The sequence below is a fragment of the Emys orbicularis genome, chromosome 21 (genome assembly GCF_028017835.1).
Source record: "Emys orbicularis isolate rEmyOrb1 chromosome 21, rEmyOrb1.hap1, whole genome shotgun sequence".
Taxonomy (NCBI): domain Eukaryota; kingdom Metazoa; phylum Chordata; order Testudines; family Emydidae; genus Emys; species Emys orbicularis.
In genome coordinates, this window is record NC_088703.1 from 21676636 (window position 1) to 21745935 (window position 69300).

Sequence of the window (69300 nt, forward strand, 5' to 3'; positions counted from 1 at the left end):
CGGGGTAGATGGGCCCGTGGGTGGGTCTGGGGAGGGGGCTGGAGGCTGGGGGTCAATGGGCCCGTGGGTGGGGCTGGGGAGGGGGCTGGAGGCTGGCGTAGCTGGGTCCGTGGGTCAGACTGAGGGGTGTCACCCAGCCCCCCTCGTGCCCCCCAGACGCTGATGCTGCAGATCGCGAAGCAGGAGCTGGAGCAGGAGGAGGAGGAGCGGGGCCGGGAGAAGCAGCGGTACCTGGCCGAGCACTGCACCCCGCTCGCCCTGGCCAGCCTGCCCCTGGCCGAGCTGCAGGTAACCCGCCCCCCGGACCCCCAGGCAGGGGGAGGAGGGCTGGGTCTCACAGGGCGGTGAGGGGGCATGGGTGAGCCCGGGGGGCGGTGGGGGGATGGGTCCAGGGGGGCAGAGAGGGGAACCCTTTTCGCCTCCTTTCTCTCCCCCCCACCCTCCCCAGGAGCTGTGCCAGGAGCTGCACGCCCGCGTGGACCGTGTGGACGAGGAACGCTATGACATGCACGTTCGGGTCACCAAGAACATCAACGAGGTACGGCCGGGACGGGGGCCCCCTGGCTCCCCGTGCCAGCCCAGACACCCCAAAATCCAGCCAGAGCCCCCCCACCCCGCCCTGCGAAAGGGCCACAGAGACTGAGCGACCCTCCAGCTGCAGTAACAAAACAGGTCACTAGATGGTGCCGCAGGGCTGGGGTTTAGCCCCGCCCCCTTAAGCTCCGCCCCCACCTCTCACTCCCCACAGCACAGCGCCCCCTAGTGCCATCTGGGGGCATCTGCCTGCCAGGTTAGCGCGCTGATCCCCCCGCTCACCCCCCTGCTCCCCCTGCCCCACCTCTCTGACCCCCAGATCGAGGATCTGAACCAGAAGATCTTTGACCTGCGGGGGAAGTTCCAGCGCCCGGCCCTGCGGCGGGTCCGGCTCTCGGCCGATGCCATGATGCAGGCGCTGCTGGGCGCCAAGCACAAGGTCTCCATGGACCTGCGGGCCAACCTCAAGCAGGTCAAGAAGGACGACACGGAGAAGGTGAGCGGGGGGGACGACTGGGAGGGAGAGGCTGGGGGGGAGCACGGGGGGACTGGGAGGGAGAGGCTGGGGGGAGCTGGGGGAGCTGGGAGGGAGAGGCTGGGGGGAGCAGGGGGATCTGGGGGGGAGAGGCTGGGGGGGGAGCAGGGGAAGCCCCCCCCCACTCTGGGGTATCAGGACTGACCCCCTTTCCCCCCCCCCCCGCAGGAGAACCGGGAAGTGGGCGACTGGCGGAAGAACATCGATGCCCTGAGCGGCATGGAGGGGAGGAAGAAGAAATTCGAGACCTCGGGGGCTGGGCAGGCCTGAGCAGGTGACCCCCCCCCGTGCCCCACAGCGCCCCCTGCTGTGAGAGGTGGGGCTGGGGTCGCCGGGACCCCCCCACAGAGCCAGCGCTCCTGGCCTGCTCCCCAGAGCGCCCCCTGCTGGGAGACGTGGGGTTGGGGTGGCCGGGACCCCCCCCACACACACAGCCGGTGCTCCTGGCCTGCGCCCCATAGCGCCCCCTGCTGGGAGACGTGGGGCTGGGGTCACCGGGACCCCCACACACACACAGCCGGTGCTCCTGGCCTGCGCCCCATAACACCCCCTGCTGGGAGACGTGGGGCTGGGGTCGCCGGGACCCCCTCCCCCCCAAACACACACAGCCGGCGCTCCTGCCCCGCGCCCCATAGCGCCCCCTGCTGGGAGACGTGGGGCTGGGGTCGCGGAGCTCAGATGGAGGATGGGGCTGGGACATTGTTTCTTCGGTGGTTTCAGTTTCCTCCTTGTCTTTCTGTTTCTCTCCGGCAGGAGCAGAGAATTGCCGATGGAGGGGGAGGGGAACGAGAGGATGGACCCCAGAACTGCCCCCCCCCGGAGCCCCCTCCCGATTCTATCCCCCCGCCTCCCCATTCCCTTCCCCCAAGGACTCCCCTGGCCACAGCACCCTGCAGTGTCACCCCTCGGCTTTCAAACCCGCCCCCCGCCAATAAAGCATCTTTGAATGTCAGGGGTCGTCCATCTGTCTGTCCGCTGGCCCCTGTCCAGAGTGGGGGAGCTGCCCAGGGGCCCTGCAGGTCGGGGGCTGGGACCCAGGGCCTTTCGCCTCTAGGGGGCGTCTTTCCCTGCTCCCTGCTCTAACTGATAGACCCCACTCCCCTCCCAGAGGCGGGGGAGAACCCAGGTGTCCTGGCTCCCAGCCCCCATCTCTAACCACTCAACTTTGGGGAAGGGGGGAGGGTCCCATCACTCGAGATGTTCTTAGGGGATCAGGAGAACGGAGTGAGGGGCACCGGCAGAGCTGGGGGGAGCCCAGGGCTGGGCTAGCAGGGGCTGCGGGTCGGGAGTGAGGGGCACCGGCAGAGCTGGGGGGAGCCCAGGGCCGGGCTAGCAGGGGCTGCGGGTCGGGAGTGAGGGGCACCGGCAGGGCTGGGGGGTGACCAGGGCTGGGCTAGCAGGGGCTGCGGGTCGGGAGTGAGGGGCACCGGCAGAGCAACATGGGACCCAGCCACCTCCTCTCCAGCCCCTCCCGTCCCGCCAGCAGGAAGAGCTTGGTGCTGCCCCACCCATGTCAAGAAGAGTCGTTCACACGGTGGGGGTGGGGTGAAGTTACCAGAGTCCAAAGGGCCCTGGATTCATTGCAGAGAAATAATCCCCAGCTGTCAGCGCCGCCCCCCTACCCCCACCCGCCGCAGGTTCCTGCCTCCACCCCTAGCGCCGCCCTGGGGCCAGCCCTGCCTGCCAAGGGAGAGGCCCCTGCTCAGCCCCCTGCAGCCCAGAGCTGGGGAGAGAACCCAGGAGTCCTGGCTCTAACCACTAGACCCCACTCCCCTTCCAGAGCCGGGGTGAGAACCCAGGAGTTCCGGCTCCCAGCCCCCCCGGCTCTAACCACTAGACCCCACTCCCCTCCCCGAGCTGGGGAGAGAACCCAGGAACACTCATTTTGCCTTGCAGGTTAACAGTAGTTGCACCCCGGTACCCGAATTCCTTTGATGCTTCCCTGCCTGCTAGCCAGCCCCTGCCACTGGCTACTCCCAGAAATCCCAGCTCCTCTGCCCCCAAAGGAGCCGTGTGCCCCACTTTCCCACCGCGGCTGTCACCCACACGGCGCTTGCAGTCACACGCACGGAGGTGTATTTCAGGCAGGGGAGAGGGTCCATTAGACGCAAGCGGCAGCGACGGGAAGAAAGGATGACAATAGAAAACAAAAGTCCTTTAACGTGAACAACGGCCAACACTTATCAAGAGTTACCTGTCCTAGCTAATGAAGTTGGTCTTCCCTCCCTGCTGGGGATAGAACCCAGGCATCCTGGCTCCCAGCCCCCATTGCTCTCACCCACTACATCCCACTCCCAGAGCCAGGGGGAGAACCCAGGAGTCCTGGCTTCCAGTCTCCCCACTCTAACCATTCAACCTTGCGGATGGAGATGGCCCCATCACTCTGGACACTCCTATGTGAAGTTGTCTGATGTAGGTCACTGGCTCCTCTGTGTGGGCTCTGAACCCCGCCAGCCCAGCTCCAATCTCCCCCAATCTCCCCAGCGCAGCCCACACCAGCCAGGTGTCCCAGGTGCCCACTCGGCCGACTGGCCGAGTCCTGGTGGGTGGATCCCGTTGGCAGCCTGTGGCCACCGGCTGAGCTCCTTTAGCCAGTCGTACCACTGCGCAGCGGGGAGAGATCGGCGTCGATCCCGATCCACTCGGGCAGGAAGGCGGCCGCAGGTTTGAAGAGCTGGAGGAAGGGGGAATCGGGCAGGGTGTAGTTGGCCAAGTAGATGGTCTCCCCACCAACCAGGTAACCGGCCCAGATGCCGAAGGTCCCAATGGTCATGATCGTGTGGTTGCAATGGGCTAAGAGAGCGAAATCCCTCCCCGGCGATGACTCCTTCCCGTCCCCCGAGAAATACACGTCCCCCCGCGAGGCGTCGATGTTCTCCCGGCACCACTCCATCCCGTTGCTGGTCACCACGAAGACCGGCTCCTGGTACTTGGCCCGGAAGTAGCCCATGGCCTTCTCCAGGTAGGCCCTGTCCGCCACCACCCCCTTCCAGTGCTCGGCCATCTCCTGGATGTAATCCCCCCTCCGGACGTGGACGCCCACGTACGTCACGTTCCGGCACTGCCCGCGCAGCCCGGCCAGGTACCGGTTGGCCTCCTCCTTGACGTGGTCGTGGAAGGAGAATTCCTGGAGGATCTCCTGCCGGAGGTGGTGGTAGAAGGTCCAGGAGCAGGGGTAGCCCGTCAGCCGGACGTATTTCCCCTCGATGTGCCTGTACTCCTCCGACATCCAGTCGTGGAGCTCATAGTTCCTCCACTGGACGCTCTGGACCACGTCGCTGGAGACCACGGGCAGGGTGATGCGGAAGAGCGGCGCCAGCTGTTGGTGCATCTCCGGGAGGATGTAGGCCTGGCGCCCGTTCATCTTGGCCAGGGCGTAGAGGGTGGCGTATTCCCCCATCTGGTTCCCCAGGCGCCCGGCGGAGTTCACGGTCCACATGCCCTGCTCCGTGGTGGGGGACGTGGCTGGGGACCCCTTCGTCGTGTGCCTCTGCCTTGCGGTGGGGAACCGGCTGCTTAAGTGTAGGAAGATGGAGAGGGTCATGATGGCCAGCAGGTAGAGGCTGAGCTGGCGGTGCTGCCGGAAGGGGACCCAGGAGTTCGGGGCAGTCATGGTTCCCAGCTGTGGAAGCAGAGAAAGAACGGACAGGAAGGGGATTGCAATGCATGACAGTTTGTTGAACCGTAACCCTAATAACGCGAGATTTGCAGAAGCGAGGATTGTGTGAGGCGAGTGGGAAAGAACGGTGTGAGAAGTTGTTGCGACCTTGTGTAGATAATATTGTATGTAGACTAGAGTCTAAACAAGTGAGGAAAATAAGATATCAGGAGGACCTATGTATAAGCATAATGCAGCTGTTGCTCATTATTGTCTGTAACAAAAGGTATAAATGCTGGCTGTCATCGTTTACCTGGGAGAGACCTGCCTAGGAGGGGGAGACCCTGTGTCCTAGTGAACTCTCTCCCTCTACGCAATTGATAGAGAGAAAAAAGTATCTGACTTTGCTGTACCCAACCAAAGACTGAGAACTGTGTTTTACTCCAACAATTTGGGGGCTCGTCCGGGATGGCAACGCCCGCAGAGGCACCGGCAGTTACTACGGATCGTTCCCCTTCGAACCCCATGGCGCCACAAGAGAGGTAGGAGACCTTTTGAAATCTCTATTGGGGTGTCGGAGGAGGACTGTCCGTGGGGCCGTCTGTCCCTGTTGGGCTCACGCCATCCGAACTTATTGACTGTGCAGCAAGATCAGATGCAGAGCGGTGCTGGGGAATTGTTTTGCCGCCCCAATACGGTAGTTGTATGCGGTTCTGGGGAACTGTTAGTTTGGCCGCCCCCCTATGCATAAGGGAAATGCATTAGGTACGCACCGGTGCTGAGGGGTTGTTACCGCCTCATAGTATATTGAGTCTGGACATAAGGTACAGATGCATCGTGGTATTTAAATAGAGGCCTTGGGGGGTGTGTGTGTGTGTGTGTGTGTGTACCAGTGTGAATGAAAGTTACCGGAAGGCGCCCAGAGTATTCTGCGAAGTCGTTTGTCTCGTGACCAGATCTACTCTAACGCAAGCCCGGTAACTAGAGGATCTATAGAAGATCCGACCCACGGTGGCTGACTCGGCCTGGCATCGTCCGGCGAGGCAGCTACCTGGGTCTAGGAGAGTGTGAACCCATCTTCCCTCCCCTTTTCCTCTCTGTGTGAGCCACTGACAGTCTGATCATCTCGCTGGATGCAAAGAGAGTGAGCGGCGCCGTCTCTCTGAGACTAGCTGACGCTCTTTGCTGAAGGGAGGTGTAGGAGGGTCGTGGCCATCCTCTCCTGTGTAAGTACCCTGTAGGGAGAGATCCTTAGTTTATGAGCCGCTAGCGCGGAGAGGGCATCCTCCCTGTGTGTGTGATTGGAAAATGGGTGGGGGACAGTCTAAGCATTCCCTCTCACCCCCTAAGGGTACCCCAGCTTACTTCATGTACGTACATTATGGTCCTAAAACCTGCAGGTATTTAGAGAATTGGAATCATTACACCTGTGAAAATCCATCTAAACAATGCTCACTAGAAGGTACCTTCAATCTAGATAAGATCATACATCTCAAAGGAGCTTTTAATCACCAAAAAGCCTCTGACACAAAATGGGAGCAATTTGTCTATTGAGGAAAGGAACGGGTTAATTTGAAATTCAGCTTGGCCCAGAGATAAAGAGAAAGTTGCTCTGCGTTCAAGGTCAAGAATCAATGCAGACCATGCCAAGTACAAAGAAAAACTGCTTTCGGCCCCAGCTGGTTGTGGAAAAAATATAGAGAGAGGCAAACCAAAGGCAATACCAGTTACAGGGCTGAGATTACATTTGCAAAGCTTAACTGTCCAGGGAGATCCAACAGTCTGCCTTTGCGACCCTGGAGCCGGCGTGGTTTGGGGACGCTGAAGAAGCCACAGGCAGCCGGCCTGGACTGGAATCTCTGAAAGAGACGCCGCAGGAGACCCCAGGCCATAAAAGAACAGCCCTCCCAAGAGCGGAAGCAAGTTGGAGATTGCACAGCGCCTTCTCTGGACGTTATACACAGACGTGGCCAGTCTGGACGTACGTGTGTGAGTATGAAAGTGTGCCTACTCTCAGCCGCAGTAAGTGTGAGAACCGGAGAGGGATTTAGCATTCCTCTCTCCACCCCGGTTGACCGGGAAGGGTGTCAGGTGGATCTACCCCAGTCGTAGCCAGACTGGGCAATAGAGAAGTTGGAGAAAAGGGAAGAGTTGTGTACTTGATAACTAGAATTGAGCAATTAAGAGCATAGATCATGAACCAGGCAGCAACTCAAACCTACGCAGGGTGTGGTAACTTTAAAGGACTTACCGGTACTCCAGAGTCCTGCGGAGGGGGCGGGGCCTCAACTGGAAGAGGCGTGGCCTCTACTGGAAGAGGTGGGGCCTTTAAATCCCAGGGCTTTTAAATCAGGATTTAAAGGGCTTGGGGATCCGGCTGAAGCTAGGAGCCCCAGGCCCTTTAAATCACCCCTGCAGAGGCGGCTGGGAGCCCTGGGGTTTGGGCAGGGGTGAAAGTAATTTACATTTCTTACCCATATGGTCCAATCGCAAGCAACCCACCTCTCCTACGTCCTTCATGGATCCCTCCCCTTGCATGACATAGATATAGAAAACAAAGCTGCTACTACTACTAAAAATACTGTCTGGAATAAAACTTTAATATTGGAATAAGCCTGAAAAAGTGAAAACTCACTGTCACATTTTCCTCCGTGTCTTCCCTCCTCCTCCAGCCAGGCTGCCGACGCTAGGCCGTCCTTGTTAATTTCACTCCCAGTTGTTGGGGGGGGGGAGAAAGGTGTGTGTGACCATGGCAGGGGCAGCTCTTTTCTGCCCCCGGGATGAGGGGATCTCCCATACACAAAACATACAATCAAAATCAGGAGCCATTTCCACGTTCAAATCTATCCCATTCCCTCCCCAGCAGAGGATCATGGTTGTGATGTCCAAACTGCTTGCACATCCGCTTTGAAATGTTACTGTTTAAAAAAAAAAACCCCACAAAAAACATGGAGAACATGGTGGGAAGATGTGTCATGATGATCAGGGGTTATTTTGGGCAAAGCAATTTTGCTAAAGCAACTAAAGATTCACAGGGAAAGCAAATAGCCGCCATAGACAAAACCACACAGGGATTGGAGGGGAAAACTGGATATTCAGGGAAATGATTGTGCCTCCTTTGAAAGAAATAGTAGTTCTCACTCCACCCTCTTTATATATTGAGTTAAACACCTGAAATGTCCTTAGGACATCGGGTGCAATCTCAGATCTCTTTTTGTTTTGTCCTGCCTACAGAGTGCAGAGGCTGAAATTGACAAAACTTTCTCTAATAGCGGACTCGCAATTCATTTCATGCGTGGGACCTTCTTCTACTCAGTGGGATCCAACGCCGTATGTGAAATTGTGGCTTGGAAAGGGCCGGCGTGCAGCACATTGAGCTCGAGGCATGGCACGACAACAGGGAGAGCAGCGAGAGCAGCTGTATGGCCCAAGGTGGGAGTTGCTATAAGGATGCTTTGCTCCATCCAGTCCTTCCCATGGATGCCCCTTTCTTGCCCCCGCTGGGCTGGCCCACTCACACCTTCCACGTGCCAGGACTGAGCCGGGGGCTGGGGTGGCTTTGCTGTGGGTAGTGGTTCCCGTTGGAGCTGCAGCCCCCACCTGCCACCCCCTATTGCAGGCGGCGGCAGGCATCTCAGCCAGTCTCCCTGCTCACTGCAAGCTAGAGCCTAGAGGAGAGCCCCTGCTGAGTGGGGTGTGGGGAGGAATGCAGAGCCTTACTGTCTGCAGCCTGGCTGGAGGAGGAGGGAGGAGACGAGAAACAGGGCCGGCTCTAGGTTTTTTGCTGCCCCAAGCAAAAAAAATTTTGGCTGCCCCCGCACTGCACCCTCCTGCCGCCCCAGCCCTGGGTCACTGGTAACTCGCTCCCAGGGCGGGTCATTCAGCAGGAATTTTGGATGTGCACAGAACACAGACAGGATTGGTTCCCCTATGGTTACAGAACTGCAGTAAAGTGGAACAATTTTCAGCTTGTGTGACTGGAGGATATCTGGATGCATATTATAAGACTGTCCTACATAAATGAGGAAAAGTTGAGGTGCCTTTATTATTCTTTTGTTCCACTCTTTCTGAATGTTGAGGGTTTTCAAATCTGGAAGGCAGGTGCTAGATTCCCTTTCTGAATATTAGCTATATCTGGAAAAGAAAAGTCAATTTCTGCTTCCATGGCTCAGAAGTGGAAATCCTCCTCCGTGCCTGGTACTGTATCTGTCATAACTATAAAGGGAAGGGTAACAGCTCTCTGTGTACAGTACTAAAATCCCTCCTGGTCAGAGACTCCAAAATCCTTTTACCTGTAAAGGGTTAAGAAGCTCGGGTAACCTGGCTGACACCTGACCCAGAGGACCAATGAGGGGACAAGATACTTTCAAATCTTGGGGGGGGAAAGGCTTTTGTGTGTGTCCTTTGTTTAAGGGGTTGTTCGCTCTTGGGACTGAGAGGGACCAGACATCAATCCAGGTTCTCCCCATCTTTCTAAACAAGTCTCTCTTATTTCAAAATTGTAAGTAAAAGCCAGGCAAGGCGTCTTAGATTTACTTTGTTTTCTCAACTTGTAAATGTACATTTTACCAGAGTGCTTATCTTGTTTGCTATACTTTGAACCTAAGACAGAGGGGATTCCTCTGAGCTCTTTAAGTTTGATTACCCTGTAAAGTTATTTTCCATACTGATTTTGCAGAGATGATTTTTACCTTTTGCTTTAATTAAAAGCCTTCTTTTTAAGAACCTGATTAATTTCTCCTTGTTTTAAGATCCAAAGGGGGTTTGGATCTGTTTTCACCAGGAGTTGGTGAAAGGAAGGAGGGGGGAAGGGTCAATCTCTCCTTGTTTAAGATCCAAGCAGTTTGGATCTGTATTCACCAGGGAATTGGTGAAAGGTTTCTCAAGGCTTCCCAGGGAGGGAATCCATCGAGAATGGTGGCAGCGGGACCAGAGCTAAGCTGGTAGATAAGCTTAGCAGTTTTCATGCAGGCCCCTACATTTGTACCCTAAAGTTCAAAGTAGGGATACAGCCTTGACATGGTGGCAGCGGTGGGATCGTTTTAAACCCAAAAGCCAGTAAGAGATTTTTTTTTCCTTCTAGCTGCTTGGAGAGCAGAGCTGAAGGTAGATGCATATCTTATCTCTCCTTGCCTGAAGGCAGAGGTGTTAAGTTTTTTTAACAAGGTCCTTTGTTAAAAGAAGGGTTCAATTAATGAGCAAACAACTGGTAAAGATAATTTACAAGCTGAATTGTGTTTTTTTTCTTTTTTACATCCTCGGAAGTAGCTAGTTAGAAAGTCTCTGTTAACTCAGCAGCACTCAGCAGGAGCCTGAGCTAAATACATCCCAGTTTCAGTCAACTGCAGAGGGTGAGACCCAGCACAAGAAAACCAGGAAAATGACTACCAGTGAAGCAGCTAGCAAACTAGAACTGGCCAGACTAGAAGCAGAAGAAAATGAGAAAAAACATCAGAGACTACTTCAAATTAAAAAACTCGAGGAAAAAGCCAAACAGGAGGCCCATGAAAGAGAGGAGAAAGCCAAAGAGGAGGCCCACAAGAGAGAGATGGAGCTGGAAAAAGCCAAAGAGGAGGCGAGAGAAAAAGAAAGGAAACATGAACTGGAAGCAGCAAGTGCTAAGCAGGATGCATCAGACCATCCTAACAACTCCTCTCCAGGTACCACTTCCCATCCCAGGAAATTCCCCACCTACAAGGCAGGCGATGATACTGAGGCCTTCTTAGAAAATTTTGAAAGGGCTTGCCTTGGATACGACATCCCTCCAACCCAGTACATGGTAGAGCTGAGGCCGCAGCTCAGTGGACCCTTAGCAGAGGTGGCGGCTGAAATGCCTAAGGAACACATGAACAGTTATGAACTTTTTAAAAACAAGGCCAGAATCAGAATGGGGCTAGCACCTGAGCATGCCCGTCGGCGGTTCAGAGCCCTAAGGTGAAAACCTGATGTGTCATTTACCCGACATGCCTACCACATTGGGAAAAATTGGGATGCCTGAATATCAGGAGCAAATGTTAAATCTACGGAAGAGTTGCCCTTCCTATTGCAAATGGAGCAGTTTTTAGAGGGTGTTCCTGAGGAAATAAAAAGGTACATCCTAGATGGGAAGCCCAAAACTGTAACCGAGGCGGGGGAGATTGGAGCCAAATGGGTGGAGGTGACAGAAAAGAAAAAAGCTAGTAGCAGTTGGAGCGAATATCAGAAGGGGCAAACCGAAACAAAACCTTATCACCGGGGACAACCCAAGGCCCCACCCACATCCCAAGGGAAACCCCAGACGCCTTCTCACCCCACCACACCAGTCTCCATCAACCAACATCGCCCCGGTGATACCTTAGCAGGGCGATGTTTTAAATGTAATGAACTGGGGCATATAAAGGCTCACTGCCCCAAGAACCCCAACCGATTACAGTTCATTACACCCCAATCACACCAAAGAACCCCAGACCCAGATGCCTCTCTCATACCCTCGGAGCGAAGGGAAACCTTGAGAGTGGGCGGAAAGAAGGTTATCGCTTGGAGGGACACTGGGGCACAAGTGTCAACTATCCACCAATCCCTAGTGGACCCCAAACTCATCAACCCGGAGGCTACAGTGACAATTCAACCCTTCGTGTCACAGTCTGTAACCTTGCCTACAGCCAAGTTGCATGTCCAGTACAAGGGCTGGTCAGGAATGTGGACTTTTGCAGTCTATGACAATTATCCCATTCCCATGCTACTGGGGGAAGACTTGGCTAACCATGTGAAGCTAGCCAAGAGGGTGGGAATAGTCACCCGCAGCCAGGCTAAGCAAGCTTTCACCCCCATCCCTGTTCCTGAGCCGTCCACCAGGACCCCGTCTGTGTTACCGGAGACCCAACCACAGGTGGTGGAACCGGATCCCCTGCCAACGACTGCAACAGCCGTAGTGGATCCAATCCCAGAGACCCAGCCAAAGCCAGTCCCAGAACCGGAACTGGCAACGCAACCAGCACCAGAACCATTGCCAGCACTGAGTCCAGCGCTTGCAACCCCGTCTACAACTCCAATGCCAGAGGACACCAGCGAGCCTAAACTGGCGGAAGCAGCAGATAACCCTACCCAAGAGGCTCAGCCAGAGCCTGAAATACCACATAGTGCACCAGCGGACAGCGGTTCACAGTCAATGGAAAAAGCCCCAGCACCTACATCGCTTCCAGAGGGACCAAGCCCCAGTCCACAGTCCAAGGAGGAACTGATGTCTCCAGCATCAAGGGAACAGTTCCAGGCCGAGCAGGAAGCAGATGACAGCCTTCAGAAAGCTTGGGCGGCGGCACAGAGCACCCCACCGCCTCTCAGCTCTTCTAACCGATCCCGGTTTGTTGTAGAACAAGGACTTTTATACAAGGAGACTCTTTCTGGTGGGCACCAGGAAGACTGGCATCCTCAAAGACAGTTGGTAGTTCCCACTAAGTATCGGGTAAAGCTCTTGAGCTTAGCCCATGATCATCCCAGTGGCCATTCTGGGGTGAACAGAACCAAAGACCGGTTGGGGAAGTCCTTCCACTGGGAGGGAATGGGCAAGGACGTTGCTAATTATGTCCGGTCTTGTGAGGTGTGCCAACGAGTGGGAAAGCCCCAAGACCAGGTTAAAGCCCCTCTCCAGCCACTACCCATAATTGAGGTCCCATTTCAGCGAGTAGCTGTGGATATTCTGGGTCCTTTCCCAAAGAAGACACCCAGAGGAAAGCAGTACGTACTGACTTTCATGGATTTTGCTACCCGATGGCCGGAAGCTGTACCCTTAAGCAACACCAAGACTAAAAGTGTGTGCCAGGCATTAGCAGACATTTTTGCCAGGGTAGGGTGGCCCTCCGACATACTTACAGATTCGGGAACTAATTTCCTGGCAGGGAACATAAAAAACCTGTGGAAAGCTCATGGGGTGAATCACTTGGTTGCCACCCCTCATCACCATCAAACCAATGGTCTGGTGGAGAGGTTTAATGGAACTTTGGGGGCCATGATACGTAAATTCGTAAATGAACACTCCAATGATTGGGACCTAGTGTTGCAGCAGTTGCTTTTTGCCTACAGGGCTGTACCACATCCCAGTTTAGGGTTTTCCCCATTTGAACTTGTGTATGGCCGCGAGGTTAAGGGGCCATTACAGTTGGTGAAGCAGCAATGGGAGGGGTTTACGCCTTCTCCAGGAACTAACATTCTAGACTTTGTAAGCAACCTACAAAACACCCTCCGACACTCTTTAGCCCTTGCTAAAGAAAACCTAAAGGATGCTCAGGAAGAGCGAAAGGCCTGGTATGATAAACATTCCAGAGAACGGTCCTTCAAAGTAGGAGACCAAGTCATGGTCTTAAAGGCGCTCCGGGCCCATAAAATGGAAGCGTCGTGGAAAGGACCATTCACGGTCCAGGAGCGCCTAGGAGCTGTTAACTATCTCATAGCCTCCCCCACCTCCAACATAAAGCCTAAGGTATACCATGTTAATTCTCTTAAGCCCTTTTATTCTAGAGAATTAAACGTTTGCCAGTTTACAGCCCAGGAAACTGATGACGCGAAGTGGCCTGCAGGTGTCTACTATGAAGGAAAAAGAAATGGTGGCGTGGAAGAGGTGAACCTCTCCACGACCCTGGGACGTCTGCAGCAACAGCAGATAAAGAAGCTGTGCACAAGCTTTGCACCGATTTTCTCAGCCACTCCAGGGCGGACCGAACGGGCATACCACTCCATTGACACAGGTAATGCTCACCCAATTAGAACCCCACCCTACCGGGAGTCACCTCATGCCCAAGCGGCTATACAAAGGAAGATCCAGAACATGCTACAGATGGGTATAATCCGCCCCTCTACCAGTGCATGGGCATCTCCAGTGGTTCTAGTTCCCAAACCAGATGGGGAAATACGCTTTTGCGTGGACTACCATAAGCTAAATGCTGTAACTCGTCCTGACAACTATCCAATGCCACGCACAGATAAGCTATTGGAAAAATTGGGACATGCCCAATTCATCTCTACTTTAGACTTAACCAAAGGGTACTGGCAAGTACCACTAGATAAACCCACTAAGAAAAGGTCAGCCTTCGTCACCCAGGCAGGGGTGTATGAATTCAATGTACTCCCTTTCGGGTTGCGAAATGCACCCGCCACCTTCCAAAGACTTGTAGATGGTCTCCTAGCAGGATTGGGAGAATCTGCAGTTGCCTACCTCGATGATGTGGCCATTTTTTCTAATTCATGGACAAAACACCTGGAGCACCTGAAAAAAGTCTTCGAGCGCATCCGGCAGGCAGGACTAACTGTTAAGGCTAAAAAGTGTCAAATAGGCCAAAACAGAGTGACGTACCTGGGGCACCAGGTGGGTCAAGGAACTATAAATCCCCTACAGGCCAAAGTGGATGCTATCCAAAAGTGGCCGGTTCCAAAGTCAAAGAAACAGGTCCAATCCTTCTTAGGCTTGGCCGGATATTATAGGCGATTTGTACCACACTACAGCCAAATCGCCGCCCCGCTAACAGACCTAACCAGAAAGAAACAGCCAAATGCAGTTCAGTGAACTGATAAGTGTCAAAAGGCCTTTAACCAGCTTAAGGCAACACTCATGTCTGACCCTGTGCTAAGGGCCCCAGACTTTGACGAACCGTTCCTAGTAACCACAGATGCGTCCGAGCGAGGCGTGGGAGCAGTTTTAATGCAGGAAGGACCGGATCAAGAATTCCATCCTGTCGTGTTTCTCAGCAAGAAACTGTCTGAGAGGGAAAGCCACTGGTCAATCAGCAAAAAGGAATGCTACGCCATTGTGTACGCGCTGGAAAAGCTACGCCCATATGTTTGGGGACGGCGGTTCCAACTACAAACAGACCATGCTGCGCTACAGTGGCTTCATACCGCCAAGGGAAATAATAAAAAACTTCTTCGGTGGAGTTTAGCTCTCCAAAATTTTAATTTTGAAATACAACACATTTTGGGAGCTTCTAACAAAGTGGCTGATGCACTCTCCCGAAAAAGTTTCCCAGAGTTAACTGGTTAACAATTGTTTTTAAAATAAAACATATTGTTAGTTTTTATATAATCAGTAGTATGTCTAAAGGTACGTGTGTCTTATTAACTCTGTTTTCTCCTAGAGCTCCAGAAAAGAAATCACAGCCAGTGTGAAACCAAACGTCCAACACTATCTGTAATTTGGGGGGCGTGTCATAACTATAAAGGGAAGGGTAACAGCTCTCTGTGTACAGTACTAAAATCCCTCCTGGTCAGAGACTCCAAAATCCTTTTACCTGTAAAGGGTTAAGAAGCTCGGGTAACCTGGCTGACACCTGACCCAGAGGACCAATGAGGGGACAAGATACTTTCAAATCTTGGGGGGGGAAAGGCTTTTGTGTGTGTCCTTTGTTTAAGGGGTTGTTCGCTCTTGGGACTGAGAGGGACCAGACATCAATCCAGGTTCTCCCCATCTTTCTAAACAAGTCTCTCTTATTTCAAAATTGTAAGTAAAAGCCAGGCAAGGCGTCTTAGATTTACTTTGTTTTCTCAACTTGTAAATGTACATTTTACCAGAGTGCTTATCTTGTTTGCTATACTTTGAACCTAAGACAGAGGGAATTCCTCTGAGCTCTTTAAGTTTGATTACCCTGTAAAGTTATTTTCCATACTGATTTTGCAAAGATAATTTTTACCTTTTGCTTTAATTAAAAGCCTTCTTTTTAAGAACCTAATTAATTTCTCCTTGTTTTAAGATCCAAAGGGGGTTTGGATCTGTTTTCACCAGGAGTTGGTGAAAGGAAGGAGCGGGGAAGGGTCAATCTCTCCTTGTTTAAGATCCAAGCAGTTTGGATCTGTATTCACCAGGGAATTGGTGAAAGGTTTCTCAAGGCTTCCCAGGGAGGGAATCCATCGAGAATGGTGGCAGCGGGACCAAAGCTAAGCTGGTAAATAAGCTTAGCAGTTTTCATGCAGGCCCCTACATTTGTACCCTAAAGTTCAAAGTAGGGATACAGCCTTAACAGTATCTAAAGCTGCCCAGTCTAGCAGAGCCTCCCCTCCCTTACTTTTCATTTTAAATTCTAGTGGGATCCACGTACCTGCCTTGCTAGGCTTCAGATAGAGAGGTGTAATGTCCATTTAGTCCACCCAATTCCTTCTTTGGGGGAGAGCCCAGGGCTGGGGCGGCAGGAGGTGCGGGTGGGGGGGGGAGAAGAGCCCAGGGCTGGGGCGGCAGGAGATGCGGGTGCAGGGAGAGCCCAGGGCTGGGGCGGCAGGAGATGCGGGTGGAGGGAGAGCCCAGGGCTGGGGCAGCAGGGGGGTGCAGGTGGGGGCCAGAGCTGGGGCAGCAGGGGGTGTGGGCAGGGGGAGCCCAGGGCTGGGGCGGCAGGGGGTGCGGGTTGGGGGAGAGCCCAGGGCTGGGGCGGCAGGAGATGCGGGTGGAGGGAGAGCCCAGGGCTGGGGCAGCAGGAGGTGCGGGTGGGGCGGGGAGAAGAGCCCAGGGCTGAGGTGGCAGTGGGTGCGGGTGGGGGGAGAGCCCAGGGCTGGGGTGGCAGGGGGTGCGGGTGGAGGGAGAGCCCAGGGCTGGGGCAGCAGGAGGTGCGGGTGGGGGGAGAGCCCAGGGCTGGGGCGGCAGGAGGTGCGGGTTGGGGGAGAGCCCAGGGCTGGGGCGGCAGGAGATGCGGGTGGAGGGAGAGCCCAGGGCTGGGGCAGCAGGGGGTGCGGTGGGGCGGGAGAGCCCAGGGCTGGGGCAGCAGGAGGTGCGGGTTGGGGGAGAGCCCAGGGCTGGGGCGGCAGGAGGTGCGGGTGGGGCGGGGAGAAGAGCCCAGGGCTGAGGTGGCAGTGGGTGCGGGTGGGGGGAGAGCCCAGGGCTGGGGTGGCAGGGGGTGCGGGTGGAGGGAGAGCCCAGGGCTGGGGCAGCAGGAGGTGCGGGGGGGCGGGAGAGCCCAGGGCTGGGGCAGCAGGAGATGCGGGTTGGGGGAGAGCCCAGGGCTGGGGCAGCAGGAGGTGCGGGTGTGGGGGGGGAAGAGCCCAGGGCTGGGGTGGCAGGGGGTGCGGGTGGAGGGAGAGCCCAGGGCTGGGGCAGCAGGAGGTGCGGGGGGGCGGGAGAGCCCAGGGCTGGGGTGGCAGGGGGTGCGGGTGTGGGGGGCAGAGCCCAGGGCTGGGGCAGCAGGAGATGCGGGTTGGGGGAGAGCCCAGGGCTGGGGCAGCAGGAGGTGCGGGTGTGGGGGGGGGAAGAGCCCAGGGCTGGGGTGGCAGGGGGGTGCGGGTGGGGGGAGAGCCCAGGGCTGGGGTGGCAGGGGGTGCGGGTGGGGGGGGGAGAAGAGCCCAGGGCTGGGGCGGCAGGGGGTGCGGGTGGGGGGGGAAGAGCCCAGGGCTGGGGTGGCAGGGGGGTGCAGGTTGGGGCCAGAGCTGGGGCAGCAGGGGGGTGCGGGTGGGGGGAGAGCCCAGGGCTGGGGTGGCAGGGGGTGCGGGTGGAGGGAGAGCCCAGGGCTGGGGCAGCAGGAGGTGCGGGTGGGGGGGGGGGAAGAGCCCAGGGCTGGGGTGGCAGGGGGTGCGTGTGGGGGGGGGGGAGAGCCCAGGGCTGGGGCGGCAGGGGGTGCGGGTGGGGGGGGGAGAGCCCAGGGCTGGGGCAGCAGGGGGTGCGGGTGGGGGGGGGAGAGCCCAGGGCTGGGGCGGCAGGGGGTGCGGGTTGGGGGAGAGCCCAGGGCTGGGGCAGCAGGAGATGCGGGTGTGGGGGGGAAGAGCCCAGGGCTGGGGTGGCAGGGGGTGCGGGTGGGGGGGGGAGAGCCCAGGGCTGGGGTGGCAGGGGGTGCGGGTTGGGGGAGAGCCCAGGGCTGGGGCAGCAGGAGATGCGGGTTGGGGGAGAGCCCAGGGCTGGGGCGGCAGGGGGTGCAGGTGGGGGGGGGGAAGAGCCCAGGGCTGGGGTGGCAGGGGGTGCAGGTGGGGGCCAGAGCTGGGGCAGCAGGGGGTGTGGGCAGGGGAGAGTCCAGGGCTGGGCCAACACAGGGGTGCAGGGGGAGCCCAGGGCTGGGGCAGCAGGAGGTGCGGGTGCGGGGGGAGCCCAGGGCTGGGGCAATACAAGGGTGGGGGGGGGAGCCCAAGGCTGGGGCGGCAGGGGGGTGCAGGTGGGGGCCAGAGCTGGGGCAGCAGGGGGTGCGGGTGGCAGGACAGCCCAGGGCTGGGGTGGCAGGGGGTGCGGGTGGAGGGAGAGCCCAGGGCTGGGGCAGCAGGAGATGCGGGTTGGGGGAGAGCCCAGGGCTGGGGCGGCAGGGGGTGCGGGTGGGGGGGGGGGGAAGAGCCCAGGGCTGGGGCAGCAGGGGAGTGCAGGTGGGGGCCAGAGCTGGGGCAGCAGGGGGTGTGGGCAGGGGAGAGTCCAGGGCTGGGCCAACACAGGGGTGCAGGGGGGAGCCCAGGGCTGGGGCAATACAAGGGTGGGGGGGGAGCCCAAGGCTGGGGTGGGGGAGCAGCAAAAAACCTGGAGCTGGCTCTGTCCCTACCATTCCCAGCAAGCTGCAGGTTTCAGTTCCACACTCCTTCTCCCTCCCTTTCCTGTTAATTGCGGCCAAGGGAATGCTGGGAAATGTAGTTCTTTCCCTGCTCCAGGGCTGGCTCTATAGGCAGGGAGCTAACCAAGGAACTACAGCTCCCAGGGCCCCCTGTCGGTTCTCAGCTCCCAGGCTGGATTCTTGCGCCCCTGCAAATTTGCCGCCCCAAGCACCTGCTTGCTTTGCTGGGGCCTAGAGCCGGCCTGACGAGAAGCCAAGGTGACAGTGAGTTTTCCCCTTCCCCCTGCTTTTATTAGCTCTGGATTTAAGTTGTGCAGCCAAATGCTTGTATTTGTTGTGTACATTTAGTATTGGAGAGATCCCCTCATCCCGGGGGCAGAAAAGAACTGCCCCTGCCATGGTCAAACACACCCTTCCCCCAGCAACTGGGAGTGAAATTAACAAGGATGCCAGAAACGGCTCCTAACCCCGGGGGCTGAACCGCGCAGGGAACAGCTGAGATTAAACTGTTCTGATGCAGGGGGCAGGGTTCTCCCTCCCTCAGCCAGTCTCCTTTTCTTACCGGCCCTCCGTACCGGCTTACTTTCACCTCTGAACCTACGCCCAGGGCAAGTTGCAAGCCTTGAGACAGGACTTCCAGGCAGAAAAGGAAGCGCTGGCTAAGCAAATACCGGTCCTGCAGGGACTTGTCAGAATTTGATTATTTGTGCTCAGCATACGCCGTAAGAGCAGTGTGTTTGCCACAAGAGGAATTGAATAGTTAAACGCCAATGGGCCATGCGTTTTGCCCAGGTGGCGAGCCTCACGAGGGAGGACTCGGGTAGCTTTATGAGTAAGAACATTTAAGGGAAGAGACCAGGAAGGGTGGGGGCTAGTTGAGAAGCCCACCCTCCTAGCTACATTGGTAGTGGAACAAGCCGGTGCCCATGGAAGGGACGGTTCAGCGAGAAAAGCAGGATCGGGCCCAAGCGGGCAGGCAACAGATAGAGTATTTGGAAAACAGGTTGGAAACTTTGAGGGCGTAGTGGAAGGGAAGGAGTAAGTAATTATAAGCATGGGGATTGCAAATCCCCAGGACAATAATTGGAATGGTAAAATCTGAGTTGATTGAGTGTCGTTTTGGGAGACAAGCAAGTGATTTAAGAAAAGAGAGTGAGAAGTTAACTCTGTAGTTGCTAGAGGGAATCAAGCAGTGAAACTTGGTAGGAATGTCTGCAAGTAATCCAGGCAAGAGGTTATTTAAGTGGAATTATTCGACTATGGATAAATTAGTCGAATTTGCTGAAGAACACTCCTGCTGTGTACAATCTGTGTTTTATAAGTTTGAGATGAATTGGTATTGTTTAAAGTTGCAAAAACCGAGAATACTTTTGCCAGACACAGGAAATGAGTGTTGTTTAATGTGGTATTTAGCATTTAATCCTTAAAGTGACTTAATGGACTTAAAGATTTAAAATGTTTTTAATAAAGACCAAAGGTTGTGGCTGCAGCAGGGTAGTCAAAGCCAGGAGAATAAAAGATTTGCATTTGGTTTTGGGTAACAAAATAGCAGATAAAGCTCTGGTAAAGAGAGAGAAGGACAGTGCCCCTGGCTCTGTGTGGTCGAGCTGTCACTTTGCTGTGGGTGCATGGAGATTTTGTAAGCACAAAAGAAACAGTTACACCTTGTGCAGAAATTGATGTGGCTAGTGTTGTGGAAGTTGAATTATGGAGGAAATGTGCATTTTCCCCAGAACATGTGCAGTGTATATTGTAGCAGAGGTAAAAGAAATGCAAACCTACCAATATAGGTTGTGTTGTCTCTTTCAGATCACTGGGTGTTTGAAAGCAGGAGTTAGAAGTAAAAGGCAATCAAAAGGCTGGGAAAGTTAATTGTGTCCTTTTTTAAGTAAGAATCTTTAAGCTGTGGATAGCTTTGGACCCGGAAGCAAGCCAGAAAGCATCTGTACTAATGCAAATTATCTAACTGATAAGGTAGAAGCCACTGAAACCTGCGCTCCCTATGAACCAAATACAAGGAAATGTGGGTAATTCCTTTGTTTTGCCTGAAATCAACAAGAGTATTTGTATATAAAGGAAATATTTTAAGCAACGACTGACTACCCAGAAGGGGTAGACCTCTGTTCTTTTATCTTTCAGATCATCAGAGAAAAGGGATGCTAGCTGAACAGCATTCAACATACCATGCATTTACTGGCACAATAGGAATTATTTTTGTGTTCTATGTCCTGTCTTGTGGTGTTTGATTGTGGCCAGAATTGTTGTGTTTAATATTTTCATAAGACAGTCTAGTTCAAAATTAAATAGAAGGGTTAAATCAAAAAGCAGATACTTGTTTTATTCAACTTGGAATACAAAGTGTTTGGCTAAATCAGGAAAATGTGATATACTAAGTCTAATACATTTGCTTTAGTAAGAAAAAGAAACTTCATTGGCCAGATCTTTTAATTGAAAAAATTGTTGTTAAAATTTGCATACCAACAGTCTTTGGAAGCAAGGACATGGAAGGTTAACCCACTCCCCATATTGCCCATGGGATCCTTCTGGCTACCTCAGATTTCTAGCCAGAGGGCTGGGGAGGGAGGAAAGCTATTGGACACCAGAGGTTGTACCGAGTGGACTCCTCAAAAGTGGGTGTGCTCGTCCTGGTTTGTTGCTCCAAAGCTCTGTAATAAAGTTATTTTACTGGAAGGGTGTATGTGGCATACATTGAATAATAAGACTAATGTACTGTATAATGGCAATGTGTATGTGTTCATTGTTGGGAAAAGGTGTATGAGTGAAGAGTGGAAGTTTCCTTTGTAGGTTAAAAGAAGCCAAGAAGGGGAGAAGGAAAAAGAACAGAACGAGTTAACTGGAAAAAAAATAGCTAGCAAGCTCAGTCCAAAGATAAGACGCTGGCCCCATCCTAGGACACTGCCCCCAGCTAAGACTTGGCTGACAATCAAGAAAAGGGGGGGGCTTGAATGTGCCCAAGCAGCTGTAAAATCTGCAAAACACTGCCAGGCATTAATGAAACGTGTTAGGTTTCTTTTCTCACAGGTAAAAGAAGTGCTACCCAAAGACCCTAGCAGCCCTGCCATTCATTGAAACCAGGAGACTGAGTCTACGTAAAGTCCATCAACGAAAGATTGCTTTGGCTCCATGCTGGAAAGGCCCTTTCCAAGTGCTGTTAACCATCAACACCGCTGTGCAGTGCCAAGGACTGCCTACCTGGACCCATGCTTCGCACTGGAAAAAGACCCCTCCACCTCGGGAGGATTCTCCGACTGATGATTAGCCTATTTCTCCTTCTAGCCCTGCTGTACCTTCTGGACAGCAGGGAAGGAGGACAAGGTGAAGTGCTAGTAACCTCTCCCTTGTCCACTGACAGACCTACTGTGCCTTTGGATTTTTCTAGAAGAAGCAAAACCATTACAGGGTGATGTGCTGGTAACCTCTCCCCTGTATGATGCGGAACCACGACTGTTTCAGGAAAAGAGAAGAAGGAACACTCGCTCCATTGAAACCACAAAGTCCAGGGATTCCTGACTACAAAAGACATTAAGAACTGACCCTGGTGAAGAAACAAAGAATTATACACTGGCAGGAAGAAACTTGTGGGACCCATGCTTGGGAATGTGGTATTGATTGGATTTTGGGGTTTATTCTACAGGCTGCGCCCTGTGTTTTGGTTAAGTCCTTCAGCATGTATTGCCCTCCCTAATTGGATTTTAAATGACAAGTACCAAAGGCACCTTGTTGCCACGGCCCCTGCCATCTCCTCCATTACACTATTACCCCTGTAACACATCCAAATACAGACAATGCCATAGATTTGATAAAACCAATGGCCAAGGCCTTCACACTTTAGTGATTTATTTAAATATTGTTTGAAAAAATTATTTTTAAGGTTCCGGATATCCCATATAAGCGAACAATTGAGTGGAAAATAAATGGATCGGTGGAGATAAAAGTATATGATATCACTACCAGTGAACCCCAAGAATCTGTAATTGCAATTGATGGGTTCTATAGCGAAGTAGATACGATGGCTGTTCCTGGAATTTGCACTGTATTAAATGAGAGAGGCCCTTATTGTTATTTGGTCACCCAATTAGTGAACAATCAAACGAATACCCAAAGAGTTTGTTCTGCCACTGGAAATTTTACCTGCATAGAAATTATTCCAGTGACTAATAATGTTATTTCTGCCCTTAGTTCTATGACCCAGAAGTTGCTGACAGAGATGGTATTGAAGGGGGAGGGATAGCTCAGTGGTTTGCTCATTGGCCTGCTAAACCTGGGGTTGTGAGTTCAATCCTTGAGGGGGCCACTTAGGGATCTGGGGCAAAATCAGTATTTGGTCCTGCTAGTGAAGGCAGGGGTCTGGACTTGATGACCTTTCAGGGTCCCTTGCAGCTCTATGAGATAGGTATATCTCCATATATTTATGGAAATCACTGAGGCTGGGAAGGCATTGCAGTGGGATCTAGCATGTTCAGAAATTCAGGATTTCCTGAATGACCAGCTAATGGCCATTCGGAATGATCTAGAGCATCAGGCTTGGCCCACTGCCCTTACAGACACATCAGGAGTACCATCTGATCTGTGGCCATGGAGACATACTTGGAGGCTTTCTGGGTGGAAATGCAGATGTTCTCAATGCTCCTCCCAAGCATATGAACCGGTTAGGGGGGGGGTGGGCTCCCACATACCGAATCCTGCCGGGTCCATGGGGAGGATGCATGTGGGATTGGGTAATTCACCGAGACATCTGGGAGATTAGACTACCTGGTATGCCCAATCGATTTTTGTCAGTACTCCTGGGATTACACCTGACATTTGAATGGGGTTAGGGAGTCAATGGACATTTTGGCCGTTAAAACCCCCACAGCTTCAGTGTACATGTAAACCGAAGCCAGGAGAAGTTGTCACTGTTCATGACTACGTTTGCTGGGAGGGTAGGGGACAAGGAACTACCCTGACAGGACACTTACTTTTTCAAGCTAGTGATAGCTGTGTGTATGTTAATGCCACCACATTGCAAGACATACATTTTAATCTTACTACCGCTGCAGGCAATCATATTATTTACTGGCCTGCAGATAGAGTTTTGCAAGTAGCCCTTAGGTTCCAGATACCCTTTAATTGGACCAGCTTAGTGCCTGATCAGTTTCAAAATTTGCTTTCACTGTTACCAGAGGTTCAGAGAATCTCTGAAGTACAAGGGCAAATTCACATGCTTCAAAATATATATCAAGTTGAAAAGAATGCCTTTTATACAGCTTATAGAGTGTCTACGATATGTACTTAGTATGATGTATTGTGCTTTGTAACTAAAACTGTACAACAACCCCATCACATTATTGCTATGGGAATGTTATTGCTTGTATTGCTATTAGTTAGTTTAGGAGTATGTTGTTGTCGTTGTAAAGGACGTACTAATAGTAATACCTTTCATGTCCATGCTCATCATGCATTGTCATTACATCCAATCAGTACCCCTAAGGTTGAAGCATCTGCTGTAGACTCTGAATTCCAAGACTTATTGCAAACAGAGATTTGAGAATGTTTGTTGTACTAGTAGTACAAAAGGGGGGGTTGTGGAAGCAGAGAAAGAACGGACAGGAAGGGGATTGCAATGCATGACAGTTTGTTAGCAAGAGTCAGGCGAACCGTAACCCTAATAACGCGAGATTTGCAGAAGCGAGGATTGTGTGAGGCGAGTGGGAAAGAACGGTGTGAGAAGTTGTTGCGACCTTGTGTAGATAATATTGTATGTAGACTAGAGTCTAAACAAGTGAGGAAAATAAGATATCAGGAGGACCTATGTATAAACAAAATGCAGCTGTTGCTCATTATTGTCTGTAACAAAAGGTATAAATGCTGGCTGTCATCGTTTACCTGGGAGAGACCTGCCTAGGAGGGGGAGACCCTGTGTCCTAGTGAACTCTCTCCCTCTACGCAATTGATAGAGAGAATAAAGTATCTGACTTTGCTGTACCCAACCAAAAGACTGAGAACTGTGTTTTTCTCCGACACAGCCGTGATAAGGGAAGGAGGTCCCAGCCTGGGGAGAGGAGGAGCAGGGGGGGCGGGTGGTGAGTGGAGTGGGGGGAAGAGAGGAATGGGAGGGATGGTTCGAGGAAATGGGAGAGGGTCTCCCAGGGCCAATGATCCCCATTCCCAACAGCCCAGCCGAGGGGTCAGGGGTCCCCAGCTCCAGCAGTAGGTTAGGGGAGAGGAGCAGAGTCACTTCCCTCACTTCTAACATGCAGCCCCCTGCTAGCCCAGCCCTGGGCTCCCACACCGTGCCAGGCTCTCTCTCTTCCACCTCCATCTACAGACACCACCACCCAGCGACTGAAGCGCAGATCAAAGGGGAGAGCCTGGCTGAAGAGCGACCAGCCAGCCTGTGGCGAGAAGCATCTACGTTTGTAAGGGCGCTGAAAGTGTTAAGATGGATTGACACATGGGCGATGGGTGGGTGCTCTCTAGCTGGCCTAGTGCTGCAATCTGACATCGGGGCCAGCTCTGACCCCTAGGGGTGAGCGCCCCCTGCTGGGATCCCCCTCTCCCTACACCCCAGCACGCTGACACCCAGTGGCCAGTTGGTCCAGCGCGTGACACGTCCATACGTGCTGCCGCCTCCGTATTGTCCCAGCTGCCCCAGGCCCTCGGCCGCGCGGGGAGGAAAGCGACAGGCCGACGGCCTGGGAGAGCCCAGAGAGCTGAGAGCTGCCTGTGAGCAGATCCTTGGCTTTGTAACGGCCTGAGCCTGGAGAGCGAGGGATGGGGGTGTATGGGGCTAGCTGGGGGCTATGGGGATAATGGGGGGCTATGGGGGTAGCTAGATCACACATGACTGCAGGGGGCTTGGAGACTTTGGCCACTAGGGGTCAGTGTCCCCCCCTCTATGGGATCCCCAGCCGAGGTTACCAGCTGGAGTGTCCTGAACTCAGCTCCCCCGGGGTCAATCTGGGCTCACTCCCACCCCGGGTGGGGACTGGGGTCAGGGCTGGGCTGGGCTAGCAGGGGGCTGCGAGTCAAGCGTGTGATGGACTCCCAGGCCCCGGGCTCCCTCGGCTCCATACGGCCCCTGGGAGACCCCCCCCTTCGGTCTGACAGCCCCCCTCCCCTGAGCGTGCCCCTCCCTTGATCTCTGGGGTTAGGGTCTCTGGCCCCACCCGACCGCATCTCTGAGCCTCCAGCCCACCTGGCTCCCTCCGTGAGCCCCCTTGGGAGGGTCCCCTTACCCTGGCCCCCCCAGGGCCATCACCACCAGAGAGAGCGACGCCCCCGATCTCCAGCCTGCAGGGACTCTCAGCCAGCGTAAAACAGGAGGTTTATTGTACGGCCGAACCCAGCCCAGGCAGTTCTCAGGGGCCTGGGGCCTGGCCAGTCTCAGCCCCATCCAGCTGGGTCTGTCCAGATGGGGTCCAGACCCCTCTTTATCTCCAGTCCAGAGCGAGCTCCTTCCAGCCGAACCCCCATATCACCTCCCACAGCCCCTCCTCCGTCCTGTGTCTTTGGTCCCACGCAAACCCATCACCGGGCTCCTCTCTCGGCCGTCCTTTGTGCTCCCAGTGGCCAGAACCCGGCGGGCTCCCGGGTCATCGGTCGCTCCGTTACCCAGTGTCCAGGCTGCTTGATGAGGTCACATCTGGGCCTCTGCGAATTCAGCACCCCTCCCCCACCACCTGGTTAAACATGCAGCACACGGGGGAAACTGAGGCACGCACAGCACTTACACAAAGCATCCAAAGAATCCCCCACTTTGTCACAGGGAGTGAGGGGCACCGGCAGGGCTGGGGGGGGGTTCCAGGCTGTGCGAGCAGGGGCTGCGGGTCGGGAGTGAGTGTAGAGCCCCTATGGCAGGGGCGGGCAAACTTTTTGGCCCGAGGGCCGCAGTGGGTTTCAGAAATTGTCTGGAGGGCCGGCTAAGGGAGCCTGTGCCTCCCCAAACAACCAGGCGTGGCCCGGCTCCCGCCCCCTATCCGACTCCCCCCACTTCTCGCCCCTGACGGCCCCCCGGGGACCTCCACCCCATCCAGCTTCTCCCAGACCGGCCCCCAGAACCCTCGCCCCCATTCACCCCCCCCGTTCCCCGCCCTCTGACTGCCCCCATCCCTATCCACCACCACCCCGAACACCCCTGCCCTCTATCCACCCCATTCCCCAGCGGTGGGGCGAGCTGAGTCTGCGGTGGAGGGGGGACAGCCGGGGGAGGGGCCGGGGTAGCCTCCCGGGGCAGGAGCTCAGGGGCCGAGCAGGAGGGTCCCGCGGGCCGTAGTTTGCCCACCTCTGCCCTATGGCCCCCGCCAGCCTCAGGTGATGAGATCCTTCCTTCGCCCCCAGCGCCACCCTGAGGCCAGCCCTGTCTGGGAGAGATGGGGCTGGGGTTGCCGGGACCCCCCCACACACAGCCGGCGCTCCTGCCCCGCGCCCGATAGCGCCCCCTGCTGGGAGAGGTGGGGCTGGGGTCGCCGGGACCCCCCCACACACACAGCCGGCGCTCCTGCCCCGCACCCCATAGCGCCCCCTGCTGGGAGAGGTGGGGCTGGGGTCACGGAGCTCAGATGGAGGATGGGGCTGGGACATTGTTTCTTCGGTGGTTTCAGTTTCCTTTGCCAATGGAGGGGGAGGGGAACAAGAGGATGGACCCCAGACTGCCCCCACCCCAGAGTCCCCCTCCTCCGATTCTACCCCTCCCCATTCCATTCCCTCAAGGACTCCCCTGGCCACAGCACCCCGCAGTGTCACCCCTCGGCTTTCAAACCCGCCCCCCCGCCAATAAAGGATCTCTGAGTGTCAGGGGCCGTCCATCTGTCTGTCCGCTGGCCCCTGTCCAGAGTGGGGGAGCTGCCCAGGGGCCCTGCGGGTCGGGGGCTGGGACCCAGGGCCTTTCGCCTCTAGGGGGCGTCTTTCCCTGCTCCCTGCTCTAACTGATAGACCCCACTCCCCTTCCAGACGCAGGGGGAGAACCCAGGTGTCCTGGCTCCCGGCCCCACATCCTCTAATCACACTTTGGGGAAGGGGGGAGGGTCCCATCACTCGAGACGTTCTTAGGGGATCAGGAGAACGGAGTGAGGGGCACCGGCAGGGCTGGGGGGAGCCCAGGGCTGGGCTAGCAGGGGGCTGCGGGTCGGGAGTGAGGGGCACCGGCAGAGCTGGGGGGAGCCCAGGGCTGGGCTAGCAGGGGGTTGCGGGTCGGGAGTGAGGGGCACCGGCAGAGCAGCATGGGACCCAGCTGCCTCCTCTCCAGCCCCTCCCGTCCCGCCAGCAGGAAGAGCTTGGTGCTGCCCCGCCACCACCCTCGCCTCGCCCCGCCCATGTCAAGAAGAGTCGTTCACAGGGTGGGGGTGGGGTGAAGTTACCAGAGTCCAAAGGGCCCTGGATTCATTGCAGAGAAATAATCCCCAGCTGTCAGCGCCGCCCCCCTACCCCCGCCCGCCGCAGGTTCCTGCCCCCACCCCTAGCGCCGCCCTGGGGCCAGCCCTGCCTACCAAGGGAGAGGCCCCTGCTCAGCCCCCTGCAGCCCAGAGCTGGGGAGAGAACCCAGGAGTCCTGGCTCTAACCACTAGACCCCACTCCCCTTCCAGAGCCGGGGTGAGAACCCAGGAGTTCCGGCTCCCAGCCCCCCCGGCTCTAACCACTAGACCCCACTCCCCTCCCCGAGCTGGGGAGAGAACCCAGGAACACTCATTTTGCCTTGCAGGTTAACAGTAGTTGCACCCCGGTACCCGAATTCCTTTGACGCTTCCCTGCCTGCTAGCCAGCTCCTGCCACTGGCTACTCCCAGAAATCCCGGCTCCTCTGCCCCCAAAGGAGCCGTGTGCCCCACTTTCCCACCGCGGCTGTCACCCACACGGCGCTTGCAGTCACACGCATGGAGGTGTATTTCAGGCAGGGGAGAGGGTCCATTAGACACAAGCGGCAGCGACGGGAAGAAAGGATGACAATAGAAAACAAAAGTCCTTTAACGTGAACAACGGCCAACACTTATCAAGAGTTACCTGTCCTAGCTAATGAAGTTGGTCTTCCCTCCCTGCTGGGGATAGAACTCAGGCATCCTGGCTCCCAGCCCCCATTGCTCTCACCCACTACATCCCACTCCCAGAGCCAGGGGGAGAACCCAGGAGTCCTGGCTCCCAGTCTCCCCACTCTAACCATTCAACCTTGCGGATGGAGATGGCCCCATCACTCTGGACACTCCTATGCGAAGTTGTCTGATGTAGGTCACTGGCTCCTCTGTGTGGGCTCTGAACCCCGCCAGCCCAGCTCCAATCTCCCCCAATCTCCCCAGCGCAGCCCACACCAGCCAGGTGTCCCAGGTGCCCACTCGGCCGACTGGCCGAGTCCTGGAGGGTGGATCCCGTTGGCAGCCTGTGGCCACCGGCTGAGCTCCTTTAGCCAGTCGTACCACTGCGCAGCGGGGAGAGATCGGCGTCGATCCCGATCCACTCAGGGAGGAAGGCGGCCGCAGGTTTGAAGAGCTGGAGGAAGGGGGAATCAGGCAGGGTGTAATTGGCCAAGTAGATGGTCTCCCCACCAACCAGGTAACCGGCCCAGATGCCGAAGGTCCCAATGGTCATGATCGTGTGGTTGCAATGGGCTAAGAGAGCGAAATCCCTCCCCGGCGATGACTCCTTCCCGTCCCCCGAGAAATACACGTCCCCCCGCGAGGCGTCGATGTTCTCCCGTCACCACTCCATCCCGTTGCTGGTCACCACGAAGACCGGTTCCTGGTACTTGGCCCGGAAGTAGCCCATGGCCTTCTCCAGGTAGGCCTTGTCCGCCACCACCCCCTTCCAGACCTGGGGCATCACCCAGACGTAGTCCCCCCTCCGGACGTGGATGCCCACATAGGTCACGTTCCGGCGCTGCCCGCGCAGCCCGGCCAGATACCGGTTGGCCTCCTCCTTGACGTGGTCGTGGAAGGAGAATTCCTGGAGGATCTCCTGCCGGAGGTGGTGGTAGAAGGTCCATTCCCTCAGCAGGGGTAGCCCGTCAGCCGGACGTATTTCCCCTCGATGTGCCTGTACTCCTCCGACATCCAGTCGTGGAGCTCATAGTTCCTCCACGGGACGCTCCGGACCACGTCGCTGGAGACCACGGGCAGGGTGATGCGGAAGAGCGGCGCCAGCTGTTGGTGCATCTCCGGGAGGATGTAGGCCTGGTGCCCGTTCATCTTGGCCAGGGCGTAGAGGGTGGCGTATTCCCCCATCTGGTTCCCCAGGCGCCCAGCGGAGTTCACGGTCCACATGCCCCGCTCTGTTGGGGGAGTTGTGGTGGGGGGCGTGGCTGGGGACCCCTTCGTTGTGTTCGGGGAGGGGAGCCTCTGACTTGCGGTGGGGAACCGGCTGCTTAGGTGGAGGAAGATGGAGAGGGTCATGATGGCCAGCAGGTAGAGGCTGAGCTGGAGGTGCTGCCGAAAGGGGACCCAGGAGTCCGGGGCAGTCATGGCTCCCAGCAGTGATGAGGGAAGGAGGTCCCAGCCTGGGGAGAGAAGGAGCAGGGGGGACAGGTGGTGAGTGGAGTGGGGGGAAGAGAGGAATGGGAGGGATGGTTCGAGGAAATGGGAGAGGGTCTCCCAGGGCCAATGACCCCCATTCCCAACAGCCCAGCCGAGGGACCAGGGGACCCCAGGTGCACGTCCGGCCGGAGCCGCTCTGGTAAACCCTGGGGGAGGGCCAGGGGGGCTGCGAGGGGCTCGCGGGCTGCAGAAAATCACCCCGCGGGCCGCGTGTTTGAGACCCCTGGATTAGTGGGTGGGTGGGTGGGGTTATTTATGGCTAAAGCGTTCGGTGTTGGGCTGGACGGACAGACGGCTGGAGGGGTCGGTATCTTTGTTCTGAGAGAGGCCAGGACATTTCTAGGCAGGGAATCTCCCCCCTTCTTACCTTGCTGAGGTGGGTTTCGGGTCCGGGCGCAAGGGGCAGCCGCTCCCGTCTGCTCCTATTCGGTTTCCCCGGACGGCTCCGTCTCCAACTGACGCTGCCTCCCCAATTTATTTCCTCTTGGACTTTTATCAGCGCTTAAAGATTAATTCACCCAGCTGCCCCCGGATGTGACTCACCCTTTCCTGGTCTGCCCACCTCCCCGGCACATGCCCCAGGGACACACAGGGGGTCATGGCAAACCATGGGGGCTTGCCACACCAGGCCAGGAGGATGGGGAATGGGGGGTGGGAGTGGGGCCCAGCATGAAATAAGGGAACCAGGACATCTGGGCTCACTCCGTGGCTCGGGGAGGGGGGTGGGGTCTAGTGGTTAGAGCGGGGGTGGGGGGGCTAGGAGGCAGGACTCCTGGGTTCTCTCCCCAGCTCGGATGTTGAGGCCAGCGCTGACCGACCCACGGCAGACGATGGTCCCCCACACAGCGCCGTCGAAGGGCCGATTCAGACGATTCCTGTTATTTATTGGGGCGTTGTCCAGGACGGGCGATTTCTCGCGGGGTCCGTGGCGGCTTCGTGGCCGATGGCATGAGAATAAACTGCTGGTGTGGGCCAAAGCCGCCCTGGGTGTCCTGGTCTCTGTAGGGGAGGGGTGCGATTTCTGGGTTGACGCAAAGTCCCGGGGTGGAAAAGGGAGTTTGGGGCAGGACGAACGGATGGAAATGCGGCCGGGCCGGGATCAAAAATGAGTCCAGGGACCCATCTCGTGCAATGCAGCCCAGCGCCCCCGAGCGCCGCCCTGCGGCATTGGGGCCAGCCCAGACTGCCTGGGGAGACGGCCCCCTGCCGAGCCCCTCGCCCCGCTCCCCGCAGCCCAGCGCCCCCTGCCGAGCACCCCGCCCCGCTCCCCACAGCCCAGCACCCCCTAGTGCTGCCTTGGGACATTGAGGCCAGCCCTGACCCCTAGGGGTGAGCGCCCCCTGCTGGGATCCCCCTCTCCCTACACCCCAGCGCGCTGACACCCAGTGGCCACTTGGGACAGCGCGTGACACGTCCATACGTGCTGCCGCCTCCGTATTGTCCCAGCCGCCCCAGGCCCTCGGCCGCGCGGGGAGGAAAGCGACAGGCCGACGGCCTGGGAGAGCCCAGAGAGCTGAGAGCTGCCTGTGAGCAGATCCTTGGCTTTGTAACGGCCTGAGCCTGGAGAGCAAGAGATGGGGGTGTATGGGGCTAGCTGGGGGCTATGGGGGTAGCTAGTGGGGGCTATGGGGAAAATGGGGGGCTATGGGGGTAGCTAGATCACACATGACTGCAGGGGGCTTGCAGACTTTGGCCACTAGGGGTCAGTGTCCCCCCCTCCATGGGATCCCCAGCCGAGGTTACCAGCTGGAGTGTCCTGAACTCAGCTCCCCCGGGGTCAGTCTGGGCTCACTCCCACCCCGGGTGGGGACTGGGGTCAGGGCTGGGCTGGGCTAGCAGGGGGCTGCGTGTCGAGCGTGTGATGGACTTCCAGGCCCCGGGCTCCCTCGGCTCCATACGGCCCCTGGGAGACCCCCCCCTTCGGTCTGACAGCCCCCCTCCCCCTGAGCGTGCCCCTCCCTTGATCTCTGGGGTTAGGGTCTCTGGCCCCACCCGACCGCATCTCTGAGCCTCCAGCCCACCTGGCTCCCTCCGTGAGCCCCCTTGGGAGGGTCCCCTTACCCTGGCCCCCCCAGGGCCATCACCACCAGAGAGAGCGATGCCCCCGATCTCCAGCCTGCAGGGACTCTCAGCCAGCGTAAAACAGGAGGTTTATAGTACGGCCGAACCCAGCCCAGGCAGTTCGTAGGGGCCTGGGGCCTGGCCAGTCTCAGCCCCGTCCAGCTGGGTCTGTCCAGATGGGGTCCAGACCCCTCTTTATCTCCAGTCCAGAGCGAGCTCCTTCCAGCCGACCCCCCATATCACCTCCCACAGCCCCTCCTCCGTCCTGTGTCTTTGGTCCCACGCAAACCCATCACCGGGCTCCTCTCTCGGCCGTCCTTTGTGCTCCCAGTGGCCAGAACCCGGCGGGCTCCCAGGTCATCGGTCGCTCCGTTACCCAGTGTCCAGGCTGCTGGGTGAGGTCACATCTGGGCCTCTGCGAATACAGCACCCCTCCCCCACCGCCTGGTTAAACATGCAGCACACGGGGGAAACTGAGGCACGCACAGCACTTACACAAAGCATCCAAAAAATCCCCCACTTTGTCACAGGGAGTGAGGGGCACCGGCAGGGCTGGGGGGGGGTCCCGGCTGTGGGAGCAGGGGCTGCGGGTCGGGAGTGAGTGTAGAGCCCCTATGGCAGGGGCGGGCAAACTTTTTGGCCCGAGGGCCGCAGTGGGTTTCAGAAATTGTCTGGAGGGCCGGCTAAGGAAGCCTGTGCCTCCCCAAACAACCAGGCGTGGCCCGGCTCCCGCCCCCTATCCGACTCCCCCCACTTCTCGCCCCCGACGGCCCCCCGGGGACCTCCACCCCATCCAGCTTCTCCCAGACCGGCCCCCAGAACCCTCGCCCCCATTCAACCCCCCTGTTCCCCGCCCTCTGACTGCCCCCATCCCTATCCACCACCCCCCGAACACCCCTGCCCTCTATCCACCCCTCCCCCGCTCCCTGCCCCCTTACCGCGCTGCCTGGCGCACCGGTGGCTGGTGGCCGCCCGGCTGGAGCCAACCACGCACCGCGCGGCTCAGAGACCGGCTCAGGGCGGCTCTGCCCAGGAGCTCGCAGCCCCACTGCCAGCGGTGGGGCGAGCTGAGTCTGCGGGGGAGGGGGGACAGCCGGGGGAGGGGCCGGGGTAGCCTCCCGGGGCAGGAGCTCAGGGGCCGAGCAGGAGGGTCCCGTGGGCCGTAGTTTGCCCACCTCTGCCCTATGGCCCCCGCCAGCCTCAGGTGATGAGATCCTTCCTTCGCCCCCAGCACCACCCTGAGGCCAGCCCTGTCTGGGAGAGATGGGGCTGGGGTTGCCGGGACCCCCACACACACAGCCGGCGCTCCTGCCCCGCGCCCCATAGCGCCCCCTGCTGGGAGAGGTGGGGCTGGGGTCGCGGAGCTCAGATGGAGGATGGGGGTGGGACATTGTTTCTTCGGTGGTTTCAGTTTCCTTTGCCAATGGAGGGAGAGGGGAACAAGAGGATGGACCCCAGACTGCCCCCACCCCAGAGTCCCCCTCCTCCGATACTACCCCTCCCCATTCCATTCCCTCAAGGACTCCCCTGGCCACAGCACCCCGCAGTGTCACCCCTCGGCTTTCAAACCCGCCCCCCGCCAATAAAGGATCTCTGAGTGTCAGAGGCCGTCCATCTGTCTGTCCGCTGGCCCCTGTCCAGAGTGGGGGAGCTGCCCAGGGGCCCTGTGGGTCGGGGGCTGGGACCCAGGGCCTTTCGCCTCTAGGGGGCGTCTTTCCCTGCTGTAACCCATAGACCCCACTCTCCTCACAGAGCCGAGGATAGAACCCAGGTATCCTGGCTCCCAGCCCCCATCTCTAACCACTCAACTTTGGGGAAGTGGGGAGGATCCCATCACTCCAGACGTTCTTAGGAGAATAGATGTAGGTCATTTTTCCAGACATCTCAGTCAGCAGGGAGTGAGGGGTACCAGTAGGGCTGAGGGGAGCCCACGGCTGGGCTACCAGGGGCTGCGGGTCGGGAGTGAGGGGCACCAGCAGGGCTGGGGGGTGACCAGGGCTGGGCTAGCAGGGGCTGCGGGTCGGGAGTGAGGGGCACCGGCAGAGCTGGGGGGTGACCAGGGCTGGGCTAGCAGGGGCTGCGGGTCGGGAGTGAGGGGCACCGGCAGGGCTGGGGGGTGACCAGGGCTGGGCTAGCAGGGGCTGCGGGTCGGGAGTGAGGGGCACCGGCAGAGCAGCATGGGACCCAGCCGCCTCCTCTCCAGCCCCTCCCGTCCCGCCCCCCAAAGCAGGAAGGACTTGGTGCTCCCCGCCCCCACCTATCTCAGGAAAAGCCTCGTTCACAGGCTGGGGGTGGGGTGAAGTTACCAGAGTCCAAAGGATGACAATAGAAAACAAAAGTCCTTTAACGTGAACGACGGCCGACACTTATCAAGAGTTACCTGCCCTAGCTCATGAAGTTGGTCTTCCCTCCCTGCTGGGGATAGAACCCAGGCATCCTGGCTCCCAGCCCCCATTGCTCTCACCCACTACATCCCACTCCCAGAGCCAGGGGGAGAACCCAGGAGTCCTGGCTCCCAGTCTCCCCTCTCTAAACGTTCAACCTTGTGGATGGAGATGGCCCCATAACTCTGGACGCTCCTATGAGAAGTTGTCTGATGTAGGTCATTGGCTCCTCTGTGTGGGCTCTGAACCCCGCCAGCCCAGCTCCAATCTCTGCCGATCTCCCCAGTGCAGCCCGCCCCGGCGGGTGGATCCTGTTTGCAACCCATAGCCACCGTCTGAGCTCCTTTAGCCAGTTGTCCCACTCTGCAGCGGGGAGAGATCGGCGTTGATCCCGATCCACTCAGGCAGGAAGGCGGCCTCAGGCTTGAAGATCTTGAGGAAGGGGGAATTGGGCAGGGTGTAGTTGGCCAAGTAGATGGTCTCTCCCCCAGCCAGGTAACCGGCCCAGATGCCGAAGGTCCCGATGGTCATGATCGTGTGGTTGCAATGGACCAAGAGAGCAAAGTCCCTCCCCGGCGACGACTCCTTCCCGTCCCCCGAGAAATACACGTCCCCCCACGAGGCGTCGATGTTCTCCCGGCACCACTCCATCCCGTTGCTGGTCACCACGAAGACCGGCTCCTGGTACTTGGCCCGGAAATAGCCCATGGCCTTCTCCAGGTAGGCCTTGTCCGCCACCACCCCCTTCCAGTGCTCGGCCATCACCTGGATGTAATCCCCCCTCCGGACGTGGATGCCCACATAGGTCACGTTCCGGCGCTGCCCGCGCAGCCCGGCCAGGTATCGGTTGGCCTCCTCCTTGACGTGGTCGTGGAAGGAGAATTCCTGGAGGATCTCCTGCCGGAGGTGGTGGTAGAAGGTCCAGGAGCAGGGGTAGCCCGTCAGCCGGACGTATTTCCCCTCGATGTGCCTGTACTCCTCCGACATCCAGTCATGGAGCTCATAGTCCTTCCACGGGACGCTCTGGAAGACCACGGGCAGGGTGATGCGGAAGAGCGGCGCCAGTTGTTGGTGCATCTCCGGGAGGATGTAGGCCTGGCGCCCGTTCATCTTGGCCAGGGCGTAGAGGGTGGCGTATTCCCCCATCTGGTTCCCCAGGCGCCCGAGGGAGTTGACGGTCCACATGCCCCGCTCCGGGGGTGAGGGCTGCCATGGGTCACTGGGAGAGGGGATCCTCTGCCCCTGGGGCTGGAACTGGCTCTGCAGCTGTAGGAAGGGGGCGATGCCCAGGACAACCAGCAGGTACAGGAAGATCAAGAGGAATTGCCGGAGAGAGACCCAAGAGATCAGGGATTTCATGGCTCTGAGCAGCAGGGGGGCACGATCCTGGCCTGGGGGGAGACAGAGCAAGAATTACAGACCTGCCACAATGGATCTAATTCTTATCTGCACCACAAGCGTTGTGACCAGCTACTGCCAGGATAAGGGCATCGGAGGATGGTGGGAGCGATGGGAAAGAGTGATTGGGAACAGGAGGAGAAGGCTGGATGGATGGGAAGGTAGGGACGGTGAGTGGTTGATGGATGGGAAGGTTGACAGGGTGGCTGGACGAATGAGAAGATGGTTTGGGTGGAGGGGAAGTCAGGGGGTGGGTGGGCAGGTTGGGTGGGTGTCTGGATGGATGGGTGAGAAGAGGGTGATGCGGCCGGGTGGCCGTGAGGTGTGTGGCTGGGGGGTCATAGCAGGCCTGGAGGCCAACGGTAAAACCCAAACAAGATGGTTGTGGGGGGGACCAGCTCAGCCCTGCAAGCCATTATGAAGACGCCGGTGTCCAGAAAACATATCACGTTCCATGATCCCGCAGCAAACAAGGGGCCGACCGCCCAGGGCCCATCACCTCAGGGTGCCCCCAGGCACTGGTGGAGCAGAACCGTCGGGGGTACCTCTGGGCCTCGCCAGTGACATACTTGTGGGGTCGGGCAGTGGAGCCAGCTTCACTCTCCTTCCCCCAGTGCTCCCCCACCAAGGGAAGGAACCCAAAGGTCTCCAGTGCAGATGTTCCATGGGGAAAGCCCAGCTCGGATGCCTCCCCGTGACATTCATCCCCCTTCTCCATCTCCTGTGCCCAGCTCCTCAACCTGGGGCCACCCGTTCATGCCCAAAATGACAGCGATGGGACGGGCACGGACAATCAGGCAGCTATGGCTGTCTCTGCCTGGGATAATCCTCTGCAGTCAAGCTTGGGAATTATTTAGAGTTTGGTTCATGGCAATCGGCATGGGGAAGGATGGAGTCAAGGGGAGAAGGGTAGATGGGGGATGGGAGGATGGATGGATGGATGGATGGGGAGAAGGGTAGATGCGGGGATGGATGGATGGATGGATGGATGGATGGATGTGGAGAAGGGTGGATGGGAGGATGGATGTACAGAGGGGTAGATGGGGGATGGATGGATGGATGGATGGGGAGAAGGGTAGATGGGGGGATGGACGGATGGATGGATGGACAGCTGGGTAGAAGTGTAGATAGGGGATGGATGGATGGATGGGGTGAAGGGAAGATAGGGGGATGGATGGATGGATGGGGAGAAGGATAGATGGGGGTGTGACAAAGTGGGAATGTTCTTAATGTTTTCTCTGAATACTGTGTGGATGACTCAGTTTCCCCTAAGCATTTCTACGTGGCTGGGGAAACAGAGGGAGGCCCAGACCCAGGGTCTGGCCTCCTTGGTCCCAAGATGGACCTGACTTAGGGGTCCAGTCAGGGCCGTCCTTAGGATTTATGGTGCCCTAGGCAGGATTATTAAACTGGTGCCCCTATGCCTGACTTGCTCTTAGCAACACAAACATAAGCTTACAGTACTGGAAAACTTGTCACATGCACTTTATTAAAAACAGTTTAACTTAATGAAGCACACTGTGATGCTGGTGGACTAGCGCTAAAGAAGTAGCGCTATAGAAAAAAATCTGATTTATTGACAGAATGAAGCAAATAATATAATATAGCCGTGAGTCTGTGACTTTGAGCTAGTGTGAAGACACCTCACAAGGCGCTCCGCCCTGACTGAGACACGGTAGAGTTGGAAACCCAGGTCATTTTTACAAAGCCACTTTTTAGTTTTAAATGTATCGTGGGCATCCGTCTTAATGTTAGTTACAACTCTATATCAACCTTCTACTGTAAATAGATTCATGGCATTACCCAGTTTAATAAGCTGGGTTTCCGAGCAGTGGGGAAATATAACCCCTAGTTTTACTCCTCGGTAAAGCACAAAGTGACCAGAATGAAGTCAGCACAGAATCATCTCATCTAGATGAAGGTAGCACAGAAATGTTACAGAAGTCCCGTTGTGCCTTATTTTTCTTTGGAAAGACCTGCCAGAAATACAGGATAAATCACGGCCTCTAAAGTGCCATCAAAAACTGGCATTTTCCCAGCTCTCGCATGATCTGCTGCACAGATTCTTCACAAGGAAGTGTCCCTGGCCTTTTGAACTCATATTAACCATGTATGTACTTTATGAAAGTTGGACAAAACATTGTGAAAACGTAAGACATTGGCTGCCCAACCTCTGGGCTGGCAAAAGCTATACTGACTCACTGGAAAAAAAGCAAGAGAATCTTAGTACAACATATGGTCACTCTAGACACTAGTCAGGAGATGAGCATATTACAGTTGTTGGAGGGCTCTATTCAGCAGTAACAGGGCTACAGGAAAGCCAGTCAACATTTTTTGTTTCTCTGTTGAAAACTGGCCCACTCCCTGCCTCAAACCAAACCTGTCACAAATAATTGTCAACCACTTAATTTTCTGTTTTGGGCTCAGATATTGATTTTAAAAAAAATATATTGAAATTGGATTCAGGATTGTTAGCAAGCATTTTTGGCAAACAAAAGTTGTTCAATGACAATCTAAATGGCAACACAGTCCTGCTTTCATGCTTGGCTCACCCCCAGCCTGCTGGGCCCACAGCTGCAGTAGAGGAGGAGATAGGTGGAAAACCGCAGGACCCCAAAATCCACGTCTTGGGGTACAGCAGCAGCAAGCCCTCAGGTCCAATCACACGCCAATGGGCACCACCGCCAGCCCCACGGACCATGGTGAAGTTAGCCCAGCATCTGATCTCAGGGACGGGGCACCCACGGAGCCAGCGCAGCGCATCCTGCCCTGCGCAGCTCCCCCCGGATGAGATGGATCGCTGCCAGCCCGGGGGAGAGACGCGCTCCCCAGCTAGGGTGACCAGATGTCCTGATTTTATAGGGCCAGTCACGATATTTGGGGCTTTGTTTTATAGAGGCACCAATTACCCCCACACCTAGGGTGACCAGACAGCAAGTGTGAAAAATCAGGACAGGGGGGTGGAGGGTTAAGAGCCTGTATAAGAAAAAAAAACACCCAAAATCGGGACTGTCCCTATAAAAGCGGGACATCTGGTCACCCTGCCCCAACCCCCTGTCCTGATTTTTCACACATCTGGACACCCTTTCCCCTGCCCAGCCAGCCGTGTGTGACATGCCAACCCTGGCCAGCTGCCAGGAAGTGAGTTACTTTCACTTTCATTCCTCAGCACGCAACGCCCCCCGCCCCCCACTCCCCCTAGCACCTCACCCAACCCAGCCCTGCCGGAGGGGAGGAGGGAGAGAGGGGTGCTCCATGGGGGGGGAGAGGGAAAGGGGTGGTGCTCTGTGGGGGGGGGAGAGGGAAAGGGGTGGTGCTCCGTGGGGGGGAGAAGAATGGACGTTATGGGGGGGGCAGAGCCACCCAGTCTGCCTCACCTCACGCCGGGGGGAGAGAGTCACAATCACAGGTGAGGTCCTTCCCCCACCCCTCCCCAGAGACCCCAGCAGCCAAGCCCCTCTCTAGCACCCAGCGGCTCTTACATGCTCCACTGCTTCCCGTCTGTCCGGCAGCGTGTGTGGTGCCCCAGGAAGAGCGGTGCCCTACCCCGCTGCCTAGTCTGCCTGGGGCTAAGGCCGGCCCTGGGTCCGGTTTCTGGACCGACAAGCTCTGTTTCAGACCGTGTTCCTGTCGTCTAATCAACCTTCTGATTTGCTGGAAGTCGCTCAGTGTGGTGAGAAGAGCAGCAGCGTCTCCTGGGAGTGGCGACGTGCCTGGTAAGGAAAGTTTGGCTGGGCCGAGACCAGCGGCTCTCCAACTTTTTTACGGGCGACCCTTTCACACAGCAAGCCTCTGAGTGCGACCCCCCCGCTCCTCCCCGAGAAATACATATAAAAAAAAGTGTTTTGAATTGAACACCGTTATAAATGCTGGCGGCAAAGCGGGGTTCGGGCTGGAGGCTGACAGCTCGCCACCCCCCAGGGAATAACCGCCCGCCCCCCACTTGGGACCCCCCCCTGGCCTAGGCAGCCCCGTGAGCGGCTGGCTTTCCAGGAGCGTGGACGAGGCGTGGCCCTAGACCGGACCAGCGTGGAGACGTGCGACAGGGGAGGGAACGTGCCCGTGTCCGTCGGGGGGACTGACGTGCCCATGGCGGGAGCTACCCGAGGCTTGGTCTGCGCCAACGTACTTAGACCTACTCACCGCGGCGTCCTCACGGCGGCGACTCGACGGCGGCCGCTCCCCCGTCAGCTCCACTGGCGTGCCGGGAGCGCGCTCGGGGGTCGATTCGCCGCGTCTAGACCAGACGCGGCAAAGCGACCCCCGCTGGGTCAATGGGGTGTCGACACAGGGTGACCCGGACAGCAAGTGTGAAAAATCGGGACAGGGTGGGGGGTAATAGGAGCCTATATAAGAGAGAGACCCAAAGATCGGGACTGTCCCTAGAAAATCAGGACATCTGGTCACCCTAATTCAACTAAAGCCCAGGAAGGGAATGGTCCTAAGTTTGTGTCTGCTGGGGAGAATGGCCCTGTGACTCGGTTGCGTCCAGTTAGTGTCCTAGCAAAATCCCACAGAGCAGACGATTCTGGTGCTTGTATTTTGCCTGTTGCTAATGTGCGGCTGGAAAGGGATGTAGCAACGCTGCGTGATCAGGGCGATATCCTAGCCAGGGCACAAGGAGAGCATGAAGGATTTGCGGGGGGCGGCATTTTGCCATCTTCGGCAGAAATTCGGCGGTGGATCCTTCACTCGCTCCGGGACCCGCCGCCGAAGTGCCCCAAAGACGCGGAGCGGAAGGACCCCTGCCGCCGAATGCTCAGAGGAGGAGCGCTGCCGCCTAGGGCGGCAAAAACCCTGGTGACGCTCCTGAGGGGAGAGCAAGCAAAGTCTCACCTTCAGACTCTTTGAATTTGTGTGATATCTCTTTAAGACAAAGTCCAGCCTTGGAATTGGTAGCAGAGAAGAATTTAAAAGCTAATGTTTGTGTTGATGCAAATTACCTAAGTGAATGGGGAAGGAAAGACTTGCTAATAGCTGTTAGCACAGAGGGCACACCCAATCAGCCAGTGAATTCTGTTAAGCAAGAAAAATCAGGGTTTAATCCTTCAGAACAAGAAAAAAAGAGAGAACTTCCTTTTGCAAAGGGAAGCCACAGGTTAACCCTAAAATGCCCAAACCCCATGGTATTGGGCCAAAGGTGTGGCATGACAAACACGATTGTAGATGGACACTTGCAATGGATTTGTTGTTGCTGCTAGTGGTGATTTTTGTAACTAATGTGTTGCTATTACCCACAACTGTACAAATGTGCAACGGGCCTAATCTTTTGAAAAATCCCTTGAACATGTTAAAAGGAATACACGAGAACACACTTTATGTTAAAAGGCCTTGTTAGCCTGATGTTTCACTGTTAATGCCCGTAAACAATCTTGGAGCTTTTCACAGGGGAAAAGACATTCCAGACCTAATGTGCTGTATGAACGGGGAAACTGAGGCACACGACCAGATTGCTTTCAGGGCTAAATGCCAAAATTCCTGTACTATGGACAACATTAATAATCTACATTGTCTTGATGTTAATTGGGTTCCAAACATTTGCCAGAGCTTGTATGGATAAAGTAGCTATGTTCTTTAGCTCTTGGCAAGATCACATGAGACATACAGGAACCATGCAGCAAGAGCAGAGCCAATCCCGTATGGTGCTAACCAAGTTTTACCTTGAGTTTGTAAAGAGATTCAATCATGTTATTGAACATGACTTTGATAAACCATTTCTGTTATACACGGATACGGCTTCTAACCCAGTACAAGCTGTAGTGAGACAGAACCCAGGATGGGGAGCTCTTGGGATGCAGGCAGTGATGTTTGTGTCATCCCTTCCGGCATCCATTTTGCGTTGGGGGTGTCACGTTACGAGTGTAATATAATATCTCACTGAAAGGTGACAGGACCCGAAAGAGTTAATTAACTCACAGACTGACCTGACCCATGGCGGAGCTGTAGAGACTGGTTAGGAAGATCTGTAAATGAACAGAGCTTTGAAATGCAAACCTGCATTGTTAGAGGTAGAAGGGTAGGTGTGTGCTCAGGGCTTGTGATGTAAGCAAACAAGTCATGTCTATGCTATAGCTTTGATTCAAAGATCAGAAAAGGAGTCGGAGTATTTGGGAAGACACTTGAGTGAAATTGTATTATTGTCTCTCTGTCTCTTTGAAGGTTGTGGTAACCTGTATCTGAACTGTTTAATGGATAAATGACCCTGTGCTAATTGCCAGGATGTTTGGGAGAAGGAAAGTGAAGCCTCTTGTTTTCTCGGGCCAAAAGGCTGCAGGAAATGTATAAAACCCTGGGACACGACCCTGCTTCATCTCAGATCCGCTTTGGGTTTCAAGAGGGGGAAACCTTAAGCCATAAGGATTGAGATCCCCAGTCACTGACAGGAGTCACCCTGAACATTGGACTGTAACAGGGACCGGCAACCTTATGGTTTGCTGGTGATGGTTGTGCTGTCTGGGTGCATGTATCACCTTTGTATTTAAAGTTAGAAGTATTGGCTCTACACTGACTGGATTTCAAACTTGTGCTCTGCTCCTGGGTGACACCCTGGACAATTTGGCATCCGCACTGCCTAGCCTGCCTGATGGCCCAGCAAGGCAGGCAGGGACATGCCTACGGACAGAAGGCTGAGGGTTTTCCACGCCATGTGATGGACAGCTTGTCCTTGGGACAAAGAAAGCAGAGACCACATGACAAGAGACTATACAAGGCTGCTGCAGCTTCATACCTGGTCTTCAATCCTGCTTCATACCTCTGGAGGGACTTTGCTACAAAAGGGAGCTCTGACCAAAGGACTGAATGACCCGTCCCAGCTGGGGATGTTCCAGAGACTTGGTTTGAACCTGCAGTTTATTCCATCACTGCTACAAGCCTGAACCAAGAACTTTGCCATTACTGTATGTCATTGATTTCATGTAAGCAATTCTAGCTCTCAGCTCTATTTCTTTCTTTTATGAATAAACCTTTAGATTTTAGATTCTAAAGGATTGGCAACCCCGTGATTTGTGGGTAAGATCGGATTTGTATATTGACCTGGGTCTGGGGCTTGGGCCTTTGGGATCGGGAGAACCTTTTTTCCTTTACTGGGGTGTTGGTTTTCGTAACCCTTCGTCCCCATAACAAGTGGCACTGGTGGTGATCCTGGGAAACGGGACTGTCTAAGGGAATTGCTTGTGTGACTTGTGGTTAGTCAGTGGGGTGAGACCGAAGTCCTCTCTGGCTGGCTGGTTTGGTTTGCCTCGGTGTGCAAAGGACCCCCAGCCTTGGGCTGTAACTGCCCGGCTCTGAGCAATTTGTCCTGAATTGTCACTCTCAGTTGGGTCCCACCAGAACCAGCATCATTCCAGATGGGGGGAAGGGTAAATGGTGGCATGGGGAGAAGGACTGCTGGGAGATGGGTGGATGGACGGCTGGGGTGGAAGGGTGGATGGACGGATCGGGAGAAGCGCACGAAGAGGAATGGGGATCGATAAGTGGGTGGGTGGGGTTATTTATGGCTAAAGAGTTCGGTGTTGGGCTGGACGGACAGACGGCTGGAGGGGTCGGTATCTTTCTTCTGAGAGAGGTCAGGACATTTCTAGGCAGGGAATCTCCCCCCTTCTTACCTTGCTGAGGTGGGTTTCGGGTCCGGGCGCCAGGGGTGACCGCTCCCGCCTGCTCCTATTCGGTTTCCCCGGACGGCTCCGTCTCCAACTGACGCTGCCTCACCCATTTATTTCCTCTTGGACTTTTATCAGCACTTAAACATTCATCCAGCCAGCTGCTCCCGGGCATGACTCACCCTTTTCCCGCTCCACCCACCTCCCCGGCACATGCCCCAAGGACACACAGGGGGTCATGGCAAACCATGGGAGCTTGCCATGCCAGGCCAGGAGGGTGGGGAATGGGGGGTGGGAGTGGGGCCCAGCATGAAATAAGGGAACCAGGACACCTGGACTCGCTCCGTGGCTCGGGGAGGGGGGTGGGGTCTAGTGGTTAGAGCGGGGGTGGTGGGGCTAGGAGGCAGGACACCTGGGTTCTCTCCCCGGCTCGGATGTTGAGGCCAGCGCTGACCGACCCACGGCAGACGGTAGTCCCCCACACAGCGCCGTCGAAGGGCCAATTCAGACGATTCCTGTTATTTATTGGGGCGTCGTTCCAGGATGGGCGATTTCTCGCGGGGTACGTGACGGCTTCGTGGCCGATGGCATGAGAATAAACTGCTGGTGTGGGCCAAAGCCGGCCTGGGTGTCCTGGTCTCTGTGGGGGGAGGGGTGCGATTTCTGGGTTGACGCAAAGTCTCGGGGTGGAAAAGGGAGTTTGGGGCAGGAAGAGCCGGTGGAAATGCGGCCGGGCCGGGATCAAAAATGAGTCCGGGGACCCATCATGTGCAATGCAGCCCAGCGCCCCCGAGCGCCGCCCGGGGGCATTGGGGCCAGCCCAGACTGCCTGGGGAGACGGCCCCCTGCTGAGCCCTGTCATGGAGTCACGGGGCGATGCTCTGGGACTGCTCCCTACGAAGCCAGGCAGGACTCGGGGGGAGCCTCGTCTCTCGGAGCAGACTGTCCATGGGCAAGAAGCTGCCACAGCTTCCACCATCCTGGGTCTGACCCCGGAGCATTCAGCATCCCCGTCCCCCCGTGCGCCTCCCTCAGCAAGTCCGCCTGGGCGGGGGGGGGGGTCCTGGGGCAGCCAGTGGGCGCTGCCCCCCAACTCCGCAGTCAGACGTGACTCTCAGCCGGCCGGGAACACAGAAGGTTTATTAGCCAACAGGAACAGCCCAAACCAGAGCTTGTAGGTACAGAAACCGGACCCGAAAGTCAGGTCCATCTTGGGGCCAGGGAGGCCAGACCCTGGATCTGCGCCTCCCTGTCTTCCCCAGCCAGCTCCATACTGAAACTCTCCAGCCCCTCCTCTGGGCTTTGTCTCTTTCCCGGGCCAGGAGGTCACCTTGCGGGGGGGGGGGGGGGGGCAGGCCATCAGTTGCCAGGAGACAGGGCATCGGCCCTTCTCTGTGCAGACACCATCACATCACACCCCCTTATCCCACCACCTAGACACTTGAGAAATTGTGACGGAGCAGGGAGCGGGGCGGATTGACCTGGGAATGTCGTCTAGTTTTGCAGGGAGTGTCTGCGTGGGGGATGGGAGAGCAGGGGGTGACTTCACTTGAGCCAGGATCCCTGAGCCTGTAACCTGAGCTGGGAGGGGGGTTGGGCCAGGTGGCACCCTCTGCCGGGGAAACTGGACAAAGGTGTCGCCTGGCCCCACCCGCCCTCCCGGCTCGGGTTACAGGCTCAGGTATCCTCGCCATGCAGACAGTCCCAGCAAAACCAGAGACATTCGCAGGTCAGTCTGCCCCGCTCCCTGCTCCGTCACAGAAATGCACAGGGGAAACTGAGGCACCCACACAGTATTCAGAGAAAACTTTAAGAACATTCCCACTTCGTCGCAAGCCCTCTGCCCTGCTCCCTATGTTACAATCTGGCATCGGGGCCAGCTCTGACCCCTAGGGGTGAGCGCCCCCTGCTGGGATCCCCCTCTCCCTACACCCCAGCGCACTGACATCCAGTGGCCAGTTGGTCCAGCGCGTGACACGTCCATACGTGCTGCCGCCTCCGTATTGTCCCAGCCGCCCCAGGCCCTCGGCCGCGCGGGGAGGAAAGCGACAGGCCGACGGCCTGGGAGAGCCCAGAGAGCTGAGAGCTGCCTGTGAGCAGATCCTTGGCTTTGTAACGGCCTGAGCCTGGAGAGCGAGGGATGGGGGTGTATGGGGCTAGCTAGGGGGGCTATGGGGCTAGCTGGGGGCTATGGAGCTATTGGGGTAGAGGGGCTATGGGGCTAGCTGGGGGGATATGGGGATAATGGGGGGCTATGGGGATATTTGGGGGGCTGTGGGGCTAGCTGGGGGCTATGGAGCTATTGGGGTAGAGGGGCTATGGGGCTAGCTGGGGGGATATGGGGATAATGGGGGGCTATGGGGATATTTGGGGGGCTGTGGGGCTATCTAGGGGGGCTATGGGGCTAGCTGATGGCTATGGAGCTATTGGGGTAGAGGGGCTATGGGGCTAGCGGGGGGGGCTATGGGGATAATGGGGGGCTATGGGGGTAGCTAGATCACAGATGACTGCAGGGAGTGGAGCTGGGTAGAGCTTGCAGACTTTGGCCACTAGGGGTCAGTGTCCCCCCCTCTATGGGATCCCCAGCCGAGGTTACGAGCTGGAGTGTCCTGAACTCAGCTCCTCTGGGGTCAATCTGGGCTCACTCCCACCCCGGGTGGGGACTGGGGTCAGGGCTGGGCTGGGCTAGCAGGGGGCTGCGGGTCGAGTGTGTGATGGACTCCCAGGCCCCGGGCTCCCTCGGCTCCGAACCGCCCCGGGGAGACCCCCCTTCGGTGTGACAGCTCCCCCAAGGATCACCCTCCATCTCCGGGGTTAGGGTCTCTGGCCCCACCACCTCCTGGGGCCGCACCTTGGAGCCTCCAGCCCGCCTGGCTCCCTCCGTGAGCCCCCTTGGGGGGTCCCCTCACCCTGGCCCCCCCAGGGCCATCACCCCCAGAGAGAGCGACGCCCCCGATCTCCAGCCTGCAGGGACTCTCAGCCAGCCTAAAACCGGAGGTTTATTATACGGCCGAACCCAGCCCAGGCAGTTCGTAGGGGCCTGGGGCCTGGCCAGTCTCAGCCCCGTCCAGCTGGGTCTGTCCAGTTGGGGTTCAGACCCCTCTTTATCTCCAGTCCAGAGCGAGCTCCTTCCAGCTGACCCCCCATATCACCTCCCACAGCCCCTCCTCCGTCCTGTGTCTTTGGTCCCACGCAAACCCATCACCGGGCTCCTCTCTCGGCTGTCCTTTGTGCTCCCAGTGGCCAGAACCCGGCGGGCTCCCAGGTCATCGGTCACTCCGTTACCCAGTGTCCAGGCTGCTGGGTGAGGTCACATCTGGGCCTCTGCGAATACAGCACCCCTCCCCCACCGCCTGGTTAAACATGCAGCACACTGGGGAAACTGAGGCACGCACAGCACTTAGACAAAGCATCCAACCTCCCCCCCCCCACTTCATCACAGGGAGTGAGGGGCACTGGCAGGGCTGGGGGAGCCCAGGGCTGGGCTAGCAGGGGCTGCGGGTCGGGAGTGAGGGGCACCGGCAGAGCTGGGGGGAGCCCAGGTCAGGGGTACCAGGGGGCTGCGGGTCGGAGTGAGTGCAGAGCCCCTATGGCCACATGAGGCCCAGCTGCAGCCCTGGCCAGCTGGGTGATGCCTCCCCCTCCCCCGCCAGCCTCAGGTGATGAGATCCTTCCCTTCGCCCCCAGCGCCGCCCTGAGGACAGCCCTGCCTGCCAGGGGAGAGCACCCCCTGCTGAGCCCCCTGCAGCCCAGAGCCCCCTCGTGCCACCCCGGGTCTGAGCCTGTCCCCATCCATCTCTCGTGGAGATTCCCCCCCTCCCCGCCTGCAGCCACCCCCCACGTCACCCCCTGCAGCCTCTTGCCACCTGTAAATAGAACAGCTGGGAGTTTCTGGGACCCCCGTCTGCTGGGCCCTGGCCAGAGTGTGTGGGGGGGATTGGCTGGCTCGGGGGGGCAGGGAATGGGACATAAGGCTTTTTCCTTTCTGGCTGCACTTGTTCATCCCCCAGTTCTCTGCTCTTGACCCCCAGTGCCCCCCCAGAATGGGGAGAGAAGCCAGGAGTCCTGGCTCCCAGCCCCCCCTGCTCTAACCACTAGACCCCACATCCCTCCCAGAGCCAGGGAGAGAACCGAGGAGTCCTGGCTCCCAGCCCCCCCTGCTCTAACCACTAGACCCCACTCCCCTCCCAAAACCAGGGAGAGAACCCCGGAGTCCTGCCTCCCAGCCCCCCCTGCTCTAACCACTAGACCCCACTCCCCTCCCAGAGCTGGGGAGAGAACCCAGGAGTCCTGGCTCCCAGACACCATCACTCCGAACATTACTGTCAGATCAGTAGCACTGATGTAGGTCACTGGCTCAGGGATCCCAGGTGACCAATCCTGGGCAGACCGGCCATGTGACGGTGGGTGGATCCCATTGGCTGCGCTCAGGGCCGGTGCATGGATATTTTGCACCCTAGGCGAAACTTCCACCTTGAGCCCCCCCACCTCCTCCCCTCCCCCCAGAGCATCGCTTATTATAAATTTTCAAAAATGAACACTGCATAATGTGGCATTGTTCATTAGAATTAATACACGTTCGGCTTGAAAATTTATTAATTTCATTATTTAGCCTACATGTTTAATAAAAATAAATGAATAACCTGACAGTGTTGACATTGTTATTGTTCTCACTTTGCACAAGATAGTATGGGTCTTAAAATAAATCGCAAACATTATACACAATACACTGTCACTTCCGTCCTTCATTCTTTCTTATCAAAATCGACTACATTTTTTTCCACCTTTATAATATCCAATTATTGTTATTAATAAAATTTATTAAATTAGAGCCTTGCGTGGTGTCAAGTATCAGGGGATAGCCGTGTTAGTCTGTAGCCACAAAAACAACAAGGAGTCCGCCAGCAACTACACACCACACCACAGAAACACTAACCCAGGAACCAATCCCTGTAGCAAACCTCGTTGCCTTCTCTGTCCCCAGATCTACTCTAGCGACACCATCAGAGGATCCAACCACATCAGCCACACCATCAAGGGCTCATTCACCTGCACGTCTACCAATGTGATATATGCCATCATGTGCCAGCAATGCCCCTCTGCCATGTACATTGGCCAAACCGGACAGTCCCTCCGCAAAAGAATAGATGGACACAGAGCGGACATCAGGAATGGTAACATACAAAAGCCAGTAAGTGAACACTTCAATCTCCCTGGTCATTCTATTACAGATTTAAAAGTAGCTATACTTGAACAAAAAAACTTCAGAAACAGACTTCAACGAGAAACAGCAGAACTAAAATTCATTTGCACATTTAACACCATTAATCTGGGCTTGAATAGGGACTGGGAGTGGCTGGCTCATTACAGACGCAGCTTTGCCTCTCCTGGAATTGACACCTCCTCATCTATTATTGGGAGTGGACTACATCCACCCTGATTGAATTGGCCCTGTCAACACTGGTTCTCCACTTGCGAAGTAACTCCCTGCTCTCCATGTGTCAGTATATAATGCCTGCATCTGTAACTTTCACTCTATGCATCCGAAGAAGTGAGGTTTTTACCCACGAAAGCTTATGCCCAAATAAATCTGTTAGTCTTTAAGGTGCCACCAGACGCCTTGTTGTTTTTATAAAATTAGAATGGCGGATACTCCGTCATACTGGGGGATTGGGTTTGTTGGGGAAGGGAAGCAGACCGGGTTTGGTCACTGGGAGGATCGGGTTTGGCTGGGGAGGGGAAGGGAAGCAGACCGGGTTGAGTCAGTGGGGTATCGGGTTAGGTGGGGAAGGGAAGCAGACTGGGTTCGGTCAGTGGGAGGATCGGGTTTGGCTGGGGAGGGGAAGAGAAGCAGACCGGATTCGGTCAGTGATGGTTCGAGTTTGGCCAGGCGGCGAAGGAAGCAGACCGGGTTCGATCAGTGGGGGTTCGGGTTTGGCTGGGGAGTGCAAGGGGAGCAGACCGGGTTGAGTCAGTGGGGTATCGGGTTAGGTGGGGAAGGGAAGCAGACTGGGTTTGGTCAGAGAAGGAATTGGGTTTGATAGGGAAGGGAAGCAGACTGGGTTCGGTCAGTGGGGGTTCGGGTTTGGCTGGGGTGGGGAAGGGAAGGGAAGCCGACCGGGTTTGGGTATGGAGGGGGAAGAGGGCACAATCTGGGTTTGGCCGGGGGGCGGCGGGCGGGGTAGGATTCAAAGAGCCGCAAGGTGAAATGGGCGCTCTCCTCTCCAGTCCCTGGCATGCAGCAGCGGGCCAAGTGCAATTGCAACAGGGCAATGGGAGCGTGTGGCCTGCTTTGCCTTCACGAGTCCGTCCGGCGCCCGGGCTGGGGAGTTGAGTGCTGGGCTCTCGCTCCGGCAGGGGGGCGTGGGGCAGGCAGGACTGTGGGGCAGAGAGTGCGCGGCCCTCACACCAAAGCAGGGTCGGGAGGGTAGAAAGCCGGGGCGCAGGGAGGTGGGTTAAAGCGGCTTAGCCGCCCCTCCATGCGAGAGAACCCGCAGAGCTGCCAGCCGCGGCCTCCCTCCCTTCTCTCCCCAGGGAGCAGAGCCTCTGCCTGGAAATCCTGCAGCCCGCTCTCCGAGCCTGCCATGCCAGCCGGCCCCGGCTGCACCACACTGGCAGCACAGCGCAGCCCCGGCGGGGGTCTTACACGTCCCCCGCAAGCTGCTCCACTCTCCTTCTGGCTGCCGTGCAATCTACAAGACAGAGGAGCGAGTACTGTGGAAATGTACCTATCTGTGTCCATTCACAATCAAAGGACTTCGCTGGCTTTCTAAATGCCGGAGAGCAATTCATTGGGAGCGTGGTTCTTATCGTAGACGGCCTACCTCCCTGCAGTCTGCGATCTGCAGCCAGAGTCTTGATTGGCCGCAGCGCCCCCAAATCTTGGCGCCCCCGGCGGCTGCCTAGTCTGCCTAGTGGTTGCACCGGCCCTGGCTGCGCTCCATTAGCCAGAATTCCCGCTCCGCAGCGGGGAGAGATCGGCATCGATCCCGATCCACTGGGGCAGGAAGGCGGCCCAGGGCTGGAAGATCTCAAGGAAGGGGGAATCGGGAAGGGTGTAGTTAGCCAAGTACACGGTCTCTCCCCCAGCCAGGTAGCCAGCCCAGATGCCGAAGGTCCCGATGGTCATGATCGTGTGGTTGCAATGAGCCAAAAGAGCGAAATCCCTCCCCGGTGACGACTCCTTCCCGTCCCCCGAGAAATACACGTCCCCCCGCGAGGCGTCGATGTTCTCCCGGCACCACTGCATCCCGTTGCTGGTCACCACGAAGACAGGCTCCTGGTACTTGGCCCGGAAGTAGCCCATGGCCTTCTCCAGGTAGGCCTTGTCCGCCACCACCCCCTTCCAGACCTGGGGCATCACCCAGACGTAGTCCCCCCTCCGGACGTGGATGCCCACGTAGGTCACGTTCTGGCGCTGCCCACACAGCCCGGCCAGGTACCGGTTGGCCTCCTCCTTGACGTGGTCGTGGAAGGAGAATTCCTGGAGGATCTCCTGCCGGAGGTGGTGGTAGAAGGTCCAGGAGCAGGGGTAGCCCATTAGCTGGACGTATTTCCCCTCGATGTGCCTGTACTCCTCCAACATCCAGTCATAGAGCTCATAGTCCTTCCACGGGATCCTCCAAGCCCTAAATCTGGAGAGCACGGGCAGGGTGATGCGGAAGAGCGGTGCCAGCTGCTGGTGCATCTCCGGGAGGATGTAGGCCTGGCGCCCGTTCATCTTGGCCAGGGCGTAGAGGGTGGCGTATTCCCCCATCTGGTTCCCCAGGCGCCCAGCGGAGTTCACGGTCCACATGCCCCTCTCCGTGTTGGAAGCAGATGGACTCTGCCCTGGGTCATTGAGAGATGGGTTCCTCCACCCCAGGATGGGGAACTGGCTGTCCAGGCATAATAAGGCAGAGACCGTCAGGATAACCAGCAGGCAAAGGATGATGAAGAGGGATGGCCGGAAAGAGACCCCGGAGACCAGTATCTTCATGGCACCAAGCAGCAGAGGGCAGGTGGAGTCCTGCCCTGGGGGGAGAGGGAGAAGGAGCTTTAGACCCTCATTGATTGGTCTAAGTATCCAAAAGCTTAGTGACCATCTTCTGCCGGGATAAGAGCATCGGAGGATGGTTGGAGCGATGGGAAGGTGTGCTAGATAGCTGGGGGATGGGAACATGGGGAGGAGAGATGGATGGGTGGGATGGTATGGCAGGTACGTGGGTGGATGGAAGAGTGAGAAGATAGGGAGGAAAAGTGGTGGATGGATGGATGGGAAGTTAAGAAGGGTAGATAGGTGGATGGATGGATGGATGGATGGATGGATGGATGGGTCGGTGGGTGGGAGGGAGGGAAGGTAGGGAGGGTAGGTGGATGGATGGATGGATGGATGGATGGGAAGTTAAGAAGGGTAGATAGGTCGATGGGTGGATATATCGATGGGTGGGTGGATGGGAAGCTAGGTGTGTGGGTGTGTGGACAGATGGGTGAGAAGGGAAGTTGGGTAGACTGATAGCTGAATGGGTGGTTGGGGGGATGACTGGGAAGGTAGGGAGGGTGGAAGGATGGGTGAATGGGAAGGTAGGGAGGGTGGATGAATCGATGGGTGGGTGGGTGAGTGGGTGGATGGATGGGAAGGTAGGGAGAGTGGATGGATGGGAAGGTAGGTAGGTGGGTGGGTGGATGGATGGGTGGATGGATGGAAGGGAGGGAGGTGTGTGGGTGTGTGGGAAGGTAAGGAAGTGGATGGATAGGTCGGTAGATGGATGGAAAGGTAGGGAGGGTCGATGGATTGATAGGGGTGTGTGTGGATGGATGGGTGAGTGTGACAAAGTGGGACTGTTCTTAATGTTTCCTCTGAATACTGTATGGGTGCCTCCGTTTCCCCAATGCATTTCTTAAGTCTCCAGTGTGCATAAATGGCTGACAATCTGTTTCCTAGCAACAAATGGCTGGGGCCCTTCCCCCCTGCAAGGGGATAGCTAAAGGTGAACAAAGAGATCAGGTGACCTCCTGGCCCGGGAAAGAGACAAAGGCCAGAAAGGAGGGGCTGGAGGGGGTTTCAGTTTGGGGCTGGCTGGGGACGGGAAGCGAGGGCAGACGGGGGTGTTTGGCTCGCTGGGCCCCAAAATGGACCCGGCTGAGGGATCCCGTTCTCTGTACCTACAAACTCTGTTTTAAACCGTTCCTGTCATCTAATAAACCCCTGTTTTACTGGCTGGCTGAAAGTCACGTCTGACTGCGAAGTGGGGGTGCAGGACCCTCTGGCTTCCCCAGGATCCCGCCTGGGCGGACTCGCTGGAGGAAGCGCACAGAGGGGCATATGCTAAATGCTCCAAGGTCAAACCCAGGAGGTAAAGGTTTGTAAGCTTCTTGCCCTGAAGACAGTCTGCTCCAAGGGAGAGGAGGCTCCCCAAAGTCCTAACTGGCTTTGTGGGGAGCAGTTCTAGAGCATCGCCCGGGGACTCCATGACAGTGAGAAGACAGGGAGGGAAGGTTGGTAGGTGGATGCATGGATGGATGCATGGGAGGGTGGATGGGTGAATGGATGGATGGGAGGTGTGTGGGTGGGTGGATGAATGGGTGAAAAGAAAGGGAGGGAAGGTATGAAGATGAAATTCTGGAGAATACTGTCATGCAGACCACCAGATGTTCCAATAGCAAGGAGCCCGCTGGGCATGGCTGCAGACACAACTTCCAGATCTCAACCCTGAAATGCCCCATGCTGGATCATTCTTGCCACATCCGTGCCAAGCTGCCCTGGCTAATCTCTCCAAGCTCCAGCCCAACTCCGCCTACCACAGCGAAGGCAGCCGGGGTGTGTGCTGACAAATGCAGCTCTGGGCCATGCAGGACAAATAATAGCACATTCTTTTAGACCTTTGTCAGGTCTGTGGCCGTCCATCCACATCCCCAACCCTCTATTCTACCCTCCCATCTATCCATCCATCCATCCACCCCCATATACATCCCTCCTGCTAATCTCTCCCTTCACCTCCACCTAGTAACTGCACGTGAACAATGTTAACAAGAGTTCCCATTGCCTGGAACCACCTCGGCCCTTCCAGAATGTGGAGAGAGGCTAAATATCAACCTTTGGAAAACCAAGCAAAGAAGAATTTATCGAGCGCAGACGTCTGAAAGCAAGGACATACTGAAATAAGGCAAGGGCCAGCCAAGCAAAGCTACCTTCACTCTGACCCTCTGTGTGTGAGGAGATGGGTGGGTAGATAGAGGGCTCCTATGGGGATGGATGGGTGGGTGGATAGACTGACGGATGGGTGGGTGTGGGTGGGTGGATGGATGGATGAGTAGACAGATAGAGGGTCGGGTATGGGGAAGAATGGATGGACAGGTAGCTAGAGGGGCGTGCAGGGGGATGGGTGGGTAAATAGATAGAGGGTTCGTATGGGGACGGATGTGTGGGTACATAGACAGAGTTTGGTGTTGGGCTGGACAGACAGACGGCTGGAGGGGTCGGTATCTTTGTTCTGAGAGAGGCCAGGACATTTCTAGGCAGGGAATCTCCCCCCTTCTTACCTTGCTGAGGTGGGTTTCGGGTCCGGCGCTGGGGCGGCCGCTCCCGTCTGCTCCTATTCGATTTCCCCGGATGGCTCCGTCTCCAACTGACGCTGCCTCACCCATTTATTTCCTCTTGGACTTTTATCAGCGCTTAAACATTCATCCAGCCAGCTGCCCCGGATGTGCCTCACCCTTTCCCGCTCCGCCCAACTCCCCGGCACATGCCCCAGGGACACATGGGGGCTTGCCACGCCAGGCCAGGAGGGTGGGGAATGGGGGGTGGGAGTGGGGCCCAGCATGAAATAAGGGAACCAGGACACCTGGGCTGGCTCTGTGGCTCGGGCAGGGGAGTGGGGTCTAGTGGTTAGAGCGGGGGTGGGGGGGCTAGGAGGCAGGACTCCTGGGTTCTCTCCCCGGCTCAGATGTTGAGGCCAGCGCTGACCGACCCACGGCAGACGATGGTCCCACACACAGCGCCGTCGAAGGGCCAATTCAGACGATTCCTGTTATTTATTGGGGCGTTGTCCAGGACGGGCGATTTCTCGCAGGGTCCGTGGCGGCTTCGTGGCCGATGGCATGAGAATAAACTGCTGGTGTGGGCCAAAGCCGGCCTGGGTGTCCTGGTCTCTGTGGGGGGAGGGGTGCGATTTCTGGGTTGACGCAAAGTCTCGGGGTGGAAAAGGGAGTTTGGGGCAGGACGAACGGATGGAAATGCGGCCGGGCCGGGATCAAAAATGAGTCCAGGGACCCATCTCGTGCAATGCAGCCCAGCGCCCCCGAGCGCCGCCCTGCGGCATTGGGGCCAGACCTGACTGCAAGGGGAGACAGCCCCCTGCCGAGCACCCCACCCCGCTCCCCGCAGCCCAGCGCCCCCTTCTGAGCCCCCGCCCCGCTCCCCGCAGGCCAGCGCCCCCTAGCACTGCCTTGGGACATTGAGGCCAGCTCTGACCCCTAGGGGAGAGCGCCCCCCTGCTGGGATCCCCCTCTCCCTACACCCCAGCGCGCTGACACCCAGTGGCCACTTGGGACAGCGCGTGACACGTCCATACGTGCTGCCGCCTCCGTATTGTCCCAGCCGCCCCAGGCCCTCGGCCGCGCGGGGAGGAAAGCGACAGGCCGAGGGCCTGGGAGAGCCCAGAGAGCTGAGAGCTGCCTGTGAGCAGATCCTTGGCTTTGTAACGGCCTGAGCCTGGAGAGCGAGGGATGGGGGTGTATGGCACACCTCCACCGCCCCGGGCCAGCATCCCTGGTCGCCTGAACTCACCACGGGAACTGGAGAGAGAACCCCGGAGTCCTGGCCCCCAGCCCCCCTGCTCTAACCACTAGACCCCACTCCCCTCCCAGAACCAGGGAGAGAACCCAGGAGTCCTGGCCCCCATACACCATCACTCTGAACATTCCTATCAGATCACTAGCACTGATGTAGGTCACCGGCTTGGGGATCCCAGGTGACCAGTGCTGGGCAGACCGGCCATGTGACGGTGCGTGGATCCTGTTGGCTGAGCTCCTTTAGCCAGAATTCCCACTCCGCAGCGGGGAGAGATCGGCGTTGATCCCGATCCACTCAGGGAGGAAGGCGGCCGCAGGCTTGAAGATCTCAAGGAAGGGGGAATCGGGCAGGGTGTAGTTGGCCAAGTAGATGGTCTCCCCACCGACCAGGTAACCGGCCCAGATGCCGAAGGTCCCGATGGTCATGATCGTGTGGTTGCAATGGGCCAAGAGAGCAAAGTCCCTCTCCGGCGACGACTCCTTCCCGTCCCCCGAGAAATACACGTCCCCCCGCGAGGCGTCGATGTTCTTCCGGCACCACTCCATCCCGTTGCTGGTCACCACGAAGACCGGCTCCTGGTACCTGGCCCGGAAGTAGCCCATGGCCTTCTCCAGGTAGGCCTTGTCCGCCACCACCCCCTTCCACTTCTCAGTCATTACCCGGATGTAATCCCCCCTCCGGACGTGGATGCCCACGTACGTCACGTTCCGGCGCTGCCCGCGCAGCCCGGCCAGGTACCGGTTGGCCTCCTCCTTGACGTGGTCATGAAAGGAGAATTCCTGGAGGATCTCCTGCCGGAGGTGGTGGTAGAAGGTCCAGGAGCAGGGGTAGCCCGTGAGCCAGACGTATTTCCCCTCGATGTGCCTGTACTCCTCCGACATCCAGTCGTGGAGCTCATAGTCCTTCCATGGGATCCTCGAAGCCCTGAATCTGGAGAGCACGGGCAGGGTGATGCGGAAGAGCGGCGCCAGCTGCCGGTGCATCTCCGGGAGGATGTAGGCCTGGTGTCCGTTCATTTTGGCCAGGGCGTAGAGGGTGGCGTATTCCCCCATCTGGTTCCCCAGGCGCCCTGCGGAGTTCACGGTCCACATGCCCCGCTCCTTGGAGGAGGCAGATGGACTCTGCCCTGGGTTATTGAGCGAGGGGTTCCTCCACCCCAGGATGGGGAACTGGCTGTCCAGGCATAATAAGGCAGAGGCCATCAGGATAACCAGCAGGCAAAGGGTGATGAAGAGGGATGGCCGGCAAGAGACCCAGAAGTCCAGTAGCTTCATGGCACCAAGCAGCAGAGGGGAGGTGGAGTCCTGCTCTGGGGGGAGAGGGAGAAGGAACTTTAGACCCTCATTGATTGGTCTAAGTATCCAATAGCTTAGTGACCATCTTCTGCCGGGATAAGAGCATCGGAGGATGGTTGGAGCGATGGGAAGGTGTGCTAGATAGCTGGGGGATGGGAACATGGGGAGGAGGAATGGATGGGTGGGATGGTATGGCAGGTACGTGGGTGGATGGAAGAGTGAGAAGACAGGGAGAAAAGGTGGTGGATTGATGGATCGGAAGGTAGGGAGGGTGGATGGATGGGTGGGTGGGTGGATGGATGAAAGGGTGGGTGGATGGGAAGGAGGGTGGCTGGATGGATTGGTGAGAAGCTCGGGAGGGAAGGTAGAGAGGGTAGATGGGTGGGTGGGTGGATGCATGGGAAGGTAGGGAGGGTGGATGGATGGGAAGATAGGGAGGGTGGATGGATGGGTCGGTGGGTGGATGAGAAGGAGGGCGGGTGGGTGGATGGGTGGGTGGACGGATGGATGGGAAGGTAGGGATGGTGGATGGTTGGGTAGGTGGGTGGATGGATGGATGGATGGATGGATGGATGGATGGATGGGAGGTGTGTGGGTGTGTGGATGGATTGGTAAGAAGATAGGGAGGGAAGGTAGAGAGGGTGGATGGGTGGGTGGGTGGGTATACAAATGGGAAGTTGGGAGGATGGATGGATGGGTGGGTGGATGGATGGGAAGGTAGGGAGGGTGGATGGGTGGATGGGTGGGTGGATGTGAAGAAGGGAGGGTAGATGGGTGGGTGGGTGGATGGATGGATGGGAAGGAGGGTGGGTGGATGGATGTGTGGATGGATGGGAGGGAAGGTAGGTAGATGGATGGGTGGATGGGAAGGAGGGAGGGTGGGTGGATGGGTGGGAGGAAAGGTAGGTAGATGGATGGATGGATACCCCTCATGAAATTCATCCATCCGCCCCCATATACATCCCCCCTGCTAATCTCTCCTTCCACCTCCACCTAGTAACTGCACACGAATGATGTTAACACAGAGTTCCCATTGCCTGGCAACACCTCGGCTCTTCCAGAATGTGGAGAGAGGCTAAATATCAACCTTTGGAAAACCAAGCAAGGAAGAATTTATCGAGCGCAGACATCTGAAAGCAAGGACATACTGAAATAAGGCAAGGGCCAGCCAAGCAAAGCTACCTTCACTCTGACCCTCTGTGGCTGGTAGCAGCCACTTGGAACTGCTCCGGGAGGCGTGAGTAGATAGATGGTTGGGTGTGGGGACAGCTGGATGGGTGGCCAGATAGCGGGTTGGGTGTGGGGATAGTTGTGTGGATAGATGGGTCAGTAGATAGATAAAGGGTTGGGTGTGGGTGGATGATGGATGGGTAGACAAATATAGGGTTGGGTATGGGGAAGAATGGATGGATGGATGGAAGGGTAGATAGAGGGATGGGTACGGGGAAAGATGGATGGACAGATGGATCAGTGGAGAGTTAGAGAGTTGGGTATGGGGAAGGATGGATGGATGGATGGAAGTGTAGATAGGGGGATCGTGACGTTGCACTCCATATGTTTATGGAAATATGCTTATGAGGGTAAATATAATGGTAACTGGAATATGCTTTATGCAAACGGTCTCTTGTAAAGTATCATTACAAATCTTATAATCTGCTGAGTGTGTTCATCCTATTTGTATGAATGTATCATTCTTGTATCTGAAGCTAGAAATACGAAGCATTACTCTGAAGTCCTATTGTAATTATGCAAAGTGTGAGCTATTAATGGTGGCTTGGAATCTTGATGGCTCCCATTAACTAGGACAATTGGTTGTGAATGGCTCTGTTTACTCGCAAACCTTAGAACATAAGAACATAAGAACATCCAGACTGGGTCAGACCAAAGATCCATCAAGCCCAGTATCCTGTCCTCTGACAGTGGCCAATGCCAGGAGCCCCAGAGGGAATGAACAGAACAGGGAATCATCACGTGATCCATCCCCTGTTGCCCATTCCCAGCCTCTGTCAAACAGAGGCTAGGGACACCATCCTTGCCCATCCTGGCTAATAGCCATTGAGGGACCTGTCCTCCATGAACTTATCTAGTTCCTTTTTGAACTCTGTTATAGTCTTTGCCTTCTCAACATCCTCTGGCAAGGAGTTCCATGGGTTGACTGTGCGTTGTGTGAAAAAATACTTCCTTTTGTTTGTTTTAAACCTGCTGCTTATTAATTTCATTTGGTAACCCCTAGTTCTTGTGCTTTGAGAAGGAGTAAATAACACTTCCTGAGTCACTTTCTCCACACCAGTTATGATTTTATAGACCTCCATCATATCCCCCCTTAGTCGTCTCTTTTCCAGGCTGAAAAGTCCCAGTCTTATTAATCACTCCTCATACGGAAGCCATTCCAGACCCCTAATCATTTTTGTTGCCCTTTTCTGAACCTTTTCTAATGCCACTATATCTTTTTTGAGATGGGGCGACCACATCTGCACGCGGTATTCAAGGTGTGCACATACCATGGATTTATATAGAGGCAATATAATATTTTCTGTCTTATTATCTATCCCTTTCTTGATGATTCCCAACATTCTGTTCGCGTTTTGACTGCCGCTGCACACTGAGTGGATGTTTTCAGAGAACTATCCACAATGACTCCAAGATCTCTTTCTTGAGTGGTAACAGCTAATTTAGACCCCATCGTTGTATATGTATAGTTGGGATGATGTTTTCCAATGTGCATTACTTTGCATTTATCAACATTGAATTTCATCTGCCATTTTGTTGCCCAGTCACCCAGTTTGGTGAGATCCCTTTGTAGCTCTTCACAGTCTGCCTGGGACTTAACTATCTCGAATAGTTTTGTATCATCTGCAAATTTTGCCACCTCCCTGTTTACCCCTTTTTCCAGATCGTTTATGAATATGTTAAATAGGACTGGGCCCAGTACAGACCCCTGGGGGACACCACTATTTACCTCTCTCCATTCTGAAAACTGACCATTTATTCCTACCCTTTCTTTCCTATCTTTTAACCAGTTACCAATCCATGAGAGAACCTTCCCTCTTATCCCATGACAGCTTACTTTGCTTAAGAGCCTTTGGAGAGGGACCTTGTCAAAGGCTTTTTGGAAATCTAAATACACTATATCCACTGGATCCCCCTTGTCCACATGCTTGTTGACCCCCTCAAAGAATTCTAGTAGAACCATGTTGATGATTTCCCAACAAATTATGTTCATCTATGTGTCTGACAGTTTTGTTCTTTACAATAGTTTCAACTAATTTGGCTGGTACTGAAGTGAGGCGTACCGGGTGCCTGTAGTTGCCAGGGTCACCTCTGGAGCCCTTTTTAAAAACTGGCATCACATTAGCTATCCTCCAGTCATTTGGTACAGAAGCTGATTTAAATGATAGGTTACAGATGACAGTTAGTAGTCCTGCAATTTCACATTTGAGTTCCCTCCGAACTCCTGGGTGAATACCATCAGGTCCTGGAGACTTATTACTGTTTAGTTTATCAATTTGTTCCAAAGTCTCTTCTAATGACACCTCCATTTGGGACAGTTCCTCAGATCTGTCACCCAAAAAGCATGGCTCAGGTTTGGGAATCTCCCTCACATCCTCAACAGTGAAGACGGATGCAAAGAATTCATTTAGTTTCTCCGCAATGGTCTTATCGTCCTTGAGTGCTCCTTCAGCATCTCGATCGTCCAGTGGCCCCACTGGTTGTTTAGCCGGCTTCCTGCTTCTGATGTATTTAAAAAAACTTTTGCTATTACTTTTGGAGTCTTTGGCTAGCTGTTCTTCAAATTCTTTTTTGGTCTTTCTAATTATATGTTTACACTTCATTTGCCAGAGTTTATGCTCTTTTCTATTTTCCTCATTAGGATTTACCTTCCACTTTTTAAAGGATGCCTTTTTGCCTCTCACTGCTTCTTTTACTTTGTTGTTTAACCACGGTTTCTCTTTTTTTGGTTCTCTTACTATGTTTTTTAAATTGGGGTGTACATTTAAGTTGAGCATCTATTATGGTGTCTTTAAAAAGTTTCCACGGAGCTTGCAGGGTACGTGCAACCTTCCTGGGTACATGCATGCCAACCCTGAAAGAATGGAGAATGACGTCTTACAGTGACATGTGATCATGTCACCTGATACTGGAATCCATCGTAAACCTGGTGCTTTTCCATTTAGAAGGAGGGATGGGGACCCAGAGGGAGAAAAGATTCCCCCCTTGTGCCAAAGCTATAAAAGGGGGTGGAACAGAACAAAGGGGGCCAGTCATGTGGAATCCCCTAGTTACCACCTGAGCTGGAGCTAACAAGGACTGTACCGGGGAAAGGATTGGGCCCAGACTAGGAAAGAATCTAGTCTGTGAAAGAAGCTATTGGAACATCTCTGAGGGTGAGATTTTATCTGTATTCAGTTTCTTAATGTATTAGGCTTAGACTTGTGTGTTTTGTTTTATTTTGCTTGGTAACTTACTTTGTTCTGTCTGTTATTACTTGAAACCACTTAAATCCTACTTTTTATACTTAATAAAATCACTTTTGTTTATTAATTGACCCAGAGTAAGTGATTAATATCCGGGGGAGCAAACAGCTGTGCATATCTCTCTATCAGTGTTATAGAGGGCGGACAATTTATGAGTTTACCCTGTATATGCTTTATACCGAGTAAAACTGATTTATTTGGGGTTTGGACTGTGGTGGGTTGGATCACAGAAACCCCCTTGGGAACTGCCAACTGATGTGCCAAGACTACTTCTGCCCCTGCTTTCCTACCCTGGCAGCTTAGGACTCCAGCACCCTGTCTTGTTGAGCCAGACACTCCCATCTGCTCCAACACAGTCCCAGGGTCTGAACCACGCGCCCCAAAGCTGCACTTAACTGAAAGCAGCTCACAGAAGTGTTCCTGTCTTTACCGCTCAGATGCCCAACTCCCAATGGGGTCCAAACCCCAAATAAATCCGTTTTACGCTGTATAAAGGGTAAACTCATAAATTGTTCACCCTCTATAACACTGATAGAGAGATATGCACAGTTGTTTGCTCCCCCCCGCATTAAAACATACTCCGAGTTAATTAATAAGTAAAAAGTGATTTTATTAAATACCGAAAGTAGGATTTAAGTGGTTCCAAGTAATAGCTGACAGAACAAAGTGGATTACCAAGTGAATTAAAATAAAACACGCAAATCTAAGCCTAATACAGTAATTCAACTGAGTACAGATAAAATCTCACCCTCAGAGATGTTTCAATAAGTTTCTTTCACAGACTGGACGCCTTCCTAGTCTGGGCCCAATCCTTTCCCTGGGTACAGCCCTTGTTCCAGCTCAGGTGGCAGCTAGGGGATTGCTCATGATGGCTCCCCTGTTTGTTCTGTTCCATCCCCTTATATATCTTTTGCACAAAGCAGGAATCCTTCGTCCCTCTCTGGGTTCCCACCCCCTCCTTCTCAATGGAAAAGCACCAGGTTAAAGATGGATTCCAATTCACGTGATATGATCACATGTCCCTGTAAGACTTCATTACCCACTTGTCAGCACACACATATACAGAGAGACTTACAGGTAAAACACAACCATCTGCAGACAATTGTCCTAGTTGATGGGAGCCATCAAGATTCCAAACCACCATTAATGGCCCACACTTTGCATAATTACAATAGGCCCTCAGAGTTAACTTCATATTTCTAGTTTCAGATACAAGAGTGGTACATTTATACAAATAGGATGACCACACTCAGCAAATTATAAGCTTTGTAATGCTACCTTACAAGAGACCTTTTGCATGAAGCATATTCCAGTTACATTATATTCACACTCATCAGCATATTTTCATAAGATCATACAGAGGCAACATCACAGGATCCCATTGGGAGCTGGGTGTCTGGGTGCTGGAGATAGGTGACCTGTTAAGCAGTTTTTGGTTAAAGTCTGCAGCCTTAGGGGCGTAGACCAGACCTGGGTCTGTTGCAGCAGGCTGGTGTGTCTCCCTCTTATCCCATGACAACTTAATTTACATAAGAGCCTTTGATGAGGGACCTTGTCAAAGGCTTTCTGGAAATCTAAGTACACTACGTCCACTGGATCCCCCTTGTCCACATGTTTGTTGACCCCTTGTGACATTATGAGTGTAATATAATATTTCATTGGAAGCTGACAGGGCCAGAAAGAGTTAATTAACTCACAGACTGACCTGACCCTGGGTGAACCTTAAGGACTGGTTAGGAAGATATGTAAATGAACAGAGCTTTGAAATGCAAGTTTGCATTGTTAGAGGTAGAAGGGTAGATGTTTGCTCAGGGCTTGTGATGTAAGCAAACAAGTCTTGTCTATTGCTAGAGCTTTAAATTCAAAGATCAAAAAAGGAATATTAACATTTATAACGATACTTGAGTGAAATAGTATTATTGTCTCTATGTCTCTTTGAAGGTTGTGGTAACCTGTATCTGAAGTGTTTAATGGATAAATTACCCTGTGCTAATTGCCAGGAGGTTTAGAAGGAGAATTAAGCCTATTGTTTTCTCAGTCCGAAAGGTTGCTGGAAATGTATAAGAACGCTGGGACATGATCCTTCTGCATCTCAGATCTGCTTTGGGTTTCAAGAGGGGGAAACCTTAAGCCACAAAGATTGAGATCCCCAGTCATTGACTGGAGCCACCCTGAATATGGACATTGGACTATAACCTATGGACTATTTCTAAAAGGACTTTTGGCAACTACAAGCTCACCTCTGCTATGCATCTGAACCTCAAGAATTGAATTCAAGATTGTCTGTATATTGATCTTTTAACCAACACACTCTCTCTTTTCTTTTTTAATAAATTTTAGCTTAGTTAATAAGAATTGGCTATAGTGTGTATTTTGGGTAAGATCTAAGTTATAATTGAACCTGGGTATGTGGCTGATCCTTTGGGATTGGAAGAACCTTTTCTTTTATATAATGAGATAACATTTTCAATAATCATCATCATATCTGACAGGTGTGTCTGGATGGAGGCCTGAGGCTGGGCACTTTAAGGGAACTGCGTTGTTTGGACGTCTAAGTAACCAGTGAGGTACTATAGAAGCTGTTTTGGGCTGATTGGTAAATCTAAGTATTGGAATATCCACCAGCGTTTGGGGTTTGTCTGCCCCTTTTTGTTTGCAGTTCACCCTAATTGAGTGACTCAGTTGGCTCTCACAGGCAGCACCGTCACACCCCTTCAAAGAACTCTAATAGATTAGTAAGACACGATTTCCCTTTACAGAAACCATGTCGACTTTTGCCCAACAATTGATGTTCTTCTATGTGTCTGACAATTTTATTCTTTACAATTGTTTCAATTAATTTGCCCGGTACCGCCTGTAATTGCCGGGATCACCTCTAGAGCCCTTTTTAAATATTGGCATTACATTAGCTATCTTCCAGTCGTTGGGTACAAAAGCCGATTTAAAGGACAGGTTACAAACCATAGTTAATAGTTCCGCAATTTCACATTTGAGTTCTTTCAGAACTCTTGGGTGAATGCCATCTGGTCTCAGTGACTTGTTACTGTTAAATTTATCATTTAATTCCAAAACCTCCTCTAGTGACACTTCAATCTGTGACAGTTCCTCAGATTTGTCACCTACAAAAGCCGGCTCAGGTTTGGGAATCTCCCTAACATCCTCAGCCGTGAAGACTGAAGCAAAGAATTCATTTAGTTTCTGTGCAATGACTTTATCATTTTTAAGCGCTCCTTTTGTATCTCGATCGTCCAGGGGCCCCACTGGTTGTTTAGCAGGCTTCCTGCTTCTGATGTACTTAAAAAACATTTTGTTATTACCTTTGGAGTTTTTGGCTAGCTGTTCTTCAAACTCCTTTTTGGCTTTTCTTATTACATTTTTACACTTAATTTGGCAGTGTTTATGCTCCTTTCTATTTACCTCACTAGGATTTGACTTCCACTTTTTAAAAGATGCCTTTTTATCTTTCTCTGCTTCTTTTACATGATTGTTAAGCCACGGTGGCTCTTTTTTAGACCAGTAAAGGGTAAGGTATGGGGAAGGATTGATTGATGGATAGATGGGTGGGTGGATGGATGGGTGCAGAGATAGATATGGAGGTGTGTATGGGGTGGGGGTGGATGGATGGGTGGGTAGATAGATGGAAGGTTGGTTATGGGGAAGAACTGGCAGATGGGTGGCTTGAAGGGTAGGAGCCTATGTGAGGAGATGGGGGTAGATAGAGGGCTCTTATGGTGAAAGATGAATGGATGGGTAGAGCGATAGATAAAGAGGTGTGTATGGGAATGGGTGGGTGGGTGGATGGATGGATGGATGGGTAGATAGATGGAAAGTTGGTTATGGGGAATGTAAGATAAAATAATAATAAAAAAATTTGAGTGAGCTCAAGTTTGGTTAAAGAAAAGAACATTTTTACTTTCTAGCTTGTGGCCAGGCAGGAGAAGGCCCCAATGGGCTAGTAAAGGAAAGCCGAAGCTGTGAGAATAGTAAGTCATAAGAACATAAGAATGGCCGCACTGGGTCAGACCATAGGCCCATGTAGCCCAGTATCCTGTCTTCCAACAGTGGCCAATGCCAGGTGCCCCAGAGGGAATGAACAGAACAGGGAATCATCAAATGATCCATCCCCTGTCGCCCATTCCCAGCTTCTGGCAAACAGAGGCTAGGGACATCATCCCTGACCATCCTGGCTAATAGCCATTGATGGACCTATCCTTCATGAATTTATCTAGTTCCTTTTTGAACCCAGTTATAGTCTTGGCCTTCTCAACATCCACTGGCAAGGAGTTCCATGGGTTGACTGTGCGTTGTGTGAAAAAATACTTCCTTTTGTTTGTTTTAAACCTGCTGCCTAGTAATTTCATTTGGTAACCCCTAGTTCTTGTGCTTTGAGAAGGAGTAAATAACGCTTCCTGATTCACTTTCTCCACACCAGTTATGATTTTATAGACCTCCATCATATCCCCCCTTAGGCGTCTCTTTTCCAAGCTGAAAAGTCCCAGTCTTATTAATCTCTCCTCATATGGCAGCTGTTCCAGACCCCTAATCATTTTTGTTGCCCTTTTCTGAACCTTTTCCAATTCCAATATATCTTTTTTGAGATGGGGCGACCACATCTGCACGCAGTGTTTGAGATATGGGCATATCATGGATTTATATAGAGGCAACATGATATTTTCTGTCTTATTATCGATCCCTTTCTTGATGATTCCCAACATTCAGTTTGCTTTTTTGGCTGCCGCTCCACACTGAGTGGATGTTTTCAGAGAACTCTCCACAATGACTCCAAGATCTCTCTCGGGTGGTAACAGCTAATTTAGACCCCCATCGTTGTATATGTATAGTTGGGATGATGTTTTCCAATGTGCATTACTTTGCATTTCTCAACATTGAATTTCATCCCAGTCTTATTAATCTCTCCCTATACGGAAGCTGTTCCAGACCCCTATTCACTTTTGTTGCTCTTTTCTGAACTTTTTCCAATCCCAATAGATCTTTTTCGAGACGGGGTGACCACATCTGCAGTCATTTAAGGTGTCGAGAAACTGTCTCTGGATCGGGTCCTGAGGTAAGCTCCTGTCGAGTTACTTGTCGTGTGGGAAGGACGTATGGGTCCCAAAGTAACTAATCAAGTAAAAAGCTGTAGAAACAAAAGGGAAATTCTCTCCAGAGAAGGAAGCCCCAAACCTTCCCACTGGTCTGCTGGTAATCAAGGATTGCGGGGAGGGGTTGAGGGAAGGCCTCAAAGGAAGGAAAGTAGCCAGGATAAACTGCTTCAAACTGGGTTTTTGCTAAAGCCAGCAAGTTTGCTAACAGGTATAAAGAGAAAGCCAGGCACCTGAAGGCGCATTGTCAGATCCTGCCTGATCATGTTGGAACATTCCCCATGACAGCACCCTCCCTAGGGCTACCCTGATCACAGGCTTATAAATAGCTTGTTCCTGTGGGCTTGTCTACACTGGCAATTTATGGCGCTGCAACTTTCTCGCTCGGGGGGGGGAAACACCCCCCTGAATGCAGCAAGTTTCAGCGCTGTTAAGCGCCAGTGTAGACAGTGCACCAGCGCTGGGAGCTCCGCCCCTCGTGGAGGTGGGTTTTTTAGATGCCTGGAGAGCTCTCTCTCAGCGCTCTGCCATGACCATACAAGCCACGTTAAAGCCGTGTAGACTAGCCCTCAGTCCGAAGCCGTTACTGCTTCTTTTTAGGCCGCTTAGCATGCTGAGAGCAACCACATAAAGCTCCGTTTGGCCTTTGGAGTTAATACAGGACTTTATGGCTCGATTGGCGTTTGGTGATTTCCCATATTACTATTAATCATTTCCAATATGATTAATCATTCCAACCGGGGAGAACAGGTAGGGGAGTAGCTGGGTGGATCGGTGGGTAGATCGATAGAAGGTTGGAACAGGGAAGGATGGATGGGTGGAAAGGGGAGATGAAGGGTTGGGCATGGGGACAGATGGACGAAGGGGGCTGGAAATGGGGACGTGAAAGGACAGATGGACGGACGGATGGATGAAGAGTTAGATAGACGGTTGCAGCTGGGGAAGGGTAGATGGAGAGGTGGATAGATGGAAGGTTGGGGATGGATGGATGGATGGATGGATGGATGGATGGATGGATGGATGGATGGATGGATGGAAGGCTGGGGATGGATGGATGGATGGAAGGTTGAGAATGGATGGATGGATGGATGGATAGAGGATTGGGGATGGGGAGGAATGGATGGATGGAGGGGCAGATAGAAGGTTGGGATGGCTAGACGGGTGGACAGAAGGGTAGATAACGTGTTCGGAATGGATGGATGCATGGAGGGCTGGATAGAGGGATGGGGATGGATGGATAGACAAAGGGGTTGGGTCTGGGGATGGATGGATGGAAGGTTGGGAATGGATGGATGGATGGATGGAGGGGTAGACAGAGGGTTGGGTCTGGGGATGAACAGATGGATGGTTGGACGAGTAGCTAGCGGGTTGGGGAGGGGGAAGGGTAGGTGGGTGGATACAGGGCTGGGGGTGGAGCCAGACGGCCATGAGGGTCGGTATCGTTGGTCAGAGACAGGCCAGGCCAGTTTCTAGGCAGGGGATCTCTCCCCTTCTTACCGTAGTGAGGTGGGCACCAGGGGTGGCCACTCCCGCCTGCTCTCAGCTGGGCTCCCCAGCACAGCTCTGGCTCCGGCACCAGCTCCCTCTGGCTCTGCGTCAGCCGATTGTTTCCTGTTTTGTGTTTATCAGTGCTTGAATATTAACCCAGCCGTTGCCCCGGGCCTGCCTAGCCCTGCCTGCCTCTCCCCGGCACTCTGGGGCTTGCCGGGCCAGGCAGGGAGGGTAGGGAATTAGGTGTGGGAGTAGCTCTCTGCATGAAATAGGTGAACCAGGACTCCTGGGTTCTCTCCCCGGCTCTGGGAGGGGAGTGGGATCTAGTGGTTAGAGCAGGCGGGGGGGGAAGGAGCCCAAAGATTGAGCTCCTCCCCCCCCTCCAGGGCTCAGAGGTGGTGGATGTGTCATGCAGTGAAGGACCTGACAAGCCTGGACTGCCACATTTCTACCATCAAAATCCCCTAAGGGCCGGGCACCAACCCAAAAGGAAACAAATCAGGTACATTGAACTTTGCTCTTCAATCCTGACCTCAAGCCCCCTCCTCCCCCCCGCAGCTCTGCCGGTGCCCCTCACTCCCGACCCGCAGCCCTCTGCTAGCCCAGCCCTGGGCTCCCCCCAGCCCTGCCAGCCCAGCCTGCCCCCCCCACAGTGCCCCTGAATTCAGATTGTCAGCACAGAAAAGTGGAGGGAGGGTTGGGGGGAGCCAAGGGCTGGGCTAGCAGGGGCTGTGGGTCGGGAGTGAGGGGCACCGGCAGAGCAGGATGTTGGGTCCCTAAGGGAACAGGTCAGAGGATCCTTCCTTAGCCGTTCGCTCTCTGTGTCCATTTTTGAGGGGTGGGGTAGATACTGACACAGTGTCCCACAGCCAGGGAGAGAACCCAGGAGTCCGGGCTCCCCTCCCCTCCCCCCCCCCTGCTCTAACCACTAGCCCCCACTCCCCTCCCAGAGCCAGGGAGAGAACCCAGGCATCCTGGCTCCCAGCCCCCCCTGCTCTAACCACTAGACCCCACTCCCCTCTCAGAGCCCAGGAGTCCTGGCTCCCAGCCCCCCATGCTCTAACCACTAGACCCCACTCCCCTCTCAGAGCCAAGGAGAGAACCCAGGAGTCCTGGCTCCTAGGCCCCCCCCACTCTAACCACTAGACCCCACTCCCCTCTCAGAGCCCAGGAGAGAACCCAGGAGTCCTGGCTCCCAGCCCCCCTGATCTAACCACCCTGTTTTACGCTGGCTGAGAGTCCCTGCAGGCTGGAGACCGGGGTGCATCGCTCCCTCTGGGGGTGGCGGTCCCGGTGGGGCAGAGCAAGGGGACCCCCGAGGGGGCTCACGGAGGGAGCCAGGCGGGCCGGAGGCTCAGAGGTTCGCCCACAGGAGGCAGAGGGGCCAGAGGGCCTAACCCCGGAGAGCGAGGGTCACACCAAAGGGGGTTCTCCCAGGGCGTCCAGTGGCTTGGGGCTGGGCACGGCCGGGATGCTCGGGGGCTGGCAGGTGCCCGGCGCTGCCTGGACAGAATGAACCACGTGGAGGCTTGAAGGCCGGGGCTGGGGGTTGCAGGGAGCTCATGCACAGAAGGCACCGACGAGACTCCCACACGCTATGGGCAGGTGCCGTCGAGGCTCTGCCCAGCCCTGGGGTACCCCCGGGGAGCATCACTGCCAGCGCCACCCCAGGGAACCCAGACGGGAGCAGGCGGGAGCAGCCAGTCCTGGTGCCTGGCCCCAAATCCCACCTCCTCAAGGCGAAAGGGAGGGACATTCCCCGCCTAGAAACTGTCCTGGCCCCTCTCTGACCAAAGATACCAACCCCTCCGGCCGCCGTCCATCTGTCCCCACCCCCATCCATCCATCTATCCATCCATCTGTCCCCACCCTCAGCCCTCTATCCATCCATCCATTCGTCCATCTGTCTGTCTGTCCCCACTCCCAGCCATCTATCCATCCATCCACCCATCTGTCCCCACCCCCAGCCCTCTATCCATCCATCCATTCGTCCATCTGTCTGTCTGTCCCCACTCCCAGCCCTCTATCCATCCATCTGTCCATCCATCCTCACTCCCAGCCCTCTATCC

The 69300-nt window shown here is 55.3% G+C and overlaps 4 protein-coding genes and 2 pseudogenes across 7 annotated transcripts in view; 1 reads left to right on the forward strand and 5 right to left on the reverse strand.

Moving 5' to 3' along the window:
- Positions 1–1339, forward strand: part of TNNI3 (troponin I3, cardiac type) — a 2698-nt gene extending 1359 nt beyond the window's left edge. Inside the window, 3 exon segments of the mRNA XM_065420951.1 lie at positions 449–538; positions 854–1030; positions 1238–1339. Coding sequence (XP_065277023.1) covers positions 449–538; positions 854–1030; positions 1238–1339 — 369 coding nt within the window.
- Positions 1340–3656: 2317 nt separating this feature from the next.
- LOC135893124 (galactoside alpha-(1,2)-fucosyltransferase 2-like) lies at positions 3657–4682 on the reverse strand. The gene has a single exon (XM_065420910.1). The coding sequence runs from the start codon at positions 4680–4682 to the stop codon at positions 3657–3659; it is 1026 nt and encodes a 341-aa protein (XP_065276982.1).
- A 23845-nt stretch (positions 4683–28527) lies between these two features.
- On the reverse strand, positions 28528–29630 carry LOC135893041 (galactoside alpha-(1,2)-fucosyltransferase 2-like; annotated as a pseudogene).
- Positions 29631–34039: 4409 nt separating this feature from the next.
- Positions 34040–43270, reverse strand: LOC135892994 (galactoside alpha-(1,2)-fucosyltransferase 2-like; annotated as a pseudogene).
- A 6768-nt stretch (positions 43271–50038) lies between these two features.
- LOC135893043 (galactoside alpha-(1,2)-fucosyltransferase 2-like) lies at positions 50039–53765 on the reverse strand. Of its 2 annotated transcripts, none has more exons than XM_065420833.1 (2): positions 53617–53765; positions 50039–51108 (listed from the first exon to the last, which is right to left on the reverse strand). In XM_065420833.1, the coding sequence occupies exon 2, from the start codon at positions 51071–51073 to the stop codon at positions 50039–50041; it is 1035 nt and encodes a 344-aa protein (XP_065276905.1). In that variant the 5' UTR covers positions 51074–51108; positions 53617–53765. The 2 variants fall into 2 exon arrangements, with proteins under 2 accessions (XP_065276905.1, XP_065276906.1); XM_065420834.1 differs by lacking the exon at positions 53617–53765 and adding an exon at positions 52114–52137 and having other exon boundaries at positions 50039–50896.
- Positions 53766–55107: 1342 nt separating this feature from the next.
- Positions 55108–57990, reverse strand: LOC135893044 (galactoside alpha-(1,2)-fucosyltransferase 2-like). Of its 3 annotated transcripts, none has more exons than XM_065420838.1 (2): positions 57970–57990; positions 55108–55965 (listed from the first exon to the last, which is right to left on the reverse strand). In XM_065420838.1, the coding sequence occupies exon 2, from the start codon at positions 55957–55959 to the stop codon at positions 55108–55110; it is 852 nt and encodes a 283-aa protein (XP_065276910.1). In that variant the 5' UTR covers positions 55960–55965; positions 57970–57990. The 3 variants fall into 3 exon arrangements, with proteins under 3 accessions (XP_065276910.1, XP_065276908.1, XP_065276907.1); XM_065420836.1 differs by lacking the exon at positions 57970–57990 and adding an exon at positions 56271–56313 and having other exon boundaries at positions 55108–55973; XM_065420835.1 differs by lacking the exon at positions 57970–57990 and having other exon boundaries at positions 55108–56157.
- Positions 57991–69300: the final 11310 nt, after the last annotated feature.

Excerpts from the sequence above, each read along its gene's own strand:
- LOC135893124 (XM_065420910.1), bottom strand. The coding sequence starts at position 4,682 with ATGACTGCCCCGAACTCCTGGGTCCCCTTCCGGCAGCACCGCCAGCTC.
- LOC135893043 (XM_065420833.1), bottom strand. The coding sequence starts at position 51,073 with ATGAAGATACTGGTCTCCGGGGTCTCTTTCCGGCCATCCCTCTTCATC.
- LOC135893044 (XM_065420835.1), bottom strand. The coding sequence starts at position 56,142 with ATGAAGCTACTGGACTTCTGGGTCTCTTGCCGGCCATCCCTCTTCATC.